This window comes from Equus przewalskii, chromosome 13 (assembly GCF_037783145.1).
Source record: "Equus przewalskii isolate Varuska chromosome 13, EquPr2, whole genome shotgun sequence".
Lineage (NCBI taxonomy): Eukaryota > Metazoa > Chordata > Mammalia > Perissodactyla > Equidae > Equus > Equus przewalskii.
Genome location: NC_091843.1, coordinates 69,729,223 through 69,801,311, shown reverse-complemented (window position 1 = coordinate 69,801,311; position 72,089 = coordinate 69,729,223). Strand labels below are relative to the sequence as shown.

Genomic DNA, 72,089 nt, shown 5'->3' with positions numbered 1-72,089 from the left:
CTAGTTATTATTTTGGAAGAAAAATAGTCACCATTGTGATGTTTAAGAAGATTCTCAGTATGCTTCACAGAAAGTGTACCCCTTGTAAGATGACTTGGGACAATAGATTTTTCAAATTGCTATGAAATCTAGAGAACTTTTGAACATGGACATTTGCATTTTAATATTAAAATCTATTTCACAAATTGTTGAAACAGCGTTACAAGATTATGATTTCCTGATGTTTACTTCCCCCCAAAAAAAGTCTCAAGAATATACATGTAAGTCTAACAAACCAGTTTACATGTATATATTCTTAGGAAACCTATTTTATTATTACTTTTACAGATTGTTGTGCACTTATTATTATTATTTATCTCTGCACCTAAAACAACTTACCAATAGGCATGCTAAGGGCCAACTTATGCCCAGTAAAAAAAGGGGAAAATGTTGATTGCACAGTTTATTGTCTGTTTAGTTTTAGAAAACCAGAAGCCTGATGGAAATTATTTAGGGCAACTGAGTTTTGAACACATTGTCATATGTCTATAGTAGGATCTGTCGTGCATGTATGGCAACCACAGGCTCACCGTTAGTCTGAATCTTTTCCTCTAGCTCCCTGCTCAACTCCTGAAGGACCACAGCTCCCATGACAGCAGCAGGTACACAGCTGCTGGTACCATACCAGGCCAGCAAGAAATAGAATCACTTCCCACAGTTCACACGGAGACGACAGCAGGTTTTGCTGGTTTGTGTTGTATTCTTTTATTGCTCAAATATTTCACGTTCATAAATATGAACCCAAGTACTGCGTGGGCATAAAGAAAAAGAAGAAAAAATAGTCACTCCAAATCTATTAGCTATTACCCAGAGATAACCACTGATTAACATTTTGAGCTATAAAATTCCAACACGTTCAAGAATATTTTCTGTAAATATACATTTGTGTGTATGTGTGTATACATATATATGTTTTTTATATATTTCACAACTTGTTTTATTCAACACATATTGTACTGTTTCTTTTTACTACTCAGCTTTATGCCTTAAACACATGTCAATGTTAACAAATAAATATGCAGTTACTTTATTGTTCACATTTGAGAAGTTGTGGTTTATCATATTTAAGCTCTGGAATCAGACTACCCAGGTTCAAACCCTAGTCTTATTGACCAGCTGTATGATCTTGTGCATGATAATTAAACTCTTTGACACTCAATTTCCTCATTTATACAATGGTTATCATAATAGTACCTACTATCTCACAGATTCGGTGTAAGGATTAATGAGTCAGTATATATATAAAAGTCTCAAGAACACCTGGCATATAATAAGCGTTCAATAAATGTCAAATATCATTTTTAAAGTTCCCTAATATTTCATCGTATACATGTTCTACAACTTATTTGACAAATCCACTATTATTTAGTTATTTATAAATTTTTGCTATTGAAAAGACCTTAATTAATATCCATGTACATACATCTTTTCATATATTTCTGACTATTTTGGAGGGGAATAAATTTACATAAGTAGAATTTCTCAGTCAAATACTGTACATATTCATGGACCTTTTGAAAGTGACTGCCAATTTGACCTCAGAAATTTTTAACCATTTTTTATCCATTAAGCAGGGTGTAAGAATACTCACTTCAAAAACATTGAACATACGTTGTGTCTTTTAAACTTCTGTAAATCTGATAGGCCAAACAAAAAAGACTTTTTCATTATTATTATCTGTTTAAATGTTTCCAACTAGTTATTGGCCATTTGTATTTCTTTTTGAATTTTCTGTTCAAGTTCTTTACCCATTTTTAAAGTTTGTATTCAAGTACATCTCTTTCCAATCGACTTATAAGAATTGTTTAACCATAAGGGGAAACAACCTTTTGTCACGTATGGTGCCAATATTTTTCCTGTAACTGAGGATTTTAAATAACTCTCCTACAAGTAGGGGAAAACAAAGCAAGGACACAGACTTCCCAGAAGAACTCAGGCATGTGCTCCAAGAGGTCAACATTTGCATTGCCAATCCACAGTAGGAGTGGCAACAACCCAGGAAGGCGAGTCCATTTGTACATAAGTTGCCCCTGCCATCACTTCTATTAAGTTCAACCCCAGACAGAATAGGACCTGGAAGAGAGAGGGGAGGGGAAGTAAAACGAATGGCTTCACTCCTACTCTGAGGTGTGAAATGGGAAGAGGGTGTGAAACTCCCTGTAGGACCATGAAAGGTGGGTCCTACTTGAGCAGGAAGGAAGGGAAGAAAAAGAAATGCAGGTTTAAACTAACTAGACTCGGGCATCGTAATTATTAAGTTACTGGAAAGCTATGAGATCTGCCCAAGGTGAGAGAGAAACTCAACAGAGCACAATGGAAGGAAATGATTGGGGCAAATATTACCGCGTGTTACATTTGTACCTCCTTGAGTTCAAGCATTTTAAAGAACAACATGCATTCCTAATGGAGATTTATAAAACAAAAGTCTTTAAAACATATCTAAAAACCCTATTCAGTTAATTCCCACCATAAGAAAGACATGTTTGATCAGATCTCTAAACCCAAAGTGAATTTTAAAGCTGCTTCTACTTAATAATATTCTTATAGAACACTTTTCAAATTATATAATATGAATTCATCTATTAACAATTTATTGAGCACCGACTGTGCACCAGCAACTGTTCCAGGTGCAGGAGATGGAGAAAGACAAAATCTCCTTGCCTTTCTGGAGTTTATATTTTATTGAGATAGGTAGACTATATTTTATTGATATAGGCAGACTATGAACAACAAACAAATACATTTATAATATCCATATAAAGTCAGTTTTTACAAATGTTTATGAAGAAAAATAAATCATAATGAGGTGTTGGGGGCATCAGCGGAGGCAGGGTAAAGGGCTGTTTTTATATGAGGTGATCAGAGAATCTTCTCTGAGGAATTAACATCATAGCAGAAACTTAAATAATGTGGACAGGTGAGACAGGAATATAAAAGAATGCTGAATATCATGGCCACAGACATATGTAAAATACTCTATGAGTAGGTCTAACTCTATTGGTTGGTAAGTCCGATTAGTTTTAAGGCAAAACTGATCTTGAAAGAATACAAAAATCCCTCGACGTTTAGAAAAAAAAATCAATGTCTTTTATGATTCATCCAGTGCATGGACCAATAAAGGTAAAATATAACACATTATGTCAGACTAGTCATTGTTTTTTTTCCTATTTGGTCCTTTCCTGGATATCTGGGAAGGCAAATAGATGGAGAAATAAAATCAAGTTGTAAGAGTAAGATTAATTAGATAGAGAAAATCTTGAAAATTCAGTCATTCATTCAACTAATATTTCTTGAACACCTACTATGAGCAAGAGCACGATTTAACATTGGTGTTACCAAAACATTTGCAATTCCTCCTGGCACTTTTTAAAGCACTTGGCATAATATCTTGCACAATGTAGACCCCCCAATTAGAAATGAATGAATGAATGGGGCACAGAAAACAGTGGATCTTTTTATATCTTGTAGGGAGTAAAACCAATAAATTTAGCCCTGTATCCTAAAGGATATTGTCATTTACCTAATTTTTAAGTTTTTATTTAATTTCGCTATAATATATCACATACATAATACACTTTACCCTATATATTACCTAATCTCTATTTTATTTAATGATTTAGATTTTATTTTAAAATCAGGTAGACAGAGGGACCCAAGGGGGGTGCCAGGAGACTGAGGCCCCCTCCTCAGGAAAGGGGGCAGGGCAGGACATTGAACCTGTACAAAATAAATGAATAAAATAAAATAAAATTATTTTATTCATACTGAAAGTATATGGGGGTAAATAATAGAATTAACATGCCTAGAATAGGCTAAAGATGTGATAACAGGCTTTGATTATAAGTTGTTGTGTTTAGGAGACATGTGGACTCGTGACATATTTGAACCCACATAAATTAAAAGGAGAGATCTACAAGACTCTTGTGAAAACCAATTTTATGCAGATTTATCCCTCACGTATGAGATAAGAGATGAACTTTGTTGTCATCTTTTAAATATTAATTAAAGTTAAGTTCAGCAAAAATAATTGAATTAACCAACATTCCAACAAATTTTGAGAAACAAAGTATTGGAAAAATGTACCATATGTTCTGTGAAAAGGGAGACAGAGTTCTGGTCTGGTGGGGCTTGAACTCACTCTGAGAATCATAATAATCCAATCTTAATCATGCAGCCTTGCCTGCATTTCAATTCTAATTTGGTAACTTTTCATTCAATTTGTGTGACATCTGATACAAACACTGCAATCTTTAGTTTCGTTCTAAACATAAGGTTCCTGGATTCTACCATTAGGACTCCCCCTATCATCTGCTACTTCACACCCTTTCCTGGTTCATCTTTCCCTCTCCCCCCACCCCACCATGATAATCCATTGGTCCTACTCCATCATAAAATGGTTTTTAGAAACTTCAGGGCCCTAGTCCTGCTCCTGGAACCTTCTGTTCCAATCTCCACTGTCAACTTTTTAAAGCAGATTAAGAATGGCCAAATTATTTCTCAGGATAGGACAACTCAGAACTATGGTCCTTGAAGCCAAGATTTCTTTACTCTTCACGATTCCCTTTTTTGTGAGAGAAGAGTTAGTGTTATTGAGAGAAGGTTCAACAGAAAAGACAATACTACATCCTGTTGCTTAAAATGCCACATCTGTTATTCCCTTATCTTGCACTTCGCCCTTCCTCTCCTGACTACTTCCATATCTAACTCAACTAATGCCCAGAAACAAGGTCTAAGCAACTTCTGCTACAAGAATAATGTGGCTAAGGATCAAGGTGGGAGAATAGTGGGATCTTTGGAAACCACTCTGCTCCAGTCACAGCAGCATGACAACTAATGATTAATGAGCTGTCCTTTTATTCATGAGGATGATACCACTGGCCCAAGACTGGACATTCCCTTTGAATTATTTTTTGGAAGTGAGGAATGACTATACAAAATCTTCCACAGACCATTGCTTATGCCCTTTTTATCAGCAAGTTGCAGGTAGCCTGCCCAGGATAAGTGAAGTCTGTGACCATATACCAGCACATCAAGAATCTCTCTCTCTCTTTTTTCTTTTTTTAATGTATAGGTGATACTGAGGAAGAGCGAATAAGCAAAGAAAGCTGTGAGGAAGCAGTTAAACAAGATTAAGGTAGATTTGCTGCCAGAAGGAGGCCAAATAGAAGACTATTGAAAGGAATGCTAACAATTAAGGCATAAGAATTACATGCAGGACTTGAAAATAAATGGCCACAACCTAGGTATTAAGATTTGCAGAGTTCTAAGGGCCCTGAGACTCTGAATTTTACAAATTCAAATAAAGGCAGGTTCTCTGAAAACATTTTAAGAAACAGGGATTAAAGGATGAGGAAAGAAAGAAGGAAGGCATCAATGCTCAATTTTGCTGTTTTAGTTTGTCTACACGCACTTCTTGGCCACTGATAGTTACTTTTTATTATTAAGCATTGAGATAGTAAATTTAAAAACTTGGAATATATATTTCTACCTAAATATTACGTTGCTTTGGTTTATAAATTCAAGCAAACAAAAAATATACTAAAATTGTTTAATTTTTCTGTCTTTTCTTTGAAATACCAGGTTGTGGTTATAATTATATACTTTAAGAGTTCAAAATATGGTATCTTTAAGTATGTGAGTGTCTGGGGGGAAACTGAATTATTTAATAATATGATCATTTCTATACATCATCCTTACTTGTACTGCTTCCTCATCCGTAATTTCACCGTCTGCCAGAGTGACTGTTTGGTAAAGAGCTTCATATGCTGTCAAACAAAATATCTTGTTCTTTAGGGGAGAATAAATCATAAGCATTTTGCTGATATTTTGCTATTCATGTATGGAGAAGTAAATACTGATGAATCTTGGAGGGAAGGAAAAAAATCTTTTTCCTCTACCCATCTTACATTCTCCAGCTGAGGTTTTATAAATTAAACTGCAAAAGACAGATTAACAAGAGAAAAACAAACAGACGTTTGTTAATTTGAACATCATCAGAGGAGCACCCACTGATGAGTAACTCAAAGGGCTGGTTAGAACCTGAGCTTATATACTATCTTAGGCTAAACAAAGGAAAAGGGTTTTGAGCTTCTGGACAGGGAAGACAAGCGATGGGAAGATGACCTGGAACAGTATGGTAATGAGGGATGTTTAATAAGGTTTGTTATGCAGATTTAAGTCAGTGTCTTCTCCATTGATGAGGGTTGCTAAGAGTCCTCCTGGTACAGGAGAGGGAGACACTTTTACAAATGGAAATTTCCTTTACAAAAAGGAAATGTGTTTTAAGCTTTTCCTGCAACTGCTGGTTCTCAGTAGCCTTTAGTTCAAAATAATCCATATGCCAAAGAGGCAGATTTTAGGGTGGCATATTCTGGTACCCTTCAATCTCACAGGCTAAGTAATGGGGCTTCCACGCTTTCTCGAACTTTGGAAGATTGTCGATTCATGAGGTAATGGAATGAATACTATGTGGGCAAATCCTTCTAGCATAGAGGATATCAAAGGATCCCTCTCCTCCCAAACCTTGTGATTCTATCTCCATGAACAGGGGATATAAACAAAGAAACTCCTACTCTTAGAATATAACTTCTGAGAGTAATTCACTGCTAGAGTCAGTCCAAATCCATGAGACAGAATGTCATGATGTTTGCAAGTGAGGGTATTTCTAGCTCTTATTTTTGTTCTGCTAAGATGCAAACAAGTGTATGGTTTAAAAGTTATTTTGAGTTTTAGCAAAAATACTTTTTTGGACAATGGAATAGAGTCAAGTCACCCCCAAACCAGCCATCCTGTTTGTCTCCAAAACTCCAACTTGCCTGATGCTTGAAGAGCTGACAAGTTTTAGGTGGTAGGCAAAGGATTGAGAGAGGAGGTCAGTGTCTCCATAGGAGCTATATATGCTATGTATGAGATATATAGATATCCTAGGTAGCACTGGGTAACATTATCTGCTTTTCCGTTCTCCAAAGGATTGATTAAAATGAAAAAAATGCCTAGAGCCTATTTCCAAAACTCTCTCTTAAAAAGTCAGTTCTTTGTAGGCAAGAAAATACAAATTGTTATATTACCACTTTCTTGGAGCAGTGGCCTTCAGATTTCTTGCTGTTTTCCTTCTTTTTTTATTTCATCCTTGGAGAATCTCAACCACTATATTTTCTTTCTTCCTTGCTTTGATTTATTTTTCTTTCTCTCATTTTTTGAACTAATTTTTTCATTCTCCATATCTTGACACCATCTTGTCATATATTTTTCTTCACTTCATCCAAGACAAATTAACGATTTCATAGTGTCTTTATGATAAAGTGTTGTTGCATCAAATATTCCTTATTTGTATACATAGAATTTTCTCTTGGTAATTTGATCAGACAAGGTGGTCTTTAAAACTCTATATTATGTTTCACAATCAAGTCTTGAATTTTTCAGTTAATCTTGACAGACAGAAATCCCATTCCTATCTTAATACTCAATGTGAAAGTATTATATTACTAATAATTTTGCACCTGAGCATACTGTATTAGTATTAAATCACACCACTGAAGTATGAAATCTTATTAAAGCTTGTTTTCCCTTCATTACACAAAAGGCAGCATTCACAGCATATTTTGTCAACATTGAATACTGTGGACAAAGGGTGCTAAATTGTATTTTTAATCCATGACACCACCTTGAATAACATGGTGCTCAGAATTTATCCAGATATTATGGGGAAATAGTAGAATGCTATGAACAAAATATGTTGGTGAGTAACTAGTGGCTGAAGTTTCAGGTGACAGCTGTAGCTAGAAAAGCTTTTCTCCTGCTGTCCATAATATAGTGATTGAAACCCCCTCTTTCAACTGCAGACCTCCCACTTTCACTTTAGCAGTCTGTGAAATTTCCCTTGCATCATTGAAATACACTCTAAATGGGGTTTTCTTTGAAGACCACCCAGAAGTTACAGCTGGTGTAAAATGCAGCCAATTGGCCCAATTTGCATTCATATGAAGTCCAGAGAGGAACTAGGCCTATGTGGCTTTGAATGGTTTGCTTAAAATTTCCTTATTTCCTGTGGGTCAAAGTGACAAATAAGAAGAGCTGATCCCTCAGCTTTCTCTCTCCAAATCCTATCCAAAGTTACGATGATTGTATAATTGATCATCCAAGCTGGAACACTCTCCAGAATTAAAAAGGATGCTACTAATAATTATACTCCAAGTAAACTGAGTCTGTCAGGGCAAGGAACAAGGCAAAACGGAGATACCCATGAAAGATCTACAATTTTAGAATTCCTTGCCCACAATGAATCAGTATGCATCTACTGGCCATCAAGAAGTCATTGACATTCCACTACTAACATACACTGATTCATGCTGCTCTGGTTTGCAGATGCTGATTAATTGTTATTACTATGTGATTGCAATCTATGTTAAACCTTATCCCCCATGTCATAATTTAGTTGAACAAATATGTAATATAAAGATTTTTTTCATGCATCTTAATTTTCTACTTTTTTTTTTTTGTAGCAGAGCATTTTTGCCTATATTTAAATTCTACAAGATTAATTAAGAAAAAATTATTTCTCACTTTTTTTTTTCTTTCTGCTAGCATATGAAGTTGTGGCTAGGAAATATCATAAATTAACCAAAGGATTTTTTTTAATCTCTTTACTCTCCTCTCTGTGTCCTTTGCATTCTTTTACATTCTATCTTCAAACACCTCATCTGTTTTTCTTTTATAAGCCAGGGAGAATTAAATTCTTAAATGAGTCAGTTTAAAATGTCAACAGAAAATCCTTCTCCTTCCTCTTCATTGATCCTGAGCCTTTTCCAACCCCTTCATCCAAAGTATATTTGCATGCTTAATTTCTATTGTCTGGAATGAAATAACTGGACTTGAATTTGACACTAACATAATGTAATTTTAACACAAAAGTAAAGCCTAAAATTGCTAGCATTACAGGAGGCTGCTGTTCTTGTGACAATATGCTGCTCTGTGAAAACCACAAATATTGTGCTATTGAAATACACTAATCAATTAAATATTTATTGAGTAACCCACATATCAGCTGCCCCAGTGATGCAGGGTGTTGTGGCGTGACCAGGATAAGTAGGGCATCACGTGGTAGGTGGCTCGTCACAGACTGTCTGAGCACGGGTGGGATGAAGACAGGGAGGAACTGGAGCTGCAAAGGGAGATTGGTGATATGAAGGAGAGACAGATCTAATAAGGCGAATGATAGGGAGAGACAGGTTTCTCAGTGTTAGAGAAGGAAGTTACAACGGGGAAAGGAAGCAATGTAGAATGAAGCTTACGGTTTGAATTGGAATTGGAAGTACCAGTATAAACTTATGATTTTAAATATCCATACATGGATTTAAAAATAGAGATGCAGGGGCTGGCCCCATGGCCGAGTGGTTAAGTTGGCGTGCTCCGCTGCAGGCAGCCCAGTGTTTCGTTGGTTCGAATCCTGGGCGCGGACATGGCACTGCTCATCAAACCATGCTGAGGTAGCATCCCACATGCCACAACTAGAAGGACCCACAATGAAGAATATACACCTATGTACCAGGGGGCTTTGGGGAGAAAAAGGAAAAAAATTTTTTAAAAAAATCTGAAAAAAAAAAGAGATGCAAATGTGTTTATGTGTATATGTATTTATATTTATATTCATACATATATTCCCTAACTCTGTCCACTGAAAGGAACAAGCAACAGTTCCCCAGGTCAGATCTTGGTTTCTAAATACCATGGTCCATCAAAAGGAATAAGGACTCCTTAGAGAAATGACTGATTCCTGCTCACTACAGTTGGAAAGAATCCCTCTAACCTGAATACCCACAGCACTTCATGCTACTTCAGGGGAAATAATGACGGCCTGCTTTATGCCCCAGGTATTTACATGAGCATTCTCCCTCAAGATATGAACCACATCTTTTAGATCTTTCTGCATGCTTGAGAATTCAGTGTTTCTTGGACAGAACAGGTTCTCAATAAATGATAGTAGAAGGAAGAAAGGAATTAAGGAAGGGAGGGAAGACGGAAGGAAGAAAAGAAGGTGAGTTTTCTAGATTTATATTTTTTAAAAATATATATTTAATAAGATGTGTTCAACAAAGTTCTTCTCACACATAGAATATCATATTAGAAAAAAAATATTATTGCCCAAAATATGCCATAACCCTGGCATGGGACAAGAGTTTCCAAGTAAATCAGGCTGTGCTGATAGATCTTGAGGACTTACCTGGTTGGTGTCCAGCCAGGTGCCATGCTTGGTGTCATTGACCAGTAGACAGAGAGAGAACCGGCAGGCCACCTCTTACACTGTTTTATTCAAGAATTTCACCACCTGCTTTCCCATCTGCCCAACTACTTAGCACCTCTCTTCTCATTCCCTTGGAAGAGATTTCAGATCTTCATAGAAATAAAAATTCGCACTTCTCAAAATCTTGGAGAACTTCCGACGTAGATTACATCTTAGATACACCCATCCCATGATAACTCCTTTGATTAAAAAAAACAGTCAAGATGAGTAGCACCAGGACTAATCGTAAATAGCACAATTCCGCCTTCTACTTGCTACTTTACACTTATACTGCTTAATCATGACTTTATACAACACAATGTCCACCGAGCATTCAAACAAAATTACGGAATATCAGATATAATTTTTACTTATGGATTACTAAGAATGAGTATAGACGTTATATGCATGTGCAGACCTTTTAATAAATGTCTGTATTTCCTAGTGAAGTCTAACAAGATAATCTATTTTGCCCAGGTTGCTGTAAAAGTGTATGTGGAAAATATTGGACAAGAAGTTTAATCCATCATTTATAAGTTAAGAACAAATAAAGGAAAATTTGGTAGACCTTGTGATATTACAGTTATATTTCTGGCTTCATGTTATATTTATAAAACAGTATTTAAGAAAGAGACATTGGGTATTGCAAACTCCTTATTTTACAATGGAGAAACTGACAGAGGGCACGTTTGATCATCACAAAAATCATTTAGTACAAAGTTTAAATGAGCCCATTGTTCTTTCCACTACATCACATATTTGGTTTCATATTGATTTTGCACGTGCTGATTTCAAATTCAGTACATGTGAATCTTCCTATTTTAATGGTAGCTACACCTCAGAGATAAAAAGCAAAGAGAAAGCATCATAACACAACAAAAGCGTATTGATTTTAGATCCATGGCCACTTGAAAGCCCTTCATCAACATAAATAATCAGGAGTGACTTTTTACTTAATACATATGGGTTCTTTTATGCATAAAAGGTCTTCAATAAATATGCATTAATTTGATTTGCCTGTTTAATTTGAAGCTATCACTATATCTTCATGGTTAATATTATATTCATTCATGCTGGCAAAATAAAAATTACTTGAAGCTTTCAACTTTTAAATATTTTGTGAAATGATCAATGTACTCTTTATGGTAAAAATACAAAAAGCAATGACAACTTGACCTACCAGTAAACAATTTTACATTTTACTTTAATTATGACTCATAAGTCTTTAATTATGAGTATAAGGAAGATCTACAAAAATAATTACCACCACTTTCCTTTTGATATTAATGTATCATATTGTCTTGTGTAACTTAAAATCAATGTTAATAACTAAGTTACATTTCAGAAATGTAAAGCATCTTGGAAAAGACAGTCATCAACTATTATCTAGCAAGAATTCTGCTTTTTTAGGCATTTTGAGATGTCATTGATACTGTTTTCCCTGCTTATACGCCCTTATCTCTGTTTCCTCATGGAATGTTTAATAAAATTACAGAGACAGCCAATTTATGCAGAATTTCCTATGTATCTACTCAACTGCCAGAATTTGGCTTGATTGAGGCCACAAACACAACATCTAAATCATGAAGTTGTTCTGTGGATTTCTCTTCAACTGCCTAACATGGAACAATTTATCCTTTTATTTAATTAATAGAAAAAAAATACAGATATTTGGATTAATTATTTATGTCATGGACATCTGCAGCTAATCTGTTGCATCAGATTCCTGTTACCACGTTCTCAAAAATGAATTTGATGTTTTTTGCCTTGTAATTGTCTGTTTTTGTGTGGTTCTTATTATATACTTAATTCTAAGCTCAGTGCCTAGTACAGAGTAAGCATAAAATAGAATTGGTAAAAGAATATTGAATGTTTATCACAGCATCATAATCCTCTTGAAATTAGAATATATGTATCAATATTAGAGTTTACACAAAGTAAACTCTCAGTGCTGGATAGATGGTAAAATGGTGGATGGTTAGATGGAGTATATGTATCATTCATCTTTGAAAATATATGAGCCATTTAGCTTCTATTCATGAGTAATTAGATGCTGTCGTTATAATGTGAGTTCAACAATAATTTCTGCATCATCAGCAAATATTTTTAAGCTCCAGCCTTCTTATTTCAAGCAATAGTAAAATTCCAGGGTAATAAATAATGTATAGCATTTTATTTTGACTCCCAAATAGTGGCTCATGATTTTTAGCATATATTTAGATATTAAAATGGAAGCAGTCTCCATGGCTCTTGGGAAAAAGTTCTAATTAGGAAGATAGATTTTGCACACTAATTCCCACTCTGTTAGTAATCTAACAGATGACCGTGAATGAATTGATTAATTTTTTTCTTGCTGTTGGCTGGGACCATTTTGGACCACTTGTATGACACTGTGAGAAACAGACAAACCTGTTTTATGGATTTGTCATAACTACATGTATATTAAGTTAGAGAGTTAAAAAAATAGTTCTGGCAGATGCTGAACCCCAGTTTTTCCTACTGTGGTCTTAACCTAAGCTCTTTTTTTTCATTTCCACCATTTTTACTTAAAGTCTTTTAAAATGATATTAATGTTTCTGTTGCCTTAGTCAATAGAAAGTAAGTGAATATCATATAATCTTTCTTTTGATTTTGTCTGTTCTAGGCTATCAAGGTTAATCTTCAACATCAATGATTTTAGAGAGAATGAGAGCTATAGAAGATGTAGAAGACAAGTACTGGGCATGTACTGATCAAGACAAACATTCTACATTGATTTTTAAAATTTAACTCCCTAATAGCAGCTTTGTTGATTTGATTTTTTTCTCAGGAAAGACAGTCAACATTTTTAACCTCCCATTCATTAAGAATTTTGAGTAGGTAAAGTCAATGCTTTATTAGAAAACTCTAAGCATGATTACACCTATTTTAGTTCCATTTTACTGAAATAATTGTGTAATAAGTTAAAACAAGTATAATTAATTAGGCAGTGTCTATAGAGATTTCTAAACTTAAATAGAATTTAACTATATATATTTTCAGGCTATAAAGTAAAACACTATTCTATGAAAAAAACATTAATAAGGAACCACCCAATTTCTTCAAAGAGAATATATCTAATAGAAAATATTATCCAGCAAAGTATATGTGGCATCTAGACCACTTCTAGCTAGAATTTTTAGAATTCAGGGCATTGCATAATTTTTGCCCATGTGAAGATGTAACTGGTAAATTTATTTCTTATTCTGTAGAATAATAATGGGAAAGCATTGGTTAACACCTGGAATAAAAGTTCAAATACATCTTCCAATATCACTCTCTGGATCTTGCTCTTTTCTCTCTTTAAATGTGCAGAGCTCACCTTGATCTCAAATTGTCTTGAAGTCAACAACTCCTGCACACGAAGGAAGCAAAATTGGGCCTTTGATCATAGGTATTCACTCTCACAACAGGGAGAGACTAGAAAGGTCACACAGCTGTCAGAGGGAACAGATTTTTAAAATTCCAAAAATATGTTTAAAAGATTGAAATAAAATAGCCAGATTCCATTTTTTTAGTCTCATCGTTATCAATCTAAGATCATTGCTGAAAAATGATGGAACCTAAAGCATTTTTAATGCATTTTTATTGTTAATTCATGTTGAACCACCCAGGAGAAAATCCTCAGAATGATCTCCTTTCCTGCTTGCCCAGGAAATACCTGGGCTGAAGAAAAATCAACTTCATCAATAAACATATGTATGCATGTGCCAACATAAAGGTGGCAAACTATTAGATTCTCTCAAATCTGTACAAAAACAACAAAGTGAGCAGGTCACTGAACCTCTGAGCAGTCTGAGTTTCCCACACTGGTTCTTTTACTGACAAGAAGCTATGATTTGTGTTACCAAAAAATGTCAGCTCCCAATTTGGATGAAGCTGAGATGAATTATACATAGGTCATTAGAAGCCGTGTGGTCTACAGTGAACGAGAGATCACAACAAAATTCAACCACTGATGTGCTGAGTGCTTCGAATAACTGAATCATTATCCATCTGCCTCAATTTAAGCATTCAAAAAATGGGGCTGTGCAGAGAACTAATTATTAATGTATGCCTGCAAATTATTTTGAACTTCTCTTAGTAAAAACATCAAACAGAGAAAACACTGTTGTTTGTCTATACCGACCATTACTGGGTTTTCTTTTGGTCCAAAATATGTTTCTATTCCTATATTTTTCCTGGCCCCCGAGTCACTGTTGCCCAGCTGTTCTTGCCTGATCTATTTTCTAAATGATCATTTCTAACGACTTTCTGATCATCTCTTACAGGATATTTTGTATCAGTCCCTATCTAGAGAACTATAAAAAGAAGTCGGGGGTTGGGCACGGGGTGGGGGGCGTCTGCATCATTATAGCATTTATGTCAAGCAGTAGGGAAGTTCCAGTTAATGAAAGCAGAGTTACTTCGCTTTTCAGGAGTACAGATAGGAAAGAACCGCGCTAGTTCCCTGATCCTAACTGGGAGCTATATGACTACCATTGAAATTAAATTCTGACAAGTTTCTCAATGTGTGAAGTCTTGTGCTCTTACAGAGAAATCTAGGCACAGGCTAGAACTAGACTAGGAATAGAAAAAAGTGACACAGAACAACGTAAACCCATGAGACAGACAATGATAGATAGTTCCTCTCAGAATCCAAATAGCCAAGTACTACAGAGTTCTTAAGTTCTAAGTGGAGAAACTGCTGAGCTAGAATGGCAGCTAGATGAAATCCAAAATCCTAAAACTAGTAATGCCAAAAGGTATTAAAGTCACCTGTCAAAAGGAATGGTACTGAGAATAATGCCAGGAGTTCTAGACTTACGTGGACCCAGCTATCTCACGAACACGTTCTACTGGGAACAGAGAAAGGCAGCTAGAGAATATATGTGATCTGTTCTCTAAAAATGCATCATCTTCCCTGGGAAAGTAACTCAAAAGGCATACTTCATCTTTATATTGTTTAAATCTATGATACCCAAAAGCTCCACCTTGCGTGTGCCATGAAGCAAAATAAACAGGTTTTTGTATGATACAACTTTTATATGAAGAAATATAGCTAGGCCTGGCAGTAATATGAGCCCACTATACATGAAAGGTGAGCTTATATCTGCACTCTGAACTCATCTTCCTTGGGGAGCTTTGAGCTAGCATTTTATGGGGGGAGAGAAACCATCAGAACAGACATTACTGAAGAGATTCCAGTAGCAAAATTTTAAAAACTAAACCATAAGCAGGAAAACTTAGTCTGAGCCGCAGAAGAAAAATAAGACAAATAAAATTTTCATAAACCAAAGTCTGCTTATCTTGGACATTTTGCAAATGGAAAACGTTACATTATATGAGATCTTAAGTTGTTTATTTAAGGTTGATATTTCATATCTTGAATTTACACTACCATCATTTCATAGACATCAAAGTAAGTCTGTTTAAACTTTTCTTCCCTCATCTTCATACCGACATGAAAGCTGAATAGGAAAAACCAATCTGGCCAACTACAGGTAACTTAATTTATTCTTGTCCATGTTTCAACATGAAATGTCAGGATTGTAGGGGGGCGGGGTGGCAAGAAGAGTAGATCTAAAAATAATAGTGAATGATATATATATCTGTTGAGGACCTGATCAAGAATGAGCAGCAACTGACCATTAAAGCTGCCACCCATAATTGAAAATATCGAAGTTGCCCAATTTTGAGTACTCTCATCCATAGCAAAAACCCACGGAATACCAGCTGTCATTGTTTTGGCACAGGTAGTATTGTTTCTTCTCCCGCCAGGCCCACACATCTCCGTTGCCTCCCCCAGTTATTTTTACAAGCCGTCCAGCCTCCTGACAGCTCTCCCCACGTCTCTGAGGTGAAGCCCTTTTGAGATTTCCTACCTAACTTGTTTATACTTCAGTGAAAATAAGCCAAAATTTACTGGACATGAGAAGAATTATGCTTTTACTATCATTATTACTCTAAAGGTAATATAAAAGAGATTTTAGGGTAGGGTTTCCACATAGAGCCATGTGGCTTAGACTGCACACCACACAATACCATCCAACACCATAGGATGACACTCACATGGACTATAATGTGAATGGTGCCTGCAGAAGTTGTAGAATGCAGTGGCTCTTCTATGTGTCCACAAGAGTCATAGAGAGTTTAACCATCAGATGAAACTGGTTTGTTCTTCCCAAACAGCTTCCTAATATTCTTCTTAAAAAGATGTGTAAATCACTTTTCTATTTTCAAGTTGAACAGAGAACTTCTGTAGAATATAGTTTCCATATTCTTTCATGATACATTATTAAGCAAACTAAAAAGGGAGAAAACCTTAAATGTCTAATTTCCCTTACCAAAGAGAACGTTTCAAAAAGAAGGAAAGGTGTTTAGTTAGTTTGTTTTGTTTCTTAGCTGGTGTATTCACCAGAGCTCTACAAGAGTCTTCTTTATTTTTAACGTGCAAAGGTACAAACTGCATTTTCTGAAAAGAATATTTTAATTTCTTGAATAGTCTTCACTATGTTATTATGTAGAGTGGCAATTTTAATTCATCAGGTTAAATCATTTCAGAGTTAAATGATTTTATTCACATCTATTAATCTTAAAAAGACAAGCAAATGATGGAGTTTTTTTATTGGATTTAGTTTGCCTTTTTCCCAATCAAATTGAATGTGGGTCAATTGTTTATAGGTGCTATTGTTAATCAAAAAATGTCCATCTTAATGATGATCCCCTATTATATTTAAGAAAGTAAAAGACCTTGGGAATAATGTATCTCCTTTTCCCGTTTCCTTAAGCAGTACTGAGAAGAAAAAGGAAGTCACAAATATAGAAAAAAATCTCACCAATACCTCCCAAATCTGAAGGATGCAGCCTGGTGAAGAGGAAAGCATGACAATAAAGCAGAGAAGGTAGAATGTCCTTCTAGATTTGAAACCTCTTCCCCCACAATAGACTGATCATAACACATCAGAAGCTGAAAGAACTCCCTACATCACCAATTTGTTTATCTCTCACTTAAAAGGAAGCAGGAGACACCCATGTAGTGGCTTCCAAAAAATAATTGTACCTACTGCAAATGCTCAACAAAATTGAATAAGAAAAGGGGAAAAACAAAAACACATTAAAAGGTTAATTGGGGGCCGACCCATTAGGGTGTAGTCGTTAAGTTCGAGGACTCTGCTTTGGCTGGTGGTCAGGGTTGGCAGGTTTGGATCCCAGACACAGACCTAGCACCGCTTGTCAAGCCATGGCACAAGCGTGCCACATAAAATAGAGGCAGCATCCCACATAAAATAGAGGAAGATTGGCACAGATATTAGCTCAGCAACAATCTTCCTCACAAAAAGAAATAATAAAATGAAAAAAGATTAATCAACCTGGTGAAAGAAAATTAGAAAACCTGTGTGATGATCATTTGCTTTGTTGCTATTAAGTAGCACCAGAATTACCTGGAAGAATTCCTAAATTTTACTTCTATTTTCACCTCCATAGACAAAGGTAGAAAGGCAGAGAGACAACTGGAAAGAGGGAGATGAGTGAGGGCTGCCCAAAATGAAGGCTTCGCAGAACAGAATTGGGAACCGAAGGCCATCTTCCAAGAGATAGGGATAAGCATCTGGTGCCAACAATCTCCATGAGATACACTGAAGCGTTCTTCAGATATATCCCATGGCCTGGGTCACTGCCCCAACCCAAGACCTTCTGCTGGGTTTATCTGGCTGCAACACACAGCCTCATTGTGCTAGGTCCTGAGAAAACTCGCCCCTAGCCATTTTATCCATGTGCCCATTTGGCCTGCAAGAAGATTCTAGAATGTTTGACTCCCACCAAATTATGGAGTACAGCTTAACCAACTGCTGGCTCCTCAATCCTTGCCTCACCAACAGAGGGAACACACCAGCCTGATTCCTGCCTTCAGAGTTTTCCAGATAAGAGGTAAGCTCAGGTCTCCTCATTTTGCAATCAGCTTTAATTTTCTGGATGGTTCTTTTGAGTCCTCCCTCATTTTGCTTGAGGAAAAGGGAATGAACTACCCTCTCTTAGCCTCCCTTTTCTTTCCCACGAGTGAGAGGATGCCATAGTATTCTCTACTCCTAAAAATTCTCTTCGAAGAATTCACTTGATAAATCTCTAGCTCCCTCTAATGTAGACCAGAGCTGAATGATGGTTGCAGATCTATATGGTCACTTGTTGAGTGCATGCTGCAAAGATGTACCTAGCACATCTGTTCAGATTATGAAGTACTTATCATCCATTGGCCTCAGCTTTGAGGTTTAACCAATGTTCTGAACTAGCAGGATAAATTCCATTTGCTTTATGTTATGTAATATTTGAAATATTTTGTTTATAACATTGTTCAGGGCCATCTATTTTTGGTTGGTCTAACTCATATTTAAACTAGAATGCCTTGTTTTTTTTCAAAGATTGGGAAAAGTAAAGCATCTACCTACCATCTTTATTCTCACAGAGGGGCCGTGATTTGAGTCTTGTTGGTTTAATGGTTCACTGAAAGGTCAAACAAGTTCTCTTTTTTGTTAGTTAAAAGAACCAATTGTTGCTAGCTTCAATTTTAATGTCACGTAAATCGAATCTTGTCCCATAATTCCAGATTTTCTTTTAAAATACCAAAAGAGGTATGATGTGATTAAGTCCATTAAATGTATCTTCTAAATGTCATGCTCTCCTTTCAAAACGAAACAAAAGTGTCAGCCCTTATGTCTGGAACAGCGTATGGATGCTCATCCACAGATGTGAGCTGGCTTTGGAGGCACATGATTGTAGGGAGAATTTGGACTCTAAGTTATATGACATTTTTGCTAGGCACTCAATTTCTCTAGACCTCACTTGTTTAAATATACAGCAGATATGCCAGATGCCCCTCAAAACCCATGTTTTTCTCTTCTTTCAAGGTACATAGCTAGTCTAGGTACATTTCCCAGCCTCCCTTCCAATCAAATGTGGCCATGTGGCTGAGTTGTAGTCAATGGAACTTGAGCAGAAGTGATGTGTGCCTTGGAGGCTCATCCCATTAAAACCTCCCAGATGTACTCTTCTGTGTTCTCTCTTCTTCTGGCTGGTTAAAAAGGAGATGACTCTCAGGGAGACTTTGACCAACATGTTTATTAGATGCAAAACTGCCTGCCTTCTCAGAATGTCTCATTGCCTCATTCTTTCCAAATATACCAATCACTGCCTGGACCATTCTGCAGCTGCCTTTACTGGTACCATTAATGAGTTCTCCAGGCTAGCTGGAGCCCCAGGGGAAACCCCATGCCTGCATGGCCTCATGGCCCACTCATGCCCATACTGCTCCGTGATCCTCTCTACTTTTGCAGGAAATGCCACACTGTATCCATAGTGGCTGGCTTCCTGAGAGAACACTGCAGGGCAGACCATACAACCTAGCAGTGCTACAGAGTTACAGCCCTATAGTGTGAAACTTGACCACTGAGAAACGCGAAATAAAACCAACCTTGGGTGGAGAAATGGCTCCACATTTAGAGGAGCCCTCTCTGCCGGGCTCCTTTTCTTCTAGCATGTCTTGAAGAAAATGTCCAAAGGGGGATTTTCTACTTCTTTCCACCCCTTTCCCTCCCCTGAATCCAGCTGCCTTGTGCCTTTCCTACTTACCCCTTGGATTTAATGTTCTTCTTTTTTTTTATGTTTTTAGACTCCCATCTTCTCATGTGGGCTACTTCCATTCCAGAATGGAGATACTCCAACCCATGTATATTTTAAAGGGAGAGTTTCTGTCATGGAGGCAAGTATATCACAATGTGTTATATATTAGTTTTTATGAGTTAAGTTCTTTCCCTTTGTTTGAAGAGTCAAACTTGTTAGCAGTAAAATGATGAAGAATATATTCATCTTACTACTCAGACTATTTGAAGTAGGAAGAATGCAATGACAACTCTGGGTCAATAGCTTTAAAAACATGACCTTTAAATGAACAAAAACATCCCCTGTTGTGAGAGGAGAATGAATTTAGCAAAAAGAACAAAGACAGATAATTGTGCTACACATCCAATTCTGCAAAAGAAGTGACTGAACTTCCCAAAAGGACTCCAAGCAGGTTTAATTCCTTGCAGGTGTTGTACCCTCTGCTTCCTTCCTAGGCCCTCTTTATGCCATGCTTCTGTTTTTGTTTTGAGCCCAGATTTAGCAATCATCTCCACTTACTAACTATATCATTTTTGGCAAATAATTTAAATTTTTTGAGTTTCAACCTTTCATTATAAAATGTGAGTATATTTACTTTCACAGGTTGTGGGAGGATCAAATATGATAGTGTGCTAAGAATATTCTAACATATGATCTGTCACATGGTAAGTACTCAATATTACAGTATGTTGGGTCCCTCCCTTTCCTTGATCTTCATCTCTCTGTAGGTAATTGAAACTATGAGTCAATGCTGAGCATGATCGGGAAGGTAGATCATATCTGATTGCAAGTAAGAAAGTTAAACTATTCTTGCCATTTGTGTGTGAGGATCCTGAGGCAGGAGAGACGCCTACTACATGAGTAAATGGACCTCTTACAAACGTCTGCTCTGATAAGTCTGGTGCTTCTGTTAGGAAATCAAATCTTGCATTAATGGGTTTGCCTTCTTTCTAGGTCACATAGGAAAGCATCGAATCTGGCCTGGAAGTTTCTCTACTCCTTAAAATCATTGCAAATTTCTGCATTTATCTTTCTAAGACAAAACTGAATGCATTAAGAGAAGTCACACAAGTAGAAAATAAACTGTACGGCAAGATACTTTCTCTTTATTGACAACTGAATGGAGATTGAAATAAAACAGGGAGGTAGACAATATAGTCAAGTGATATGAGTGTGATTAATGTTCTAAGCAATTTCTAACCAAGTCAAAGCATCTATTTTACTATTTATTAACAGACCCAAGGGCCTTTTGGCCAGTTAGTTTTGATAGGCTCCAACTGGAAACCTTAAAAATATACAAAGAACCATTTCCTGGCCTAGAAACCAAGGAGTTAGATAAATAGTAAGTAAAGGAGTTAATCATTTGTGTCCTTGAATACTTTATGTCGATTTCTACCTCTGATTAAGCTGACTTCTCATAGATATGTTACATGGATTACGTTACAAGATACGTTATGAGATATGTTTTCTCTCTCTCTCTCTCTCTGTCTCCATCTACAAAATGGGATCATGGAATCATATTACTGAAAGGAGCCTCAAAAGACTCTGTAGTCTGTGGTCTTGTCTCCCAAGAGGCCTCAAGTCCTAAATCAATTAGTATCTAACCTGCTCATACAGCTAATGCCCTTCATTGGTCACCTACTCTGGTAACTAATAATCCAAAAGTAGTAAACAAACAAACAAAAAAACAAATAGACTGGGGTTTTTTGGTCCACTTCAATTCAATTAATATCAACAAATATTTACTGCTTCCTTTCTTAACCATGTGTAGACAAGAGTACTTTGATCCAGTCAATGTATTCTGAATTGTTGAGTGAGATAACTGTTTGACTTACTTTCAAATTGAGGGTGTGAAGGGGAAATCTTTAGTAACTGCAAATTTTTCTATTCTCTCTTAGTAATTACTGTAGTTTCATAAATGTTTCTAAGTGCTCAAATTCGAAAAGCAGTTGTGAATCTGGGGAATATAGAGTAAAATTGATTTTAGTGTATCAAATTACTCAAAATTTTTCTATAATTTTCACTCAGAAAGAACTCATAAGGCTGAAAACTTCTGAGCTTTGGAATGTTAGAAATGGAATTGAAGATTTTATTGCAGCTGCCAAGTCCTAAGCACGTATTGATATCTGTCAAAATGAAGATGCAATCAATCCTCATTATTTATGGACTCTGTACTTGCGAATTCACCTACTCCCTAAAATTTGTTTGTAACCCCAAAATGAATACTTACTGCGCTCTTTAGGTCATTCATAGACACGTGCAGAGCAGCAAAAAACTTGAGTCATCCGATGGACACATTCCCAGCTGAGGCTGAACAAGGCGACACTGCCTTCTTGTTTCAGCTCTCATACTATAAACAAGTGTCCTTTTTGTGGTCTATTTAGTGCCATGTTTTTCACATTGTTGTGCCTTTTGTTGGTCATTTCACTGTGTAAAATAGCCCCCAAGGAAAGTAACAGTTCTGTCTAGTGTTCCTAAGCACAGGAAGCCCTGATGTGTCTTACAGAGAAAACACATGTGTTAGATAAGCTTCTTTCAGGCATGAGCTACAGTGCTGGTGGCCGTGAGTTCAAAGTTAGTGAATCAACCAAGCTTATTAAATAAAGTGTCTTCAAACCAGAAACACACGTAAAAGATGGTTATGTGATGATCAATCACAACACTGATAAGAGTTGTGACCAGAAGTTCACAGGGACCTTGTTTTCCCCTCGTTCACTATTCATCAATTCAGTGTTTGTAGCAACTTTAGAGAACATCACTACTGCAAGCAATGAGAAACTTCCACAAAAACTTGTGGCCAGAATTAGTCTATAGATGATCAGACGATGGGTATACTCTTGAGTTGCACTTCAATATGATCCCACAGCTGCTATAAGTTGATCTTTAACCTCCTCCAACTCGACCAAAGGCTCTGCTCACTTTACCTTCCATCCCTACCTCATTATTATAAACACTTGTTAACTTGGGGTCTCCTAGTTAACATAGTAGGCTCAAATTCCTATAGAAATCTGAAGCCTTCCTTGAGATTTCTACAGATACCTAAGGATTGTATGTTTTCTTGCTCAACTCTGGCTCATGCTACTGGTTCTGATGATTTCATTCAGTCTATGGACTGCCTCACCATCTCATTTCCATTAAAAAATTATAAATACACAAAACATTTCATATAAGTGACGGGAAAGTTTAGTGATATCACTTGAAGTTTGGGGGCTGTGGAAACAGGACAGGATCACAATTCAGGAAAACAAGCAACTTTATAGTGAACATTATTCTTATTCTTAAAATATACTTCAGCCACACCATCACTGGAGAACTCTCAGTGCTCTTCCTCCTCCATCACGTCTTGACCTCACACCATGATGCTCCATTCCCATTCCCTCCCAGAAGCTAAAAAATGTATCTTATTTTTTCCTACAAGGAAGTTTACTATTCCATTATTTTGCCCTGAAGCAATATGATTATTCATACCTTAAAGATTTCATCATCTATACCAAGGGGCCTATCAAGGTCTTTTTCTGAACCAAAATTAAGTCTCCTCCCTAATAGAAATTCTATTGCCAGCTGTTAGTGAAGAACATGAGACTTAGAGGGGTTTAGTACCTTTTCAGCATCACAAAGCTAGCCCATGGTGGAGCAAGGATTGTAGCCCACAGTCTATTATCTTATTGTCTCCTCCTCACAAATACCATCCCTTCCTCCCCTGATATCTCAGCTCACACATAAATGCCCACTAACTCCATCTTTCTCACCTTAATTCTAAATGTCAGGAGGCCTGGATTCACACAAGTAAGACTGCATCTACTGGCTTAAGCAAAAAATGGAAAGGAAAACTAAAAAGGCAACAAGCAAAAGAATGTATAGAAGCACTGCTGTGTGTAGTAGAGATGATAGGCTTGAGTGTAGGGTCAAATTTGTGCAGTGAGATCATGCTTTATAAACACCATCTACTCCAAACATATAGCAATGATAGGTGAAATATTAAGAGAAACCAAAAAAGACATACTCAGATTCCTATAAAAGATAATATCCAGACTATCCGAAGAGTAGATGGGAGGTGAAACATCAAGTATGCTGCCAATCCAGGTCAGAAGGGAGCAATGGCCACTGGGAATTTGACTTCTGTGGAAAAAGGGCAGCTGAAGGCGTATTATGCAAGATGGGGACAGTAATGTCACTGCGTGAAACCAGGGACTGCTATGAGTCCCCTCACATGTGAAAGGAAGCTGAGAAAAAGGGTGATAGATCTGCTGATGGGGACTTCAGCTTTATCAGTCGCTGTGAGCCCAAGGAAAAATATAACCTTGGTACTAGAAGCTAAGCTACACTGCTTACTGGGTCTTCCATACTCCATATATCAGTGGAGCTTGATTACAAACCCTAGTTTTTGACTGGGGGCCCAGAGAACTAAGTGGAGACAACCATAAAACAGCTCAATAGTACATGGGGATGAAGAAAACAAAAACAAAAGTACTCAAAATAAGCCTGCAGGGGCAAGCCTTGGTGGCCTAGTGGTTAAGTTCAAGGTGCTCAGCTTCAGCAGCCCAGGTTCAGTTCCTGGGTACAGACCTACACCACTCATTAGTGGCCATACTGTGGCGGTAACGCACATACAAAAAATAGAGGAAGATTGGCAACAGTTCTTACCTCAGGAGGAATCTTCCTCAGCGAAAAAAAGCCTGCAAATTCTAAAACAAATATTTAAAAACATAATAAGCTGGGGCCAGCCCCATGGCAGAGTGGTTAAGTTCATGCGCTCTGCTTCAGTGGCCCAGGGTTTCACTGGTTCAGATCCTGGGCATGGACATGGCACTGCTCACCAAGCCATGCTGAGGCAGAGTCCCACACAGCACAACCAGAAGGACCTGCAACTAGAATATACAACTATCTACTGAGGGGCTTCTGGTAGAAGAAGAAGAAAAAAAACAAACAAACAAAAAGAAGATTAGAAACAGATGTTAGCTCAGGTGCCAATCTTTAAAAAAATAAAATAATAAACTAAATAAAGTGAGAAAAATAGATTGTACTTGGTGTGGAATTTATTTCATAAAACTTAAAAAGGAATCTGAAATAATGTAGGGAGGATTTCAAAGAGAAATGAAGATGCAATATCCCTTTAGAAATAACAAGACATCATGAAACCAAAATAAGTAGAAAGAATACAGGATTAAGTTCATATTAAAAAGAACCAATCAGGGTTCCACTTACAATCTGGATGTTTAAGCTTCTACCATAAGTGACTCTCCTGCAGATAACTATAAACTTTGGACAAAATACCAAAATCAACAACCTGGAAAGCGAACCAGAGCAAGGGTTGAGATTCCCATTTTTTATAGCTTTTAGCCTGAAGGCAAGTAGAAGTTGATGCTGCACGAGGTGGCTAAAACTCCAATAGGAAAATCACAGTGTTCCTCACCTGAAGAACCAGAGGACAGAGTTCAGAGCAACCACAGACACTGGAAAATGAGGAGGAGAGGAATTCTGGAAAAAAGAAACCAGAGAAAGAAAGCCCTAAATTCTGTGTGTAGACTGTGCACAAACCTCGGGCAAATCCATGAACCATGAATGCATTGGACAGACTCTACTACAGGTAAAGAACCCAACTAAGATTCGAGTTGCTTCCCAAGAATCAGAGTTTGCAATTTGTGTCCAACCAAGTCAGCATCTGCTAAAATACAAAAGTCAACACTCTTTGGTGGAATATAGCAGAGTTTCCACAACATAACATTTCACAATATCTAGGATAAAATCCAAAATTACTCAACCAGGAAAATATGACCGATTTTCAAGAGAAAATATAATAAACAGAGACCAATCCTTGATGATCATAAATTGGAAGTAGCAGACAAGGATATTAAAGCAGCTATTATAACTATGCTTAAGTACATAAAGGAAAATATAAGCACAATAAATAAATTTCAGCAGAGAAGTATATTAAAAGATAAGAATTCTAGAACTGAAAAATATATCTGAAATAAAAGATTATATATTTGGATGGGTTTAACAGCAGAATGAAGGTGACGGAAGCAAGCCAATGAACTTGAAGTTAGGTGAACAGAAATAATCCAATCTAAAGAATAGAAGATAAAAAACTGAAAAAAAAGACTAGAGCTTCAAGGACCTGCTGGACAATATGAAAAAATCTTTATATATATGATATATATATAAAGAGAGAGGGAGAGTCGCAGCAGCAGAAAAGAGAATGAAATAGAAAAAAATATTTGAATAAAAGCTTTCCTGTTTGATAAAAATATGAACTTGCAGATTCAGAGATCTCAAGGATCCCCAAGCAGGACTACTATGAAGAAAACTACAAATGGGCACATGATAGTCAAACTACAGGAAACTAAAGATGACAAGTAAATCTTGAAGTCAACCAGAGGGAAATGTTTAGAGGGCAACAAGAATCTGAACCACCATCAACTTCTTATTAAAGCTTCGGGGGCCAGAAGATAGTGGAACAACATCTTTAAAAAGCTGGGGGTGGGGGGAAACCATAAACTCAGTATTGTATATCCAGTGAAAATATTCCCAAGTATGAAGGCAAAATAAGGACATTTTAAAAGAAAAGAAAAAATGCATACTGCCAGCAAGCCTGTACTCTAAGAAACACTAAAGGAAGTTCTTCAGGCAGAAGGGAAATGATACCAGATAGAAACTTGAATCATCAGATAAGAAGAAAGAACATAAAAAATGGTAAATATCTAGGTAAATCTAAGACTAGTATTTCCTTTTAATTTCTTTAAAACACATAGGACTATTTAAATAAAAAATTATAGCACTCTCTTGTGAGTTTAAAAAGTATGATGGAATATATATGACAACTATAACATAAAGGACATGGGGTAAATAGACTTATATTATTGAAAGTCTTTATTTCATGTGAAGTGGTACAATATTAACTCTAAGGAGAATGTGAAAAATTAAGGATGTATATTATAGAGAACCCATTAGAAGAAGTAACGCAAAGTTACAAATTTAAAAAAATAGATAAATTAAAATAGAATTCTAAAATATTCAGATGATCCCATATAAGGCAGGAAAAGAAGACAAAGAGACCAAAAAAACCAGAAGAAACAAAGAACAAACAGATAATAAAATGGTAGATGTAAATCTAACCATAACAATAATTTCATTAATTATTAATGTACTAAACACTCCAATTAAAAGGCAGATTTCAGAACAGATTTAAAAAGATATGCAATCTAAAGAGATGCATGTTATATTAAAAAATAAAGATAAAGAGAAAGATGTAAAAGTCTAAAGAAAGTAAATGAATGGAAAAAATGTATGCAAACATTAGGCCTTAGAAGGCTGAAGTGTCTATATCATCAGATAAAAGAGAAATCAAGAAAGAGACTATTACAAGAGCTAAAGAGGAAAGGAAATTTCATGATGATACAGGACTTAATTCATCAGGAAGACATAACAGCCCTTCAAAATATATAATGCAAAAATTGACAGAAAAGAAAGGAAAAATAGAAAATTCCACCACCTTAATTGGAGATTTTAATACCCCTCTTTGTAATTTATATACCAATTAGACAAAAATAAAATAAAATAATTCTCAATTTAGAATTTTGTAGATAGTTAAAACCAACATTTATCAGTGAAAGTAACAAAAAGATATTTTCAGACTTTCAAAGACTGTGAGAGTTTGCCATCCACAGACCTGCGATAAAGGACTATTAAAAGATGTACATAACCAAAAGAAATACAAACCAAAGATGTGATAAAATGTCAGCTATTTTAATAATATTTTTTAAAAATAACAAATTTGTGGGTTTAAAATGATAAAATAAAATTCTAAATAATAATAAGATTGCAGAAGGATATTCAATGCATACTCAAAGCATCCCAATACCTTTGTCATGTTTAGGAAAAGAACAGAAATACTGAATAATGGAAGCCCTGTTTAGAAAAAAATACAATTAAAAATATATCTTAACATTTTAAGAGTAACACTAAAACAATAAAATACAAGTTACAGCTTTCAAATAGCATAATCAAAAAATTGCATCAATCTAACCGAAAGCAAGGAAGGTAAAAAGAAAAAGAACAATAACCACAAAATACAAAAAGATAGTAGAAATAAGCCCAAATACATGAACTGCCACCAAAAAAATGCAATAGTTCTAATTAATATATCAGTTATCAATTGATTTTTCTTTAATTCCAACCTATACTATGCTTTCAAAAACCTAACTAAAAAAAGACTTCAAAAAGCCTAACTCAAACGAGGCCAAAATGAAAAATTGAAAAATAAGGGAAAGGAATAGCACTTTTATCAAAATACTAGTCTTGTAAAAAGCTTGAGTAACAATATTAATATCAGGCAAAATAAGGTCAAAAGTCATTAACCAATACAGAGAAGAAATTTGTATAACAATCAAAGGAACAATCCACCAAGAATAAATGTTATTCATGAACTTGTATGTACCTAATAGTATAGGCATAAACATCAAAAGCAAAAACTTTTAATTACCTTCATTAGAAACATACATCCAGAAGAACTTGTTTCCACTGCCACCTGGGAAGTGACTAATTAACAGACCTCAGATCAATCAGTTAAACTCTGCTCTCTCTTTATGAAATTGTGATATTCATGCTTGTCTTACTAAATGCAATGATTTGTTTTAACTAGATAAAGCTAATCGACAAATACAGACTGACATACATATATACGTATATGAGCATACATGCATGTATGTGTGTATATTATACATAGAGATACTGACAGACACAAGACGAGACGAAAAGAAGGAAAAACAAAATATCCACCAGGAAAATTCAGGTAACATCAGGTGCAGAGGCCTACTCAGAAGGAAATGGATAAATAAGCAGGGAGGACAGGGAAAAACAAAAGTCAAGAGGGACATTGGAAAGAAGGAAAGAAAGAACTAATCACAAAGATCTAAATCCAGGGAGTTACAAAGAATAATTAAGATAAATAAAAAATAATGTTTCAGCAAAGAAAAGTGAACCATAGGATTTTTTCTCCATATCATACAATCCATATCACATTACTTAAGTCATACAGTAAAATAATAAGTAACATTTTTTATCATTTCATAAATGAACAGTTTATCAACATTAAAACAGACATAATCCTTGGTTCTAAAGTGTCTCCTGAAATCTCTTTTTTAAAAAAATAAGTTTTGGTTGGATTATGTCAAGAAGTCATGCCACAAGGCACTTGCTTTGGTGGAAGCTTTTTAAAATTTCAAGTACAAAATGAGCTGCATCACAAAAGTGTGTAAAATCTGACAGTTTATGTGACAGATTAAAGAGAAATTAGGTACTTGGTGCTTTAAGAATAGAAGTAGTATGATTTCACTCATATGTGGAAGATAAACAAACAAACACACAGATAAGGAGAACAGATTGGTGGTTACCAGAGGAGAAGGCGGTGGGGAGGGCAAAAGAAGTAGCGAGCCACACGTGTATGGCGACAGATAGAAACTAGACTTCTGGTGGTGAACACCATGCAGTCTATACAGAAGCCAAAACATAATGATGTACACCTGAAATTTACACGATGGTATAAACCAATGTCATCTCAATAAAATAATAATTTTTAAAAAAGGACAGAAGTAGTTAAATAATAATGCAGTTCACAAAGACAGTTGTTGAGTTCCTTTCCCTTACTTTGATCTGTCACCAATGTGTGAAGTTAAACAGATAAACTTCAAGAGTTCTCAATATCCTTTTAGCCCTTGGATAAGTAATGTCCATTGGCAGACTCTTCACTGAAAAGCTGAGAACTAGTACAGAACAGCTAAAAAGAGCACATTCTTGTCTTCCCTAAACCTACTTTCTAAGGCAGAAAATACTGATGATGCCAAAAGATTAAATCATGTCAATGAAATATAAGAAAATATGTTAGTTATTTAGAGATAAGAGAGATTAAATGTTTTCCTGCCTATCAGCTTCTTCAAAGTAGGATCCATACGTCTTTTTCAGCTCTGTTTCTGCAGGGACTAACACAGGGCCAGGCATAAAACAGGTACTCAGTGCTTGATTGCTGAATGGAATTGAATTAAGAAGGTGTTGGTTCATTTAACTGGGTCTAAAATGAAAAGGGAACACTAGAAAAACCAGCATGCGTGGAGAATGATAACATCCGTGAATGGCTGTTTTTACCACCCAGCACTCACTCACGTTTCTCCTGGTAACAGTGCCCTGACGCTAGTTCCCCCTCTCTCTCAGCACGTGGATTCCAGGTGACCCTCCAGAGATAGCTTAAGGATGATGTGTGACACAGACCTAAGCCAACCAGCATGGCACACTAACCTAGGCCGTAGTGACTGGTTCACTGATGGGCACCGGCCCACTTATAGACAAAGAGACACTTCTAGGAATCCAGGGACAAAGGTTCTCACTCTTTTGCATGAGATTTGAAAACAAGACCACTAAAGATTAACAGCTGCTGCTGACCATGAGGACAGAGCCCTCCTGGGGTCAAAGTCAACCAAAACAATGTAGAGATGAGATAGAAAGAGAAATCCCAGCTCCAGTTGTAATTCGTTGAGCCCCTTCATCCAGCCAGACCATATGTCTGCAGGTCAATGTTATTTTGCAACACAGCTTTCAGCAAAGGACAGGGAACCATAGGACTTTCCTCCATATCGCGTAATCTTCATTTTTTTCTGCTCTTGCCCGATCTTACCGATACACCCCTGCTTCTTTCCTTCACTTATTCATGAATGATTCTTGGTCCTCACAACCATCCTCCTTATTTTCTGTGACTCTGCTCATTCCACCCTTTCTAAATGTACTTGTGTTCCAGAATTGTCTTATTTGTGTGTCGGCCTCTTTCCCCTCCGAAATACGAGCTCTGCCAGGAAACAGGTTGTGGCTTATTCATTTCATTTCCACAGAGCCTACACAATTTAATCTCTGGAACACAGTAGGTACTCTCATTGTAGAGGTAGTGTGGTGCTGTTGAGAGAGCTGTAAAGCAAGTACAACCAGGTTCAAACTAGCTACGTGTCTACAGTATAGAACATCTTGGCACCTCAGTTTCCCCATATGTAAAATAGGAATAGTAATACAACTTTAACGATTGCAGTGAAAGTTAAATAATGTTTGAAACACGTCTACATGATACCTAGTTTACAGAAAGTTCTCAATAATTATCAGTTTTTTCAACTTCATTCCCAATAAACATTGTATAAGTTGATCATTTAAGCAAGACGTAAGGAGAATGTGATAGAGTATAGTCATATAGGAAAAAAGAAGACAAAATTTAGGAGATAATGTAAAGTAAAAACAACAAATTTTGGTAAAGGACGAAACAGAGCGAAGAGTACAGATAATTAAATATAACCTAGAAAATTTGAGGACTCAAAGAGGCTACTGACGATTTCATTATAACCCAGACAAAAGGAACAGACCATGTTATCAGTTGGTTAAGAAATCCTCCTCTGAAGTTCTCACAATGTAACTGGCAGTAGCAATGGTAAACTATAATTTAACTGCTGCGACCATGTTGATTAGTCAGACTTTAATTCTCTGTTAGGGCCTCCATCTGCCATCCCAGTAATTAATTACCCAAATTAGCTGTAAGCATTGAGCTCATTGATAAACAATTTAACAATAAAACCAAAACAATTTAATGATAACACACAGCATACAGCAACAATAAAAAAGAAACAGCTGAATATCCAAAGTGAGGTAGAGCTACCTTCTAGAAATTACCTTAGTATTCAGTTGGTTACATTCTCTCACTAGTAACTTAAGGTCCCAGGCCTTCCTGTGGAATTTCCACTGAACCCTTCTCATGAAATTTGCTGACTGGAAGCATCAGGAATAAGTCTAAATATCAAAATGAAGTGGAGATTGAAACATCTATTCAATATGTGGATACTGTGCAGATCAATGAATGAAATATCTCAGCCCACTAGTCTTTTTCATTACTAGAAAGGAGTTAAGCTTAATTATGACAATGCATTTCCACTGACAGAGTAGACAGTGCCTATAAGGCCAATGAGATTATATGTGGATTATCTATAGTATTAACCACATTTCTATTCAAGGAATATAAATTCATGTACATAAATTTAGACAAAGAGTCTAGCATCGTGGCTACAGGACCCTTGGTGAATGGTTATTTCTGGATAGCTGACTTTTTTTGAAAGTTGATTTCATAATTTTACATACCCAAACACTTTTAATTATCTTGGGTAGAATTCTTTCCAAAGTAAATCACTTACTTTCTTAACTCTTTAAACAAAGAATGTTAATGACTCAAGTTTATCATTATCAAGTTTATAAATAACAACTATTAAAGCCTTAAATACTTGAATACCCTTTAAACTAATATTTTCATTACTAAGAATTTATCTTTATAGCATAATCATAAAGGTTCACAAAGATTTTACTACAAGGATATTCATATGAGATTGGTTTCATAAATGATTATTTGTACAATGTACATTCAAAAGCCATTAAAATACTATAGATAAATGATGAATAAAATATGCAGCAATTACAATATTTTTACAAAATGAAAAATGACAACAAACATGTCACTTTTAAAAAAGAAAATATAAATGTTACTGTGAAAATATTAATTGTGATATTGTGCAATGATACAGTAGTGACCTTAAAACCTACCAATGAGCGTAGAGCTGTTTGCTCTAACACACACACTCAAATCAGGCTCTATTATAGTCCTTTTCAGGTCTTGAGCCTGACTTTTGAAATGTTTCTGCCTGTCTCCACTGCTGTGAGGCTGTCTGCTCTATCTTCTCAATACTGACAGTGCACCTGTCCTTGGCAGCCTTCTTCCATTTTCATTCTTTCAGAGTCATGAGATTGAATAGGATGGCAGTGATGATTGAAACCCATCACCTTCCGATTGCTCAAGGCACCTCATTGACAACTCTGCCAAATGCCATCCAGCTGAAACTTGTACCCATCCACTTACAACAAGTTACTTCTCCCACTGGCTGCCTATTGCTCCCTTTAGTTTAGTGAATTTCTTATTTATAATCCCCGCACAATGTTTACCTTTTGGTTTTAGTGATAGCCCTTGAGGTCATTCAAATCTAAACTCCTTTCCAGTTATAGTTCTTTAAATATTTGAAAATAAGTATTACGGTACCCAAAGTCTTTTCTTTTCCTTCATTTTTCATTCATTTAATGGATTATTATTTACACTCTACTTTGTGCTGGTTGCTGCTCTAGACACTGGGAACATATTAAAGAATAAGACCAGTAAGTTTCCTGTCCTCATCAAACTCTCATTCTAGTGGGGAAGAAAATAAAAAAGTAAACAAGATAATTACAGATCACAGTAGGTATCAGGAAGACCTCAGTAGGCTTTTGTTCCAGAAAGGCACTGGGAGAGACTGAGTACATAGGGAAGACACCATGTCTGAGTGGAGACATGACAGTTGAAGCTCCACCCATGGGAAAAGCCAATGGAAAAGCAGTTAGGCAGAAGGAGCGGAATGTGAATTCACTGAGATAGGAAAACTCAAAGTGATCAAGGAACATAAAGGGGCGAGGTAGCTGGAGAGGTTGAGAGCTGAGAGGAGCAAGGGCCAGGGATGACGTGGGAGAGCTCGCAGCACAGTCCACGTAGGAAGGTGGTAAAAGGCTTAGATTTCTTTCCAAATGCAATGGCAAGTGACAGGCATGAGAGCGATAAAATCTGATTTATGTTTAAAAAAGACCATTCTGGAGGCCTAAACATGACACATCCCCATAACCATTTCTCACAGGAATAATTTGTGTTGCTTCTCTTGTTCCCACCCCTCTAAACGTGCCTTAGTTTTTCTGCGTTCTTCTTAAGAAGGGAGCCCAGAGCTGAAGGCAGTGCTTTGGGTGTGATGCGATTGTTTAGAATAAGGTGAAATAATCATCTCTCTCAGTTGGAATGTTCTTCTATTAATGTAGCTGAAGAGCAAGATTTCCTACAAGGTTGGAAATCATATCAAGAAGTTTATGAGAAACAAAGGTAAATAAACTCTTTTTGAGGGCTTAAAGTAGTGGGCAAAATGCGGCCCAAGGACCACATTTTGAAATCCACTGGGCTAGCCGGTGAAGAAGAAACACATGAACTGTAGGCTCTGATGTTTGCAGCACAGACTTTATAATTTGAACTTTCATTCCCCAGAAAAGTTTTCATCTCTTTTCATTCTCCCCTGGATTCCACCTACACACATTGTTATGTATATTCTCCACAGGAAAATGCCAGCTAAAGGCATTTTATTTTGGGAAGGAGAAATACAACTATGACAGGCCCGCAAATGTGCTTTGGGGAAAACCTGGAATCTGAAGCACGGAAGCTAGCCCTGATATGTTTTATCACTGAGAAGCTTGTGCTAAATTTTGAATTCTCTCTTTCTCGTAGATTTTAGCTACAGCATGCAACTAGTTTCCCTTCTCGGTAAAATCTTTAATGTTCTGAATTCTTTTGTTTCATTGCATATCTGTCTATCTGCTTTCTTGTTTCAATGTATCTTTGTGTCTCTTTCTCGTGAACATGCTACAAAATGCAAACTAATACAAATATATGCTGCTGAAGTGTGGAGAGTTGTGTACATAAATAGAAAAATAAAGCGAATTGCTCTTCCAGCACCAAGTGTTTCTCAGGAAGCATTCTTCTGAATAATGCCTTTCCTTCGGGCTCATGTGCATACCAAAAAGTGGACAGATATATTACACTTTATGTGTTATATATATTTCGGACGTGACATCATTCATTCCCTTTTTCTCTATATCATTCTAGGAATGATTATTTAAATAGTTTTATTAATAAAATGTTTGAAAATAATAAACCAGAAAATCTATTTTCCCTGTATAAACACCTATTTATTTAATAAATAAAGTTTTTGTTGATGTCCAGGAACCACAAAATAATATGATTAACTATGTATAATGTAGATATAAAAAACTACCAAGCTTCTCACTCTTCTGTGAATCAGTTAAGAATTCATACAGTTATGATATAATCAGAAGTCTTTTAAAAACACCCTAAAGCAATTCTGGCACAATTCACCTCAAACAGCATGGATTTTTACAGCTCTAAATTATAGTATGAAGATGGAGACTGCCTAGCTGTCAAACCAGACGTGGGAAGGTGGATGACTGGAAAGCTCCAAGCGTTCTATCAGTTATCTGTTATTCCAGAAAAAAAGGACAGTAATAAAAGGTACACAACAGAGTTCTTTCTCCTATTCAATTTAAAATGTCAAATTATTTTTTAACCCTCTTGATTAGAAACATCCTCTGAAGGATAACGAAAAAGAAAGAAAAAGAAATTCCCTTCAAGTTGCATTTTATTGAGTTATTTTTAAGAAAATAGAAGAGAAAGATTGACTTGTGGACTTACTCATAGTAAATCTGTTCTGGCAGAAACCCAAACAGAAACTAGAAATTTCACATTGGAAAGTGGGATTTGATTGATATCTTGCTTGACATGAGTCTTGACAGTTTAAGAAAATCAGTGAGTTAACATAGAGTGCCTTGTAAAGAAGTATAGAAAAACCAACGGATATACCAAAACTCAGATTCCTTGTGATAAATGTTAGAAAGGTAAATTTTGGACAGTGAATTAAATGATATGTTAAATTTGAATTATCTCTTTCTCATAGATTTTAACTACAGCATGCAACTAGCTTCATAATTTCTTTGTTGACTCACTTACTGGATTACCTAGCATTGATTAGCTCCAGGATCCAAGGCTGGAACCACATTCCTGAAGTCACCAAGTTAAGAGTATTGCAGGTGCACACAGCCTGATATGTTTTTTAAATGAGTTAGCTCTGCAGGCAACCCTTGAGGGCAATTAGAATTTTGGCAGCTAGGAAGGCAAAATGACCAAAAGCAGCTTTAGCCGAAATAGCTCTACCTAGGAATTATTATTCAAGTCAACACTATGTATGTGTAATTTCCTCTGTGAAAAGAGATGGGAGAAACTAAAAGTAAATTGTTGGCTGGACAACATTACTAAATAAAACCAAACCAAACCAAAATGAACAAACTTGCCATTTGGCAAAAAAACAAGCCCAGGAAGTAATTGTAAATGTAAGAAATCCTGATTGGGACAAAGTCCTTTAGAAGCCAGTACCATTCAACATTTTCATTAAAGGCTTGGAGTGGAGATTTTAATACTAATCAAATTTACAAATGATTAGGAGAATTACAATCTTTTTTAAAATTACAATTAAAATAGAATATGAGCCTGAGAAGTTGAGAAAATGGGTTAAAAACAATAAAAATAGTTCATTCAATATAGGAAAAATGTGAAGTGGTTCACAGAGAAAACATTGAGTACTATAAAACACTAATGGGAATCGAACACCAAAGAGCATGAGGCAAATGAAAGATGTCAATAATATGTCACTAACACAAAAATTCTATAACACATTTGACTCTTCATTAAATAGAGTATTTCACACAATTGAGTGAATTTCATTTCTGTTGCTTTGACTTAGTACCAAGTGAAGTTCATTCTGGGAGTATTATGTAATAAAAGAGAAACAAATTACATCATTCAGGAGAGAATAAAAGAATTAATAAAAGGTTAAGAAACAAATACCTTCCATGCAAAAGTTATAGAAATTTGTTAGTCCAGAAAAAAGAAGACAAAAACGATAGAACTCTTGTACAATATATAAATGGAAATTAGTACTAGGTGTAATGGCTAAGAGACTTTAGAGTCATAGACCTAGCTTTGAATCCTCTCTCTTCAACTTCCTTGTGTCCACAAAAAAAGAGCATGACTTGTAAGCTACTTACCTTCTAAATTTCCTCATCTGTACAATGCAGAAAATAATGAGATCCAAGATAGTAGCATTGTTGTGAGAATTAATTGAGATAATAGTGCAGTTCACACTGGTTTCTGAGCTCATTTCCTTCATTAAGTAAGAGAATTTGATTACAATTATGCTTTTCTAAAGCCAGAAACAGGTAATACTAAAATAGATCCCAACTATGGATTATTTTAAAACTGAGTCATCTTTTTCCCAAAATAAAGGGAATGGTCTACGTCAGATTCCCAAACCTGCAAACAAAGCTTGTTTATAATATTTTATTACATTTCACAAGTGCCTTTTGTCCTTGGACAAAACTACAGTTTGCTCTCACTCTTTTTATCTTTTGTGCCTTACATTTAACTTCTGAGATTTCTAAACTCAATGTATTTCCTACCAAAAACCTCTACATCCTCACTCTTTTCTCATTCCACATATGTATCATTTGCAGTCTGCTTTATTCCAATCTCTTCCTCAAAACTTCCTCTTATCACTTCTCTGACTACTTTGATCAAACTTTAGCTGTCCTAAATTTCACATGAAATGAGAAGTTCTCTGTGAGAGGTGTTAGTAGGACATTTGGGAAAAATCTAGACCAATAACCTGTAACACTATAACCAAAAGCAGCATCTCATGTATTTTACTGTATATAGTTATAAAAAAAGTTTTCATGTATCTTTAGGCTAATTTACTAACGAAAGCCATGGTTTTTCTAATTCAGTGGATATCTACGTGCCTAAAGGGGAGAGAACATACAATAAACATAGGGGGTGTGACTGTGAAATCAGTCATGTCAAGCACCCAGCAGTCCTTCATGGTTCATGAATCCTATCACTGAGACATGGAATATCTGAAGTGTCAGATGAAGGAAAACCTGCCTCCAATTTCGCTAAAATAGATCATTTAGTAATATGAAGGCTGTTAAAACCAAAAATATTTATATAAGAAAAAAAATAATTCAGAGACTTCAGCATGCCAAAATGAAAGGAAATTGATTATTCAAATCACATGTTTTTACATGCAATGTGAGAATTCAGGGCTGGATACAGCAAACATCTCGATGTCAGACAAGGAAATAGTGAAGAAATTTTCACTAGGAAGTCTAATAGAAATCTTAAATCTAATAAGTCCAAAACTAGACTTTTGCTTTTCTCTGCAGACAACTTTTAACTTTACCCGAGCCTTCTGCTGCCACCCTTTTGTGTTCAAAGAAATGGCTAAACCATAAAGCACCACCCTGCCCTCAAATGTTCCCAGATAACTCACCTCCAGCCCTCCTCAAGGACTCAGATAAGAGCCTTCTCTATCCTTCTTCACAACTCCCCACAAGACGACCTGATGACTCCCTTGCCTGCCTGCCTCTCCTTCAAGACTCTTTCCTTTTGTTTGAGAAGCTCCTCATTAATGAACTTTCTCCCTATTGCAACAGACTGAATAAAACCTTCTTAATTGTCTGATCCATTATGTCTTTCACATAATCTGTTTCAACTCTTAGCTCAGTTGCTGGCAATCCATCTTGGTGGTGGCTCAGGCCAAAAGCCTTTGAGTCATCCTTGACTCCAGTCTTTCTCTCAAGCATCTCCATCTGATCTATCAAGAAATCCTTTTGATTCTAATTTCAAAATATATCCACAATCTAACCACTTCTAACCAATTCCACCGCTACCACCATTGGTCTGAGCCACTATCATCTCTTGCATGGATTATGGAAATAATCATCCCACTGGACTCTCAGCTTCCACTCTTGCCTGACTATAGGATATTCTAAACAAAACAGTATGAGTAAACTCCTAAAATTCAGATCATTTCATTCTTCTACTCAAAATTCTCCAAAGGTTCTCAAATTCCATTAGAATCTTTACAACGACCTCAAAGTTCTCCACAATCTGGGCCACCGTAATGTCTCTGAACTCATAACCTACGATTCCATTCTGACAAAACCGGCCTCTTTTTCTCTTTCTTGAGTGTATCAGGCACTCTTATGCCTCAGAGCCGTTGCGCTGGTTGTTGCCTCTGTCTTGAACTTCCTTCCCTGTGTAGATCACTCAGTCAACTCCTTCAAGTGTTTGCTCAAATGCCACTTTCTCTGTGAAGCTCGCCCTAACCACCCTTTAAAAAATTGCACATACACACCAGCATTCCACACTCCACTATCATGCTCTGTTTTTCCCAGAGCACTTTACTCCTTTTAACATACTCTAGAATATCCTCATGTTTATGTTTATTGTCCCTCTAGGAGGGAGGATTTTTATGTTTTATTTATTGATGCATTTCTTTGTTCCTAACTCTTTTCTCTTTCATTGATATATCTCTTGTGCCTACAAGAGTGGTGGCACGTAGTAGGTAGTTCAATATATATTTGTTGAAAGACTGATTGGCCAAATAACTGACTGAATAAATAAGTGGATATAACAATACTAGCTATCTGTTTAAAATAATAATAAGTGCAGTGATGAAGCTGTGCACTGATGACTTGGATTATTTTCCATATGATTTTATCAGATTTTTTCCACATCAATACCCCTAGTTCTTCAGGCTGTGAAGGTGGTAGGAAACCACTAGAATTACCATGTGTCCAGCACCATGAACACCACTTATGCATCATCACAATCACAGTGCCCTAAATAAGGAAATAATAAGGAAATGGCACAAGCTAGGTTTTGAAGCAGGCAAGAGTATGTCCGTAAGATGATTCTGCTTGTGAATTCACTATAAACTTAGAGGCCTCCCACTGAAGGAGTGAGTATCAAAACCTGTACTCCTAAAATAGAGCCATAGGCTCCTGGGCATTTAATCAAGCCAAGAATGTTCATTCAAGTCTTGACAAGTGTTCTATAGAGTGACAGAACATGAGTTGAGGAAAAAACAGACTCTTCAGCTCTCCGCACTATTGAGCAGAGATTGTTTATTGGGAAGGAACACAGGTTTAATTTAAAATTTCTAAAAATAATTCTTAAGTTTTTTTCCCAACCAGTTCATTTTCAATTTCCCTATTAATTTCACTCATTTTATTTGTCAGTGGCTCAAAATCTTTCTGATGAATCTCTGCATTCTAACATCAGGACTGTCCAGTAAATAATACAGAGGATTGAAGTCTAATGAAAACAACTGGACTTTAGAATCAGAAAGACTTGATTCTAATCCTGTGCCAACCACTTATTACATCTTTGGGCAGGGTTTTAAATCTTTCAACCTAAATTTCCTCATCCATAAGATGAGAACAATAATCTGTGCTTCACAGAGAGGTTGTGAGGGTGCGGTTAGATCCTCCGAGAGCCAGACACCAGGGGTCGCTCCTAATAGTAATTAAATAAATTTTACTTCCAGTTCTTATCTCCCTGAGGTTCAGGAACAACCAAGAAGTCTCTTATTCAAATGGCAATTGAGAACTAAAGAAATCTGCCTTAGATTGCTAAAAATTCTCCCAGGTAAGGTACTTTCCGCTATAGTTTTTTCTGTTCCTTGAACACTTCAAGATTGTTCATACCTTGAGACCTTGACCTCTGCCTGAACCCCCATTTCATTACAGGTCTTAGCGTGATATCTCAGAAAGTCCTTTCCACGAATGGTGGTTCCTTCTCACCCTTGTTACTCTCTATCATAGCGCCCTATTCCTTAAACTCTATAGCATTATTAAAGTTATTTTGTTTTTTGACTTGTTGACTTGTTTATTCTCCCACTACCAGAATGTACATTCGTCAGAGGCTTTTCTGAATTGGTTACAGTAGTATCCCCAGGATTTAGAAGCTTACCAGGCTTATTAGTGAGTGCTCAAAAATCATTTGCTTAATGAAAGGATTAAATAAAGGATTTATATTTGAGCATGAATCGTATCAGATCTTTTCTTTAACAAGGAGCAAGTACCCTGACTGCTGATGGCTTACGGGGCAGGGGGGGGGGGGGTGGTCTGGGGGCGTGCACCCCCATCTCCCTCGCACCCTCCCCAGGGGGCAGGAGAAAGGGAAACTTCATCCATTTCACATAGAGCCCCGCACCAGAAACGCATTCCTCACATTCTTCGTTGATGGACAGTCCCAGCTGGGACAGCTGAAGAGCACATTAACAACTCAACGGCAAGAGCACAGACCTCCGAGAATCCTTTCCTCCTCCCAAGCTTTCCTCTTGAAACAATCCTCACTCCTGAATTCAGCCATCTTTATTTCACTCAGACTTCTGACAAACAAGCACTGTTTTCATCCCTTGGTTCGTTCTGACTTGAGTCTAACCTTGCTCTGGCACAAAGACTACTTGAGCCTCTTTATGTGCTTGGACAATTTGAGATGATGGGATGATGAAATACGAAGAAGACAAGAAAAAGGAGAATACTCATTATTTTTGCACTTGTGATTATTTGAACAATGATTTCTTTGGTTCTATTATTGTTTCAATTTATTAAGTTGGGTTAAAATGTATCTCCTTGGAATTTTCTCTAATATTGGTAAAGTGTAAACATATGTCATCTGTATATTAGAACAAATCTGGTTTTTTTATTATGTAAACTCTTAACTGGTAGTATTGGCTATTAGAATTAAGGGTATCCAATTTCCCATATGTCTTAGATTTCACAGAATTTTAAGGATTTTGGTATATTCCATTCTGTCATGTTTTTATAATGTTCTTGCCACTGAGTGTGAGGCAAGTGTGAGGATAGAGATTTTTGCCTCTAAAAGAAACTATGAATTACCATGGTAGGTCTAAATTGGTTCACAGAAGAGGAACCTCTCTAAAAAGGTTCTTTTCCCACTTCTTGAAGTTTATTTTTTATAAATCAAATGCAAAGTAAAAGAGTAAATATTTTGGGAATATGTATTTTGCCATTTAAGACATATATTACAAGATCTAGAAAAGACAGTGTGTCTGTGTGTGTGTGTGTATGTGTGTCTATAACGTCTGCAATTGAAATAATCAACAAATACAATAGGGAAAAGGCTAGTGCCTACCATTTCATTTTCCACTATTTTACACTGTGCTGATTGGCTAGAAGATTCATGACAAGAGCTTTTCTAATAGCAAGCGGACAAAAAAAATAGAGCTTTTCTCCTGGCACTTCAAGGAAATTATTGTCTATTTTCTTTTTTATCACATATTTTTCATAAATATTGACTTTATTAATTGAATATGCATTCATTTACCTATTTTGTTGTGTACATATGTAGGAATACTTCAGAATTGCAGGATTTCTCTAGAAAATCAGGCTTGCATTGCTGATAGAAGTAATAGTTCTCATTTTCTGAAGGATATTCTTTTGTTGTTGCTTTCTCTGTTCATTAATTATGCATCCAGAAGTTTCATTTTTTTCTTTTGAAATTTGCAATTTACCAGAATTCTTTATCTTAATCATCATATGAGCTGATGGTTGAAGACAGCTGTCTTATATCTTTGTACAGAGGGAAAAAAGCAAAGCAAATCCTCATGCTTTTAAAAGTGGAAATAGGTCCTAGATCATTTATGTTTTTACTCAGTTTAAACACTGACCCTATAAAACAAAAATATATTTGTGCATTGCTATGAAATCTTAGTAATTCCGAAACTCTTTTGTTGAAATTGAAGAAGAGATTTGTAGTTTAAAAATTAATACTTCATTATGAAATTTCACCCTTTTTGGTCTTGGTTTCCAAAAAGATTTCACAGGAAACAGCCAAGGCTGCCCAGAGAGACAACCAAGGCTCAAGGTTCCAAAGTGGGTAGTGACTTTGGAAAGCATCCTGAGGCTAAGGAAAAATTAAACTTATTGATTTGATGAATGTGTTTATGTGATGATCGACAAGCTAGCATCCCGGTTCCACTGACCAATATTTATGTGGGGAGAAGGGGATTCTGGCAGCTTGTTTCTCTATTTATGTGCTGTCCAAAACCAGCTTAGCAGGGGAGTGGCCAAGGACTGGGGCTGCATTAAAAAACATCCTCCGGGCCGGCTCTCTGGGCTTGCTTTGAACTCTTGCTCATCATTATTTTATGTGGCAGCTTGTCTTTGTGTTGGTGGAAGGGAGAAGAAAAATACAGGAGACTTGCCTTTAGGTTCTAAATCAAAGCTCTGCTCTGCTGATAGCTGGAGTGGCTTTTCAAAGGCAAAACAAGTGGGGATGTTAAAATTCCTTGTTTCTGTGGACAGGAGCCAAGGTGCTTTTCTATTATTATTACTCTCAGTAGCCAAAAGAGCATTTTTCAATGTATTTTCCATTTACCTGAAAACATCCCCAGTATTTTATTTTTTTATTTGATTGGCACTTGGAGAAGATAAAGCCACACTTTAAACACTTTAAAAGGGAACCAACGGACAGTGAGAGGAGGCGTCCTTTGTCATAGAATTCAGAACCAGAAGGAACCTGGCAATAGCCCCTAACATACCCTTTCTTGATAATGACCCCGATGTTCAAAGACGTTAAATCAGTTGCCTAAGACATACTCGGAAAGGTAGGACTAAACCCTCCTCGCTAGACTCCCACTCGCCCTCTTTACACTGCCCTATGCTGCCTCTAGCGTTAGACCGAGAAACTATAAAGAGGAGTCCGGGCAGGAGAAGGCGAAGAAAAGCTGCAAAGGGTCAGAGAGACTCCAAAGGAGGAAAAAAGTGAAATACTTAAGGCAAGATGCGTGAACGTTTGCCTGCACAAAGAGAAGCAGCCTGCTTGTCCCAGGCGTTGAATGCGCAGACCACCAGCTACCACTGAATACCTGTGATGATTATTTTCAACTTTGGAAGACCAGCCTAGGGAAGAAAGCTGATCGCTTCCCTCTCGCCCTCCACGCCTTCCACTCTTTTCCAAGTGACTGTCGTTCCTCGAACATTTCGTGGGCTTGTTCTTTATAACACACTTCCTCACCTGTGTCTTGGGTGTCTCAATCTTCTCTCCCCTCGTAATTCTCAGATCGCTATCCTGAGCTTTCGTAAGCTGTATCCTCAAGCCACATTCGCACCTTCGGTGGACAGGAAAGATCGCTGGATTCCCTATTTCGGCGAAAAATCCAGAAGACCATTCCTGCCACCTCCCCCCCCCCCCCACACTCACACAATTAAGACACACTAGGAAGACCCTCAAAGATCATTTATGGAGAGGAAGGGGTGCATTTTGTGGCCGTTGGTGGATTGCTAGAGAAAGCGGTGGAAAAGGGGCGGGTACCGCATCTCCGTCTGTGCCGAGGCGCCGTGTGGGAACAGCCTGCGCGCGTCCGCTGCCGCCCTGGCCCGGCGACGGCTGGCACAGTCACCAACCGGGAATCGGTTGGCGCCGCAGGTGGGCAAAGGCAACGCTGCCGGCCCGGAGGGCGGCGCGGAGGGTAGCGCTGGCAGCGTAAAAGGCGTCTTTGTGCAAGACTGGGCGGGGGGCGCTGGGGGGTGAGAGAGGCAACAGCTGAGCCGGGGCCTGGAGGCTAGCGTTCTGGGACTCGGCTCCCCGCCACTCCTCAGCGGCGCTGGAAAGATCGGGGTATCGCCGGCAGGGGGCGGTGTGGGGCTGGAGGGGTTGGGTGGAGGGCCCTTGGTTTGGTCTTCTTGGAGACGGGAGGGGAGAGAAAGCAGCTTCGAGAAAGCAGGAGGGAACTCAGGGGTTTGCCTCCCCGCCCCCTCCCCTAGGTGGCGGAGATCTCGCTGGCTGGAAGGGCGCAGCCCCGCGCCCCGCGCTCACTCGGCAGCCGGAGCGCCAGGAGAGCGGCCCCCGAGGCGGAGCCTCGTTCCTGTCCCCGGTACCGCTGCCCCCACCCGGGGGACAGAGGCGGGCGCCGCGCTGCCCTCCCTCTGCGCGCCGGCCGCGTGGCTTGCGGCTTATTTTCCCAGCTGGCAAGCGTCGCGCTGCAGACAAGGGAATGCCTGTGGTGAGTTGTTTATTTTGTTGAAGTTTGCGGTGGGCCAGAGGGACGTGGGGGGCGAGCGGCAGGCAGCGGCCGGGACTGTTTTGTTTAGGTCTCCTTCCACCTGTGTGGTATAAATCTGCCAGCCTCAGGGCGGCGGGGGGCCAAGGTGAGAAAACCCCAGCGCTCCGAAAGGCCCCTTTTTGCCACTTGCAGACCTAGCACCACGTTTGATTCTCCACTCCTGGGATCGGCTGGATCCTGGTTTACAGCACCCCCATGCCCCTGATCAGTGCTTTCCGCCCCCGCTGCGGACAGGGCTTCTGCTCCAGAGGGCAGTCAGAGCCCACGACCCCAGGACAGCTGGCCGCCGAAGTTCCTGCCCGGTACCCTTCCCCGTTCCTCAAGGACGGGGAGCTGAGGTTTTGATATAAGGGGCGCTCATGAAATTGGTGGGAACTTGTTTGAGTTGCATCTGGCATGAAGTCTGTTCAGGGGTGTCAGGTCTGCTCTGTTCTACAAACTGGGATCCCGGTTGGCCAGAGTTTCCGAGACTCGAGGCTGGGGGTGGTAAGCCGATGGCTCCCAGGGGAGCCCAGAGGAACCCCCGGGGCTGATGGCAGTCACGGCCGCGGCTGCGTTTGCCTGGAAGAAAAGCCTAAATACATTAGCGAGCTGGTAAAGCTTTTAAGGCCTTCTCGAGAGTGAGTGGCTGGCTAATGAGAGGTTAATTTTGTTTCGAAGGGAAGGCTGCACTGGTTTCCTGAGATAAATGGACAGGAAGCGCATTACCTCCGCGCGCTGGCAAGCGGCTCCCAAATGCTTTTTGCACCTGCCGCTTTGAGCGGTGCGAACCGCGGCGGAGCCCGGGGGGATCTCGGGGGCCCGCTGTGGCCGCTCGGGCGATGAGCCCCACGCACGCCCGGGTCCTCTCCTTCCGGGGGCGCGGCGCTCACGCCGGGCTCTGGGGCTCTTCTCTTATACCCAGGTCCTGCGTGTTCCGGAGCTCGGGGGCCCCCTGATCCCGCCAAGCCCCCTCCAGGAGCGGAAGGGTTAAGAATGATGTAAGTACAATCCACGAGCTGCTTGCTGCTGGGCTGTTGGACTCCGGGCTGTTTCAGCCCCTGCTTTGCCTCCACGGTGGACTGGGGGGCAGCGGCGGAGCCCTTACTCCAGCACAGATTGCACAAATCGCAACCCTGGGTCTGATTACTGGCTCCTCTGCTCCAGGTGATCTGTTAAGCAGAGACCCTCGTGTTAGATTTCTGGAAATGGACAGGGGAGCAGTTAAGACAGCATGTATAGGTTCAGGAAAAGAAACCGCATCTTGTTTAGAATCCATGAATGTGGCTGGCATGTGTTTTAATTCTCTCCACTTGCACGTTCATACCATGGGGTACTTTGCTGGGTTCCTTAATTGTACTGTTCTGGTCTCATCTTTCCTTCCTGAAAACAAAGATGAAGGGAGAAAGAGTAACAGTGGCAAGAAACCGGGTGGATTTATGAGTTGTGCAAGCTGTCACTTCACGATTTCTTTTCTGATTAAAATGTAAAGCTTTTGTAAGTCATAGGTTTTATGTTTATGTTCTAGCTCCCACCACAGATTTTTCTTTGTAGAGTCTCAAAATCCTCCTAACTTGCAGGATAGGAGCTGGAAGAGTGGGTGCACTATAAGCGACCATTCACCACCCTCTTGCCTTCCAAGCCGATTTGGGATCTCCCTAACAGTCCGAATTTACCCGGCGAGTGTGTCAACTGACCTAGTGTCTTGAGAATAGGTACCTCCTTGCGGTTTAATTGTGAAAATTAACATTTTCCTCTAGCCGGCTGAACACTTATGCAGCAATAAAAAGTGAATTGTTAGGCTTATAAATCTTGAGCTTGTCAAATTTTACAGCAGAGGAGCAATAAAGCACCTTAGAAGAAATGAAGTTTTTCCTCTAAAGAACAGTCTCATTTCACCACACCAGGATTTGCAGTGACTCGAGGTCGCCCTCTATTGATAAGAAAATGTGGAACACCCGTATACTAAAGGAACAGGATATGGAGGGTGGAAGAGGAGGAAGAATCCTAGAAAGTCAGTAGCGAAAAGACCTAAACCAAACTGAATTTGATCCTTAGCTCTTGGTTATGTGTTTTGAAGTATGGTAAATAAAGAGGGATGCTTCTTGCAGAGGGGTCGAATTAAATCTTAAGTTATGGAAAAAGAAACATCTTACTGTTAGTCTTTGTTAGCAAAATATTTTGAAAACCACTGGTCACATTTGATTACTTTTTGAAAGATGTTTACCAGTATTTAATTAACTTCATTTCATTGGTTCTATGTAGTAATTTTAAGAGAGTCAATTTTTGGTCTAATATATTTACTCCACAGTATTATCTAAAAATCATATCAGATAACTCCCCCTAAAAAGTCATTTCTCCAGGCAACTCTGAAGCTATTATTAAGCACATTATGGATGTACACAAGGCTTGGATTATATCTTGGGCAGTGAAGGTGTGTTTACAACTTGAGTCATCCTAGTATGTAATAAGTAAGTAATGAAAAATCACAGTAAAAATAGATAGGCATCCCTCATTAGGGACCTAGTGGTTTGTACAATTCATAATGTGTGTAATGAGTAAACTGGAGTGATCGAAGATTTGCCCTCAATTATCCTGGTCCATTGATTGATTAGCACATTGTAACATGTGGAATATTAACGTGTCCGTGGTTAATACGAGATTCCTAATTAGAAATTCTGAGTAATGTAGGGGTAGACTTGCAAACTGCAATTTGGATATAAGTGAATTTAAAATGGCAGCCCTGAGCCGTCTGGGGATCAGCAAAGGCGAGGGCAGTAGGACGTGGCTCCCAGCCTTTGAGGCCATTCTTGAGATTAGATACCACTTCACACCTACTGATAACAAATTGGAACCTATCATCAACCTCACAGCACGCCTTCCTATGTCTTCACTTGGCAACCTCTTTTGTAGCAGGCAGTCGGGGTTTTTTCCTCATTTTTGGATCCATCCAATCACAACAGTAGAAACTGACCTGCCATTGAATTAATCTAATAGACTCTGAAAATTTGTGGAAAAGCCACTGGGCAACAACAAATCATGGCATAATTACCCTACACTGCATTAAAAACTCACTATTCTCATTAATCTAATTACACTGTAACCGAACACGTTGAAGTTCGCCCACTCTCAGACCCCTCCCCGCTGCTTTCAGGAAGGGAGATGTCAAAGGAACAAGAACATCGGAGCCTAGCACAGCTGCCAGCGAATTCCGCCCGGAGCAGGCGGGTACCTTCCCAGCCCATCCGATCTGTCCGGACCGCGGGTCACCTTCCGATTTCCAACGCGGCTGGGTGCTAGCTTTACCCAACCGCCGCCAAGGCTCGGAACGCGGTTCCGCAGATGTGATTGGCTGCGAAGGTACCTGCCGCACGGCGCTCGGTAAAAGCGCCCGCTTCCTCCAAGGAGCCGGAGCCGGAGCTTGAGGAACTGGGTGGGGTTGATTTAAAAAAAAAAAAAAGAAAGAAAGAAAGAAAGAAAAAACCTCGGAGAGAAGTAGAACTCAATCATATTAATTTGAAGAGAAGTCAAAGGCCGGTTCCTTTGTAACGCCGGCAAGAGAGTTGCCGTCGCCTGTTTCTGTTGGGAGCGAGGAAACAGTAAATCGCGGAAGGAGGTGGAGGGTAGAGAAGAGGAGGGAGCGGGAGGGAGGCTGGGCCGGGCGCAGCGGACAGGACTTGCAGCGGGCGGACGCGGAACTCGAATTACTCTGAGCAGGCTGAGGGCGGGAGGAGGCGCAGGGCTCGGGCGCTTTGGGCCCTGCGATTGGTGGGCTGGGCCCAGCGGGCCCGCGCTCGCAGCCAATGGGGATAGAGGGAGGGGCTCGGCCGGGGTGGGGACCACGCAGATTGGCGGGTGTAGGGCGGGCGGGGCGGCAGTGCGGGGCTGAGATTGATTGACCGCGGGGGCCGCCGCACACAGATCTCCGGGCTGCCGGCGGCTGCTCGTTGGGGCTGGGCGCGCCTCCTGTCTGTCCACGCCCGCGCTCCACGCCCGCTGAGCCCACGCTGGCCGGGGCCCGGGCGCCCGCGCGCTGGGGGCCGGGCTCGGTACTCGCTTACCGTCTTTGTGTCTTCTCTCCCGCCCCCTCTGCCCCCGCCCGCCGCCTCCGGCCGCCGCGATGCCGCTGCGCCCCGTTGCCGCCGCCGCCGACTCGCTCCGCCCGCGGCGCGCTGCTCGCTGCGGCGGTGGCGGCGGCCCGTCCCCGACGCGGGCCTGAAGGAGGAAGAAGAGGAAACGAGGCGCGTCCCCCGGCCCATGCCGCAGCCACGGCCCCGGACCCGCCACGGCGCCCGCGCCGCCGCCCTCGCCGGAGCCCACGAGATCTGCATGGACGGGCATGGGCTTGAGAGCAGCACCTTCCTGTGCCGCCGCCGCCTCCGCCGCCGCCGCCGGGGCTGAGCAGCGCCGCCGTCCCCGGCTCTGCCCGCCGCCCCTGGCGCTGCTGCTGCTGCTGCTGCTCAGCCTCGGGCTGCTCCACGCAGGTACGAGGCGCGCGCGCGGGGAGCCAGCCCCGGGCCCAGGGCTTTGTTCCCGAACAGCCCCGTGTCCAGGGCGCTCGCTGGGGCGGAAGGGCGGCGCGGCGCGGCGGGAAGGCCTCCCGAGCCCCTGCCCTGCCCCGTCGTCGGGCGCGCGGCGCGGCGGCAGGAACACAGCCGCCGAGCGGGCGGCGCGCCCCGGGCGCAGGGAGCGGCCTTCCCGTTTCTGCCTCCGCCTCCCCGCCCGGGCCCGGACCGTTGGTAGATCTGTCTCCCCTCCAGCAGCCACTTATCAAAGGGTTCGCGGGCGGGGGCTGCGCGCCGAGCCGGGGCTCCGGCTGCTTTCCTGCTCCGCGCTGGTGTTTACTGCGAGTCAGGCCGGGATCGGGTTTCCCCCGCCGCCCCGCCGCCCCGCCGCCGCGGAGGGCAGACAAGGAGCCTTGTGCTGCTGCTCCGGAGTGGGGGGCGGCGAGGCGAAGAAAGCGCACCAGATGGAAAGATTTTCACCCGAGTTTGAAAACCCGGGGGTTAATCTCGAAGTCACTTCAACTTCCTTAGACAGGAATTTCTTTCGTGTTTGCGAAAGCTGCTTTTAATTCAGCTTTCAAGCTCTTTGGAAAAACCCGTGCTTTGTGGCTCGCCGCGGGTTTTCGGGGTCCAAGAGGGTTGACAGATCTCGTGCGGCTCTCTGAGGTCGGCGCTTCCGCCCTGGCAGCAGCAGCGAGGAAGTTGTGCTTAGCAGGAGTGAGCCTGCTGATGACCTTTCTAGCATGTGACACTTATTTTTCTTTTTAAAATCGTTTCGTTAACACGATATTGTGTCAGTTGCACCTCAGTAAAGCTGGGGGGAAAATCTAGGACGCTCTTTACAAATAAGTACCACTTCTAGGAGTTTGTCTAGACAAGGAACTTTTTTAATGCCAAACTGAAAGATAAATTATCTTTTAGTTTGAGGACCACTAGAGCATTAGATCAGTTTTCCTTCGAGATCTTTCTGTCCTGTGTTTGTGCGACAGCAGTCACAACGCACTGGAGAATCCTGAACTTTAATGCCACCCAACTGTGCGGAGTAATTTTTATTTATTTATTAAGTCATACCAGCCGTGCTAAAAATCCGGGAGGTCTTTTTAAGTAATGGAAAAAAAAAATGTGGCATTTGAGGAGACGACTTAATTTACTTTGCGTAACTTTGCATTGTGTTGTAACAGCTGCTTTTTAACACTGTCACTTGGGGGAAACAGACTGAAGTCTTAATAAAGAGTGTAATTGCAAGTTTTACGATGATTAAGGGTTTAAATTAGTGACTTCAGAACCTTAGAAAATAATGTCAGTCTGCTTACAGAGAAGTTTTTTCATGATGTGTCAAAAAATGTGTTCAGGAGTGTTCTGTGTCAAAAATGTGTGTCCGTAATGTCAAAGCGTGGGTTTCTTGAAGGGAAGTTGAAGTGCTAGGCAGGACCGTGTGCCTCTTGACTGCTTGGATATTGTTCTCCTTGGTTGCCATACGGTCCTATGACAGGATTGGAATGTGGTCCTTGAAGATTTCTTTGCCAGTGCATGAAGAAGACCTAAGAAGTTGGCTTCAAGATTTAGGAAATTAAGATGCTTTAGTTCAAGAGTTGAAGAACTTGGAATATGAAATTCCTCTCAGTATGTTAATGTGCCCTCACTCAAGTCACCCTTAGATTCTACCCAGAGTGGCTGTGCTGAGTGGTATGTGTGGACATCTTGTTGACGTGGAGCAATTAATCTGGTTATAGAAAAGGGGGCTCCTTTTGAGAGATTGCTTTGAAGAGTAGTGCCGTGGAAATGCAGGCTGCTTTCTCCTCAGAGCAGGGAGCCCAGCCCAGTGCTCTTTGCAAGATGGGCTGCCATATGTTTTATGCCTGGATCCATACAACTTGCCTCAGCACCCCATATGGCTCCACATTTCACTTCATTCAGCTTCTGCATATCCCGTTTCTTTTATTAGAAACTAGTGATTGTGCTGCAAATTCACACATGCAGTCCTGGCGTGGAGGAAGCTGTCTTGAATGGTGAGGTCTTTCTGTCTGAATCATTAAGGAAAGCTCTAGACCCACAGATCCTTTAACACTTTCAGTAACTGCAATGGAAATATTATCACATTGATCATAGATGATCTGCCTGGAAAAAGGGAGAGATCGGTATCTGCAGATTTTGAATTCTGCCCTTGGGAAATGAAGAGTACTTTTATTCACTTCTTTTTCCCCTTAAGCAAACCTCTGCAATTCCTGAGTGGAGATCCAGTATGGGAGTTACTTGCTTACTCATACCCTTCATGGCTTCTTGGCTACGTCTTTGAGATTGTTTCTGCTCTGCATTGTCTTGGCATTTTGACAGGAGGCTTGCTTTACTGCCTGTAACAGGCGGAGTGTGCTTTGTCGTTATAAATTCATGAAGCCTAGATATTTCTAGGTGTATGTTGCAAATTAGTCATTATTCAGGAGCCTGCCATGGGGCTGAAACTGCTGACCCAAATGCACTTTCTCTCTGGTACTTAGCCCTATTCCCTCCCATCATCTCTATTCGAAAACGCTGTTAGAGACCTCAGCCAAAACAAAAGAACCCAAGGAGTTCTGTTCGATGTGAGATTTCTCACAGGAATCAGCACTACCTGCTACAAAAAAGGAGCTGGGAATCTATCTAAATCTTGCGTCTCTTGCCTTCTGAACAGTGGCATCTGCATTTCCATGCTGTTCTTACTTTTGATATTTTATGACTATTTGAAATAATTATAAGTAAAGGTATGCTTGGACAGATTTTATAGACCATAAAAAGAACAAATAGGCAGTGCAAGTTTAGCGGAAAGTTCTTGTGCTGTCATTTATTTGTAGTCTAAAAGCTGTTCACCCCTCAGTGATCTTGGCCCAGTTTTTATTTCCTTGCTTTCTGCTTGCTGTGAATCTGATTTATAAAGAAAAAAAAAATGATGCAATATGTGTCCTTTTTTAAGCTGTCAAGTGTTGTGAGAGTCGGGAATCTGAGGGAGCTGTGACGTGTGGTGGGAGGAAAACGGCACCATGTCTGGGCTTCACACTCGCTGTTTCCGGTGTAGCCAGGACAAGGCCTTGGGGTCCCTTGGTCTTGATTTTCCCATCTATAAAGTGGTTTTAATGTCTTTGGGGGTTGTTGATTGGTTTTTTGTTTTCATTTTTGCTTTTTTTTGAGTAAAAATAGTTGAAAATGACTTGATCTACTTTGGAGAACGGAATTCTATAATATCAAGCTGCTTTTGTCAACTTTGGAATGAGCAGGTCTAAAGTAGGCCTAACACATGAAGATGTTTGCGTGATTTTTTAAAGTGCGGTTTAGTGATAGCTGTAAATCCATAGCTCTAAAATATTAAAATATTTTAATCTTCTCTTTTACTCAGGTTAAAGTGAATAGACTACAACATTTTTCCCTTTTGGTCTTTGAAATTTAAAAATGGTGGAGGAGGTGTCTTGAAAGGTTATCATCTCCTTCCCTTTTCTTCCCAACTGAAGCCAGAAACAGAGACTACAGGCCATTTAATTTGAATTTAAATGCACTCTACTACTGGAAAGATTACAGTATCTTTCTAAGATGATATTAGGGTTAGCTTTAAGTCTGCATCAGATGAGGTCCTAAATCTTGATATTATCCTGAAGTTTGTTATGCCCACATCTTGAAATAATTATATATTTAATAATATTTTACCAACTCTGATCTCTCCCCCACCCCAGGATACGAATTATGTATTTTATGCCTGGAAAAGATCACAAAGTTCATTTTAGAACAAGCTTCTCCTTTCTCATATGAGAAACTGAAGACTTGAAGAGATGGAGACTTCCTCCATAGTTCAGAGACCTATAAAGAATGTTTAAGTAACACAGATATATGTTATACTTCATTTCTATAAAATTTGGGGTGGATGATAAAGTATTTTTCTTTTCGATAATTCTGGTGTTCCCACTTTATGAAACAGAATATTAAACTGATTGACACACGACTGACCTAGTATTGGCAACTCTTGTGTTTTTTGTGCTTTGAGAGGTTTCATAAATTTCCATGTGAGAAGCTAATGGCAAAACATCATTGAAAATTGACTTGAAATAGTAGGGCAGTATACTTGGTTTTTCATTACTTCATTTTAGCTTTGCTTAAATCAGCAAGTTTATATGAATTGATGATTTAAGGGAAAAGGTAGTTTATGTATACTCTAAGAATTCTGTGTCCTATAATTCTCTTGTTCTGTTTCTGAAAAAACATAGTTGGTGGACTCATCTGTCTCTACGGCTTGATTTCAGTGCTGTCTGCTTTTTACTGGTGAACAGCTGGGGAGCTGGGATCCTGGGGAGATGGAGGTTAAGGGAGAAGTGAATACATAGCTTGGTCACATAAATCACTTTATTTTTTAAGAGAACATTTATACTCTGTAGAAACCAGTCTGTGTCAGTTTATATACGATTTGTTTATAACATTTCTTGGGAAATGCAGAATAACTTAGTACCTGCCTTTTTCCCTGTAGTCTTACCCTATGGCCATAGGGTAAAGGTGTTTTAACTAATCATCCTCTAAATTAGGAGTTTCCCCCTACCCAGGCGTGGCAGCTTTAATCCTGGTTTGGTGCACATTGTCTTCCAAAGCAAATGACTTATGCAGTTTTCAAGGTCAAAATGAAGTTTGCATCTTTGGGTTGGCCTTAGAGCAAAGGAATCTTTCTCAAAAATCTATACACGATGGCAAAGTTCATAAAATACTTCACTTACCATTCGCTTGTCATTTTAACCTAAGAATGCTGGACTAGACTCATATTCACTCACAGTGGCCCATGCTTTAAGGTTTTAAGTTAATTGACGGCATGCACTTTCTCTCCCACTAGCTGAATTTGTGAGAGCACAAGACACCCAGATTTCTGAACGCCTTCTTAAAATAGGAGTATATGAAATAGAACACACAGTCCCAAGAGGAGAATGTCATTTTCCCATGTAGCTCAGGAAGTTATGAAGCGTGTAAAAAATGTCTGGTCTTATCTCCCTTCCCATAGGTGACTGCCAACAGCCAGCCCAATGTCGAATCCAGAAATGTACCACGGACTTTGTGTCCCTGACTTCACACCTGAACTCTGCCATTGACGGCTTTGACTCTGAGTTTTGCAAGGCCCTGCGTGCCTATGCTGGCTGCACCCAGCGAACTTCAAAAGCCTGCCGTGGCAACCTGGTATACCATTCTGCTGTGTTGGGTATCAGTGACCTCATGAGCCAGAGGAACTGTTCCAAGGATGGACCCACATCCTCTACCAACCCCGAAGTGACCCACGATCCTTGTAACTATCACAGCCACACAGGAGCCAGAGAACACAGGGGAGGGGACCAGACCCCTCCCAATTACCTTTTTTGTGGCTTGTTTGGAGATCCTCACCTTAGAACTTTCAAGGATCACTTCCAGACGTGCAAAGTGGAAGGGGCCTGGCCACTCATAGACAATAACTATCTTTCAGTTCAAGTGACGAATGTCCCCGTGGTCTCTGGATCCAGTGCCACTGCTACAAATAAGGCAAGTATAGTCTTTTCCTTCTTCTTACTTATAACTTTCAGGTGTTTGATTCTTCAGACAACTTTTGAAGTGTGTTACAAAAGCCCTGGTTTAAGAGGAACTTTTTTTTGGTGTTCTTGGCAAGCAGTTAACAGGGTTGATGAAGGATTAAATGAAAATTATTTAGTAAGGAATTTCTCTCTGGAATTCTAGAGCTTATGTAAAATGGGGGTCGAAATGTAAGTAGACAATGATATGAAAAATAAAAAGTAAATAGTGAAATTGAGTTCTCTAGGGGAAAGGCAGGCCTTGTTTAATGAAAAAAATGTGTGCTTTTTTTCAGTGGTGTCTTTTTTGAGTGCGTATATATGTGACTCCTCTTGAAGAAAGCCACATTCAGATTTATCAGATGGCTGCAGTGGGTGTTCTGAGTAAAGAAAGCTGTGAAGCCTGGGGCAGTAACCCATCAGGAAGCATGTTTTCTTGGAAATTTGGAAGCTATAGTAAAATGTAGTGGCTGTAAGCTAGCTTCCCAATGGCAAACCCACAGTGATGTTTTAGTTACTAAACCAGGGGTGACCAAGGAAGTGAAGAATCGGACATTGCAGAGCAGTGATGTATAACCCCCATGTAATCTCAAGATAACAATTTAAGTCAGAACCTGGGGGAAAAGCTGACAGAGTTAAGTTAAGCTAACCCTACATAGCTGCCAGCGTCTGTGGCTCTTGTTTGGTTGGTTGGTTGGTTTTAAAGAAACTAATGCTGAATGGAGATCCTCTAAGCCAGCTTGAAGGTGCCAGTGTCTTCGTGCAAGTAGATGGAGAGGAGCTGTGAACTGGGTTTCCAGTTGCCAGTCAGCGCTGATTCAGGCGTTAGTGAATACAGAGGTCAAAAAAGGGTTTTCCACAAAAATCGTGTCCCGGGTAACCGGCTCTTTCCTTGTCTCCCACACCACAGAATCACACATACAGGCGATCTCATCTGCTTAATTTTCCTTATTTTATCTGTTCATAAATTGGTTTAAACTGAAATATAATTGACAAGGATCAAGCTTTTGTAATACTTCTGACTGTTCTTTTGATTCCGGGACACCCTCCCTTGCCTCCAAACATGTGTGGTGTATTTTGTAAGTGAATTTAAATTATTTTGCTTGGCATTTTGTGGAGGGAATTTTACAACACCTCCGGAGATTTCTGGAGACACCCAGGGGTGTGACAAATCTAAGATTAGAAGTCGTCACTGTGAACAAAGAGGACTGTTACATTGGTCTAGACATCTTAGGGGAAACTCAAAAATGTTTACACTTCAACTCCCAATGTAAGCCCCAGCTTGCCTTTCCGAGTCCTACATCTCAAACTTTTCTTCCTCTGCTTTTTATAAGTATGCAAAGAATTTCTCCTGTCTGTATATTAAAATATAGATTTGCTGTGAATTATGATATACGGTTATACAATTAGGAAGTTGTAAGACAAACTATGGCCCAAAGTCCATCATTGCTGCAGTCATAGGACTTAAAACCTGGGAATAGTCTGGGAAAACAACCCTGAAAACTCAACAAGGCGGTTCCATTGGGAATGGAGAAAATCCTCATCGATGACGCAGATAATTGAGGGCTTGCAAGGGTAGCCTACAAATTCCACTGTTGAGATTGGTAAGTGCTGTGTACATGGGAAAATAGTGGTTCTTTTCACAAGCCTAAAGTTCTGTTTTTCATGTCTTCCATCCAACCACATGTCACTCTGTTTGTCATTCAGCCTTTCAAAATTCTATACTTTCTACAATGATGGTGAAAATATTTGGGGACAACCAGTTACTTTATGAGTATTAATATATAAATGGAACACTTGACAATGAAGTAGTTTAGGTCATTCCATTTCACTTGTGGTTGAATCTGTCATAGTTTTTAGCAAATAAATGAATGAAAAGAACGACTTTGTTTTCCCCCTCAGTGTGGAAGGGATCAAAGGTTTCACCCATTTCACAAAGGAGTGGGGAAAGTTGTCCTCTGACATAAATTCAAGCAGACGATGAGAATGCTTGGTCTTTAATTGCACTGTTGGAAAGTACGTCCCCACATCTGGTGACCATGCTGTTCAGCAACAAATTACTCTACGGCTTCACAACCTCTAGTAGTTGTTTTTTCCTTCTTCTTTTTGTGACTCCCTCCAAAGCCCCTAAAGCATCTGGAAGGTTACTTTTGAGGGCCTATCTCAGTGCTGATATGACCTGTGCTGGTGACACCAAGCACAGGCCTAACACTGTGCAGTGAAGTTTCCTTCTACTCAGGGCCAAAATAAAACCTTTAAAAAAGTCTAAGCAATGAAAAAATGATGGTAATAAAAATAAAAACAATATGAGGCACAAAATATGTATGAAATAAGTTCCAAAAAAGGTGTGATTTTTTTCTTGATGTCTACTGCAATACTTTAAAAAAAAAAAAAAGCAAAACCTTTCAGAGTTTTTTTGCACGAGTCCTGGCTTTAATGAGACCTTTTATATACAGAGCCGAGCTATTGGCTAACCCTGCATTACCCGTTGCAGATACTGGATCATCCTTGTGATGAAGCATTTTTTAATGACCCATCTGCTCGATGTCACTAGATTTAAAGACTGACCAATGATATAATAGAGGCTGGCCAACTGTGATACTGAAATTGTATTTAAGCATTCATTCATATCTCTGCCTTCGGCAATGAGCCTAAAGGACTAGACCTGAGTGTTTTGCTCAGTGAGGTCCCTAAGACAGCAACTCAGTCCTGGGAGCTTGGCTTCTTGATCAAGCCGTCTTCAAGCCTGTCGTTCCGAGTCTGCCTGCCCCTAAGTACTAGCGTTTCCCTCGTCACAAAAAGACAGCCTGGGAAAAAGTTCTAAACAACAGAATGAAAGAAAATGAAGGCATCTGTGCTCACAGGGCCATTTATTAGCTGAGCCTTTTCCTTTTTCCACATGGCCAGCCATGAGTTTAGGGCACCGAGGCCTGCATTGCTGGACCATGTGGCTTCATCTCCCCTGTCTACTTCCTCTCCCCCTGGGGAGCACAGAGTGGTTTTCCAGTTGGTCATGGTGTATGTGGGTATGCTTTCCCAGGGCCGCTGGGTTTCTGTTATGCCCCCTGCCAGCCTGTCAGGCTCCCTGTCTCTGGAGGAGTCTGCAGGGTTGGCCACTTTGCCAGGTAGGTCTGCTCCTAAATGGGAGGCCAGGGCTGGTTTTTCATCTCTCCACCCCAGGAGCCGCAGGGGTTTCTGGCCCACCTACACACCTCGCTGAGATCCACATCAGCCCTGGGCCATCTTCCCCACCTTTGGTTGTGAGAGGCAGCTTCGGGCCTGCAGGCAGTGGGGCAGAGGGATGAGAGGGGCGGGCTTAGAACTGGCAGAGCTGACTACGCAGGGAAGAAGAGCAGCTTTTGTCTGGGGAGGAGGACACGGCCCCACACTATGGAGGCTCCAGAGAGGACACGTCAGTAGCTCTCCTGGGCCTCACACAGATAAAGAAACCAGATCATCTGTGGGAATGCTTGACTTCTGAACCTTCTTTTCCACATTCTCTTTGCCAGCCCCTCCGTCTCAACTCCTGTTTACTTTATTCTCTGTGTCCGTGGATCTCTGTTTAAGAGGACTCAGTAAGGGTTTGTATATGCCATAATTACAGAAGGTGATTCCGGTCATAAATTATTTTATGAAAGGATTCTGCACTTTACAAATGTATTCCTAGTAGCATATATTAAAATCGCCAGTCTCTCAGGTGTATTTAAAATGATTCCATTTCCAGAAAATGTCAGGAATGTATTTGTTGCACACCTAAACAATAGCAATATTTTTTTTTTAAAGATTTTATTTTTTCCTTTTTCTCCCCAAAGCCCCCCGGTACATAGTTGTACATTCTTCGTTGTGGGTCCTTCTAGTTGTGGCATGTGGGACGCTGCCTCAGCGTGGTTTGATGAGCAGTGCCATGTCCGCGCCCAGGATTCGAACCAATGAAACACTGGGCCGCCTGCAGCGGAGCGCGCAAACTTAACCACTCAGCCACGGGGCCAGCCCCACAATAGCAATATTTTTAAAATTATTCTTTACAAGTAATTTGAATACCTTTGCATTATTTTTCCTTTTGTTTTAATGTAATTGTGTCCTTTTCCATCACTCTAACTTTCTTACCTTATTCTCAGCTTCAGTGAAACAGAATTGTAAGGAGGAGGGGAGAGTGGGGATGACAGCAAGTCCTTTTGTAGATTTTCTGCCTCAGATTTTTCCATGCTTCACCCTTTAGTGAGAGAAGGCGGTTTAGCTTAAGGCAGTTTGCATTTGGGAAGGAGATGTGTTCTTTGTGCTTGACAAGCCAGATGACTGTCGGCCAGGTGAGGGGGCACTCTCAGGTGCCTCAGTGGTTCTTGCTGCTGCCATGGGCCGTCAACTCCTGGTAACCCCACGGGCAGTAGCACTCAGCGCCTGTCCAAAGCATGAAGAGGCCCTGCTCATCAGGTATCTATATAGTTTTTAAAGCCCATAATTATCCTAATTCTCAAACTCTAGCTCCTTCCTGGGAAATTCCTAAAAACTTCTATGGGTGGATGAGACTAGAGATATAGAGAGACTTAGTTCATTTGGTTCTTTCTTGCTTACTGTATTCCTCAAACTCTATAACCCAGGGTCCCTCGTGATGAAACACTGTTTGCGATAGGCTGCTGGAGCATGAGTTGGGTAGTCCTCCTTTCTGATGTCACCTAGCATGTAACTGTTGTTCCAGACAGAATATGGGCATGTAAACCAGTGTTCTCGATCATTTTCTGGTCTCAAAATAAGAGCCAGGTGTGCCTGCATTGCAGAAGCTTTCACCTGCCATTTTAAGCATCTCTCTGCATCAAGGTTTGGAAGTCTGACCTCTCTTGACCCCAGACCTAGTGCATTTGTTTTGTAGCCAAGTTTTTGTAGCCCGTTATGTTTCTAGTGTCTTTACAGAGAAACTGGGAGCTGCACGGTGGACTGAGAAAGATGCTCATCCTCCCATCAGCAGGGTTGTGTTTGGAATATCTGGACACCATTCTTGCATGCAGTGGTGTTATGGAAGGGACACAGTATTTTCTTTAAACATACAGGGCCTTTTCCTTCCAGAGATTCTTTGAGGATTGTAACTAATCCTTAAAATCTGAGACTGGTCTTTATATTGTTGTGATCATCTGTGTTGCAGATAATTCTTGCCATCTCTCTAAGATCTGCTTCTTGTGATGGTCCTTCTTGTTTTGCAAAAATGCTGAAAAGTTATGACTGGTTGAAGCATACTGGGGAACAGAATAGGAGAGAGGTTTGTAGTTACAGCTCCCTGCTCAGTGTAATCATTTCTCTGATAAAATGTATAATTAACTTGGTGCTACATTTGAACCACCAAGCATTAAAGGGCCTACTGTGTGAGGGAGATGCAGAGGTGAAGGCAATCTCTGCCTCAGTCTAAGCCTGTAACTAAGATTTGCAGCAGTCAGTGGGGAATTGTGGAGATTGTGTGTAAAACCAGCCATTTTTAGGGGCCAGCCCGTGGCGCAGTGGTTAAGTTTGCACTTTCCGCTTTGGGGGCCTGGGGTTCCCCGGTTCAGATCCCGGGTGCGGACGTGGCACTGCTTAGCAAGCCATGCTGTCGTAGGTGTCCCACATATAAGTAGAGGAAGATCCACATGGATGTTAGCTCAGGGCCAGTCTTCCTCAGCAAAAAGAGGAGGATTGGCAGCAGATGTTAGCTCAGGGCTAATCTTCCTCAAAAAAAAAAACCAAGCCATTTTTAGGGTTTCTTTTTAGAACATTGGTGGCCTGCATTCATAAGCTGGTTCCAAGTGCTGCTACTTAGCAAGTTGTCCCAGGTGTCAGGAAGGGCCAGGAGAGTGGGCCAGGGGATGGACTGCAGGTACCCAGGGACACCCCTCCCCCTGGTATTTGGCACAGTCTCCCTTTCCACCTCGCATAGGCAAGGTGGCCCCCACCTGCACCCTCACTTCCTCACTCCCGTATGACCTAGCAGGGTCTGGAACCCTGGCTGCTACTTTTGAGTGGTTGTTGGACTTTGATTTAATATCAAAAGGCTCTCTAGAATTTGACTATCAGAGTTTCATCTCATCTTTAAAACACATGAAAGCATGTCTTAGATATCCTTATCCCCCCTGAATTTGTTTATTGTAGAAATAATATTGAAACATTAAAGAATAGTTTTTAGAAGAGCAGAAAAAATCTATAGTTTCAGGTGGTGGTGTTCTCATTTGTCCTTTTCTGTTTCCTGCATAGCTCTTGTTTGTACTGGATTATAAGGTCTTAGGCCCAGGAACTACTCACCGTTGCTTCATATAGTTTCAGCAAATTGCCTGGAGGTGAAAGGATTTCCGAATGGATGTGGGGAAAGAAAGCAGAAGGAGAAATTATTAGCTGTATGATGTATCTAAAAGTGTGACAGATCATTTTGTAAGACGAATGGGCCTACCTTGGTTACTCTTTGTGCTGTACTTTCCAAACACAGTACCCCTTATATGGTCTGTGCACATTCAGATACTCTGGGAAATGAGTCTTTTACCATCTTCCTTTCTATTCTCTGGAGTAAAGAGACAGAAGATGATATTAGAAACCGTCTAAAACTGTATAAAGTTTGTATCTGCATATCTTCTAAGTCCTGCGTTTTGAATCTCCCTAACTGTGCCACTCCCTCTGTCCCAGGTGTGGTTTGGAAGGAGGAGGGGACCTCCACATCCCCCATTCGTAAGTGCAGTTAACCCAGCACCTGCCCAAGCCAGGCGGGATTCCATGCGAGTGCTGTGGGCCTCTGCTGCTTTAAAACAAATCTGCACTCCTCCATACTTTAAACCAGAGGCACGAGGCCAAGTCTGATACACAGTGGAGAGTTAGAACTTGTTTTCCTGTCACGTTTCCAAATGTCTCTCTCCACCCGGTTACATTTTCTTTGAGTCAACATTTTGAGAGGAAGGGGCGAGAAGGAAACATTGGGTAGTTGGTACTTTACTTGTTGGCTTCAATTAATGCTAACCAAACAATTGCTGCCTGTGCAGAATGTGGCATGTGAAAAGGGTTACCTACAGTGTTGAACGATGAAAAATGCTCCCTTACCCATTTCGCCTTTATTTGTTTTGACCGCAGTAGAACTTGCTCTTCCACTGTTTTGCATTTTGTGTTCTCGTGGGTGGGGTAACTCAAGGACTGTTGGAACTGCTCAACTTGTCACTAAGTGATAACTAACAGGAGCAACAACACTCCTCCGACATAGATAATTTAACTGGACAGCCTTGCAGTGAAAACCTGGCGATGTTGGGTCCAGAAAGAACTTTAGGTCTATGGAGAAAGGAGTTCTTCATGTCCCATTTTGTTGGTTATTTTACGAGTTGGAGCCAAAAGAACTTTGGCTAATTCTGGTGGGGTTCTTCCAGTGTTAGAACGTCGCTTGTGTACTGTGGAGGGAACTGATATGACAGCATTTGAACACTAACTTCTCATCTGCTCTGCACGTGCTCCTGAAATGGAGGTCAGGGTTTAATCTTTCCAGTTCAAGGTGTGTGTGAGTATGCACGTACGTACACGCATGTGCTTGTGTGGTGTTGCTGTCTTCCCACCTCCCTGCCTCAGGAAAATGAAGACAGAAGGATATTGTTTTGGAGCATTCCAGTTAACTGGCTTCGTGAAATATGTGTTCACCACCTCTAACCACCTCATTCCTGAGTGGGCTTTTTTTTTCCTTCAGTAGCCCTGGGGACTTGAAATTGAACCTAGAAGTGACAGAGTGTGAGTGTATTGTGAAAGACATGCAAGCCTTTTCACTTTTTAAATCACCTCCGAAAACTGAAAAATGATCAAAGAGGCTGTGATTGCCTAATTCCCATGGGTTTGGGGAACAGCTGTGCTAAGCCTGGGCCCAGATCATTTGCCCCAGGTCCTGCTAGGGCCTCTGGATCTCTAGCCCTGCCCCCTCCGGCCATGAGGAGGGAGATCACTGAAGGCAAGACCTGCCAGTGCAGATTCCTGCCCCTAGAGTTCCTGCCTCCGGCCCTGGCTCTCATCTTTCACAATATTTTTAGGCTCCGGTCTGAAGCACAGTGGCATCCTAGGTTGGTAATGCTGTCCAGACAGGCCTGACTTCATGGTGAGTTCCTGTCTTTGCTGGCCTCCTCATAATGCATAGTCTGAACCCAACAAACAGACAAGAAGTTCCCTGTGCAGTTCTCGGAGTGGCTAAGCCTTTAAGGACTGGCGGCCTTTCCTCCTCACACTCAGCACAGCGTTCCTCTGGTCTGTACAAGGAAGCTGGCCAACTTCCCTGTCTCTGAGCCTATTTATACTTGCAGCCTTCCTAGTTGTAAGTGTACAGAAATTACTCTTTGGCAGTCAGCATTTTTGTGCCTGTCCCTTTTATGTGTCATCCCTGGGCCTGCTTCCCTTTCACTCTTGCATGCTCTTTCCAGCCAGTGAGCCTCATGCTTCTCCCCGGACCACCCTAGCAGCCTCAGCTGTGGGTGTCCTTCCCCTCTGGTTTGGTTTCTTCTTTCTGCGTCTGCTGCCAAGTACCCCTGCAGCAGCCAAGGCAGCCCCTGTTCCTGCATGTATTACCTAGGGCAACACTGAAGAATAAATAAGGCTGATCCATTCCATTTCTCTGGGATCCTGTAAGTGCTCCTAGAACAGATCCCTGTGGAAAAAACTGGAGAGTAGAGAAACCTATTTTGATACCTCTTCTGAAGGCAGTAGATTCTTACAGTCTCGTATCAAGCCCTAAAAGGAATCTAGGGCAAGATTTTTAATCTGCCTCCTTCCTCTTAAAGAGATGTACTGTCTTACTGTTAGTATCTTGTCCTAGCCCAATAAAATTATTTAACAAAATACGCTTTTGTAGGTCTTTAAGTTCAGCCTTCCTGTAGGTAGATATTTGATATATAGACTGAGTAGTGATTATAGAATTACATTCCAGTTCATGGAGTTCACACCTTCCTAGCAGATGTTTTTCCCCTTAATTTTTCAGGAAAATTATCAATGACATGAATCATATCCCAGCCCAACATTTTTTCTTAAATATGGTACATATAAATACTCTCGTGGCTTTTTTTATGAAATTGTTCAGACAGAAATTTATTCTAGGCAGAAAATTATTCTAGCTAATATGCTTTTTTTCCCCCTGCTGCACAAAGTGGGGAGAGAGACATGGGTCTCCCCAGCCTTATGTAACCAAAGCCGCGATGGGTAGCTCTGCTCCAGCGTGGTCCGCGCTTCCGGCTTCCGAGAGCCACACTTCCGGGTACACTGGCAGGGCAGGGTTGGGACCAGGGAAGACGCTCCAAGGAAGGTGCCTGCAAGGCCTCGGCTTCTTTTTGGTGCTTCAGAGCTTCCTAGGCTCTGACTTCTCAACATTTAGAAAAACGGACTTTGAGAAGTAAAGATGAAGACTTTCAGAGCTGGAGATAGAGCGTGCGCACGGTTTTCCTCTTTGGAGCATGTGCTCTTGTGGGAGGGGTGCCTGCACTTACCCGTGCAAGAGTAAAAGGGGCGTGAGCACGGTGTTCTCTTATTCTCCCTGAAAGTCGCCTGGTTCTTCAACCTATCATTTCGTCCAGAAGATCTGATGAAATAGATGTATCCGCTAATTATATGAAATAAAAAGTTTTTTAGCTTCCTTTAACACAGGCAGGACTTTAACCAGGTACATAATCAGAATTGAATTTCCCTGTGTTCCAAGATAATTTCTGTGCGTATTTCAGTTTGGTTTGCTGGTCCAGTGTTACAAGCTGTGAGGTCCTCCATCTAAAAGGCCAGTGCTGGTATTTGAGGATTCCAGTAAGATCCTGCACTTGCAGTGCCAAATGGCCTGATTAAACGCCGATAAATGTTTCTTCCAAAATACAATAAGAACGAATAGTTAAGTGCAGTCCTGGGGGAATTCTGCTGTTTGAAGACCTCTCTGCAGCGCTTTGCAAGGCTGTCCGGACCTGGGAAGCTGTGTCTGCGTGTTGGCAAGGCGGTGCCTGGGTTTTTTTCTTTGTTGACCACCTTGTTTTCATTTAATGTGTTTTCTTTCCTGGTGGAAAGGGGAAGCAGGTGTCTCTAAATTTTGATATTTCACAGCAAACCTTAAATCCTTATTGCCCTTTCCACGTGGAAGGGTTGATTTGTAGCTGTATCTTTCTCTTCCTAATAGCCCTTGTGGGTGGTAAAGATCTCAGAGAGTGAAACATTAAAAATGAATGAGGAGAACTGGAGTAGTTTGTCTGAGGTGGGGGTTGAGAGGGACTGGGTGGGGGAGGTTTAACAAAAGGCATTGATGTTTTAAATGCACAGAAATTCCATCCATCAATAATGAATGGTGTGGCATAGAACAGATGTGCCAAATTGAGTTATTACAGCATATGGATCAGTTCATGGGGAGGGGAGTATGCAGCATAGCTGGTATTTTTAAATTATCTGTTCCAGAGCTTTAAAATACAATTTTGAATATCCTGTTTTTACCCTCTGATAGCTGCTAGTTGGAAATTTGAAATGTTTGGAATTTACAAAAGTTCCAATTAATTTTGAATTTTTTTAAAGTAAGAATTATGAAGAATGAATAAATTTTGTTTTTCTGAAAAGGGAGACAGAATCTGAAAAAGAATTTCTGGCCCTCATGGTTGAGTGCTCTCTCTTTAAGAGCTTGTGTTGTAACTAGTACGAGGAATGATATTGCGTTATAAAACCGAAGTCATGTGAAACTGTTCTCGGTGTTTTCTGCATTTACATGGATTCTATCTGTAGATGCCACTTCAGTACACGCTTAAACTACAGAAGACCACTCAGGAAACTCCTGTCATGCTTTGAGATGGATTCATGGTCCTTAGCATTTTGAATCAAGGGCTAATTCTATCCATGCTCCATGAGAATTATTTCACCCAAAAGAGAAGCAGTGAGAGAAATATCAGCTTCATTGTCTCAGAGAGAAAATCACTCCTAGAAAATTGGACAGACAGGCAAAATCTGTTAGGTAAACTGAAATAATCTGTAAGTGTAGGTACTAGTACAGAGGTCAAGCTCTGCGTTTTCCGTGGTCTTCTAGATTTGTGGGAGTTACTAGTAGTGTCAAGACGTGGCGGAGGACAGTCATTTGCAAGGTGTTGGACTCCTCAGCTGGAATTGGTGAGCTTTATGAAAACAGCAGAGGTTTGGTGAGACGTGGGGAGCGATCTCATCTTCACGGCGACCCTCACTCGCCTTTTCGGAGACTTGTTTGGAATTGGATCTCTCTGCTTTGTTGTCCCAACAAAACTAATTCCTCCTTGTTTTTCCTAAGGTGGATAAAAAAGCACTGAGTTCCTGCAAATAATGCCAAGTTGGTTTAAATTTGAGGTTTGTTAGACTAGAAAGACAAATTGCTTAGCTGTTGTAGAAGAGTTTGTTTAATCTTTGAGTGAACGTTCTGGTTGAAAATGAGGACAGTGATTGTATGAAAAGCCTGTTACTAAGTCTTTTTTAGCCATCTGTATAAACGTTCAACTTTCAGGTGCAGAATTTACTTGAATTAATCTTTTTACTTCCAAGGAATCCTAGCCTGCCTTAAAAAAGCCTTGTCAAACTGTCTTTAGAGCCACCAAATAAATCTATTTTATAGTCCCATTAGATATCTAGCTCCAAATCCCATTCACTCTGGAAAGTCCTATGGTTGGATGCACAACAAATTTCCTGAAATCATCTCTGGTACACCTCCTTAGGGTTGTTAAGAAGGTGTTGAAATGTGAGAAGGCTGGTAGTGAAATTAAATTGTGGCTCAGGATAATTAGGAAGGGAGAAAACCAAGCGCTTTCATAGTACATTGTCTGGCTCTTAGTTGCAGCTGCAAACAACGGATATGAATTTAGCCAGTTGCTACAGTGCAGCTGGTTCAGATCTGGCTTTATAACTGGCTGAAGTAAAATGAAATGGCTGGAAAATTCCAGTCAAGTAACACCAGTGGGAACATGTGGAATTAAATAGTGTGAGCAAATGCTGGCCGCGTTGGGGAAAAAAACTTCAGACATAAACTTGAGGGTGGTGGTGAGGGCTTGTAGAGAGAGGGGCAGGGAGGGGGCAGGGCATTTGCTGGGCTTTTTCACAAGGGTCTATTGTTTTGATTAGTTCCCTTGCAGGAGGTGGATGGTTTCCGTCATCCAGAGTAATTTGTAGAGCCTTTGGCCTGTCTACCTTCCTCCTCGACTGAAGTCACCTGATCTTTTTTTTCTTCTTCAAGAAGAAAGGAAAATAAGCTGTTACCTCAGTTACTGACAATAACACAAATCTCGAAATGTAGTCTTTTTTTTTTCCTTTGGGACAATTTTCCCACCTGTGTGACCCAGAAGGCCCTGACTCTTCGTAGTCAACTTCCTTCCACCACTTGTGCCAGAGATGTTGAGTATGTTGGAGGCAAAGGTGTGTGAAGGTTCAGGGTTTTTGTCGTTCTTCTAGTTAAGGAAAGAAAACGGGTTCACTAAAGGGAAGCTTTTGAATTATCAGTAGTTTTTTCTCCATGAATTGTCTGCTTAATTTGGAGAATTGAGAGTTGGCTGGGGAGGAAATTTCTGAGGAGTTCAAGGGCCATGGTGCTGTTTGGGGAAAACATTTGCTGTAACTAGGTTTAGGGTATTTATTCTCTGCCAGCGCTTGGGAGCTCTGTTTGCCAAGTGACTTCCCTGTCACCGGGATTAGCCAGTCATGTGAAACATTTGATTAAAAGACTTGGAGAAATCTTTCCTGAGGCCCACGATTGGTGGCTGTTGCTGGAGTGGCCCCCTCCTCAACTCTCTGCTTCGACCCTCACTGGTAGTAAGTAAGTCGTAGTGATGACTCATGGGATATGGTTTTATAATCCAACGAAGAATCTTTTTAGAAATCAGAGCTCTGGTAGGTATATTGTTAATTAAGCTCCTTAAAGTTTGTGCAGGAACAAAAGGAATTTTTTTTTTCCTCAGGGCTGTACTATGGCTCATCTGTTTTTGGAGAGAAACAAGATATAAATTATCAGTAAAAATTGCCGATTTTCCAACAGCAACACTGTTCTGTCTTAGGAAAGTAAAGAAAAAAAATTTTCCTGATGCGCATTCCCTGGATTTGTGTTAAAATTTCTTAATACAGAGGACTTTTTATTTTCCCTAACATTGATGCCACTCCTTTGTGAGACAGTAGCAAATGGGCTGAGTTGGAAGATTCTCTCTCTAGCCGTGGCCTCCAGAATGGAGGGGAGCTCTTGCTGCAGAGGGAGACACCGTCTGCTTCCCCTCCCATCGTGTTAAACTTTGTACATGTTCCTTCCCACAGATCACGATCATCTTCAAAGCCCACCGCGAGTGTACAGATCAGAAAGTATACCAAGCTGTGACAGATGACCTGCCAGCTGCCTTTGTGGATGGCAGCACCAGTGGTGGGGACGGCGACACCAAGAGCCTGCGTATCGTGGAGAGGGAGAGTGGCCGCTACGTGGAGATGCACGCCCGCTACATAGGAACCACGGTGTTTGTGCGGCAGCTGGGTCGCTACCTGACCCTCGCCATCCGCATGCCCGAAGACCTGGCCATGTCCTACGAGGAAAGCCAGGACCTGCAGCTGTGTGTGAACGGCTGCCCCCTGGGCGAGCGCATTGATGATGGGCAGGGCCAGGTGTCCGCCATCCTGGGGCACACCCTACCCCGCACCTCCTTGACGCAGGCCTGGCCTGGCTACACACTGGAGACTGCCAACGCTCAATGCCACGAGAAGATGCCAGTGAAGGACATCTATTTCCAGTCCTGTGTCTTTGACCTGCTCACCACTGGTGATGCTAACTTCACCGCCGCAGCCCACAGTGCCTTGGAGGACGTGGAGGCGCTGCACCCAAGAAAGGAACGCTGGCACATTTTCCCAAGCAGCAGCCGTGGGACTCCCCGGGGAGGCAGCCGTTTGTCCGTCAGTCTAGGACTCACATGCTTGATCCTTATTGTGTTTTTGTAGGGGTTGTCTTTTGTTTTGTTTTTTATTTTTTTGTCTATAACAAAATTTTAAAATATATATTGTCATAATATATTGAGTAAAAGAGTATATATGTATATACCATGTATATGACAGGATGTTGGTCCTGGGACACCCACCAGATTGTACATATTGTGCTTGACTGTTTCCATGTACGTTGGATGTAGTGTTCTTTGATTGTATCGATTTTGTTTTGCAGTTTTGTGAAATGTTTTATAATGTCCCTGCCTGGGACCTGTTAGAAAGCACTTTATTTTTTATATATTAAATATTTATGTGTGTACCTGGTTAGTACGTATAGTACATATACACAGACGTCATACACAGCGTCCCATTGGAAGATGACCGGTGACGTTGTTTGTAGCTGTTCTTGGCTGTCCCCTCCTACCCTTTCCCGTTGCTACTGACGTGCCGTGGTGGCAGCTTTCACTGGCACCTCCTGATGGAGCTGCCTCGTTCCTTCAGATGGGGTGGGTCCTTACCCCTGTGCCCTCCCTCGATTTGGAGGGCTAGTTCACTCCCCCTTACAGGTGCTTTGGGCTCTGTTAAACACTGATCTCTAAGGAGCCCTCTCCACTCTAACAGCTGCCACTTCATCAGAGAGTAGGGAGAATATTACTATAGTTCTTATTAACTAGGATTGCTAGATCTGAGCACTTGTGGTATTTTAGGTTGAACTATATGAAACTGCTGTTTTTGTAGGTCAGAAGGGGCCAGTGATGGCAATTTCATAGATAAATACCAGGCATTTTGCTAGTCCCCAGTAAGTAGCTCTTGGTCTTTTTCTCATCACATGTCCCTGTTTAAACTAGTTTTTCCCTCTTTTAACTCTATTCTGCATTGAACAAATAAGACACAAAATCATAAATTTCGTGGTCATGGCTTGCTCTTCTCTCTATAATTTGTGTCATGTTCTTAGCTTTCTCCTCTTTGGCTGTTTGGGCCCAGAAACACACTGTTCCCTGTCCTCACCCCCAGTACGCCCCCCTCAGCCTCACCTTTGACCCCAGGTATGGGGGTTTGTTAGATTCTTCAACCTTGAGGCCCAGAGCCTGTCACAGTTTTCTGCTCTTCCTTCCCCTCCATACCGGAATCTTCATCACAGTCTCTGGCCTGTCTGTATGCACGATGGAAGGGGTTAATGACAGAAAGGCTCCCTGGCCTGACTCAGCGTGCGGCTGACTCTGGGTGCTGGTTAATCCTCACTGAGCCATGTTGCTCGCTCTCTCTGATCAGATTCTCTGCCTCTTATCCTCTGTAGGTGAATATTATTTTGTCAGTTGCTCACGTAACTTGGTGAAATCCCTGTAAAGTAAAATATCTCCTTGCCTCTTCCATCCCATTGTTGGCACCCCGTTGCTAAAGGAAACCATCACCCACAAAAGGCAACGGTAACTGAGAAAGTGACCTCCAGGATAGGTAGGTTTATATTGTTCTATCTAAAATGTAAATGTTTGGTTCCCAGAAGAAGTGATCCAGTTTGTACTTTACCTTAATCAAGTTTACGTAAATGCGAACAAAAGTTAATGAACTTTCGATAACATAGTAATTTGACTACCATAGTTGTCAAAATTGTGCTTAGTTTTAGTTGGCCAGAATTTCTTCCTTTTGTCTTGTGCCATTGATTAGTGGTGCTGCCAGAGGCCCAAACTGGCGGGAAAAGAGGATGTCGTTTTGTGAAGTTCAATGTCTTAGTGAATTGATCCGTCATCCAGTCACAGGATGGAGCTGTGGGTTCATGTAGAGGTGGCAAACCCCTCTACCTCCTGGTATATAAGAGAAGAATCTTGGCCCGTCTGGGAAAATCATGATGGCATCTTGCTTCTTATTCGACAGAGATGCAACACCAGAGAGTTGAAACCTAAACCTGTTATCCTTTCTCAAAACTGGACTAGGAGCCTGCCTGCCATCAGCTCTGAACTGCGGCTGCTTTTCTTCTATGGAACCACGTGCCGGGTTCAGAAGCTATAGTTAGTTAGCAATTTCGTTATGTAATTAAGTAGAACGAAGGAGGAAAAATATTTAGGGTACTTCTAACCACTATTTTTGTGCAAATAGTATAAAAGTGAACTAAAAACAATAGTAGAAATTTCTACCGTATCTGGATTTAGAGTGTATATAATTAATATACCTTTGTCCTTTTCAGGGAGAGCAAAACAACCACCACTACTAATAGTTGGGAAGAGAAAATTGGGTGGTTTTGCCATAACATTTAGCTAGGAAGGATGCTTAAAAGCATCCTATGTCACTAGTATTAGTACCAGTGTATTTAGCTATTCTCCTGTTATGGTCAGTGTCCCTGTACAACATTTACAGTCCCCACAGATAACTGTTTCAGAAATACAGGTATTTCTTTAGAGAAGGGCCAGGTTTGTTTTCTCCTGTTTCTTTTCTAGGGAAAATGCTACTTGCACATGTTTGTTCTTGAAATCTTCCTTAATCAGAAGAGTTTTGGGTAGTATCAACACATGGATAGGCTGTAGCTGTTCAGAGGTCTCCCAGGGGAGCTTAAAACTTTGGGGAAAACACTGGTTTTCACAGATGCTCCACATGGCTGTCTTTAAAAGACTCAGAACATTTTTTTGTCCTTTGTTATGCTTGGAACCCTGTCCCCCCCTGCCCCACCCTGCCGTGTGTCGAGTCTTTGCAAAGAAACCTTTAGATGTGGCTCATAGGTATATGAATAAGTATCTGTGTAAAACAGTGAGTGTGTAGTGTGTAAATACTTTAAATTATTATGCTAGAAAAATAAAGTTACCTACCATGCTGTGGAATGTTTGTTCTGTGATTATAGTGACACCTGCTGGAAGAGCTGGGAAACACAGGAGCAGAAGAAAGTGAGGGCATGTTCGTGCAAAGTCCTTTATGGCTACTGACAAGAAGTAGCACCACCTGCCCGCAGACTCACTGATTTTCTAAACTATATCACTACTATACTTTTTCCTTTTTAAATTGTAAGCAATTGCAAATAAGTGTCTGTGAGACGGGTCCACTGGTATTATCCCAAAGGTCTGTCTTTGGTAATAGCTTCAGTCCCGTGCAGACGTGGGGCCTGCACTTTGGTTTTTTGGGCCACATGGGTTGCAGCAACTTGCTCCTGGTGGGGAGGGTCTTGGGGGCAGGATTTTCTGGCTTTGGAAACTTGGACATCCCCACTTCTTGGGTGTTCTAAAAAGAGACGTTACAAGATCACAGCTGGGTCTTTGTTCAAGAAACATGCCAAAGGGTAGAAAAGCTTGAAAAAGACTTGAACCCAAACTGAAGGCACAGGAAAGCCCTGTTACTGCTACCAGGGAGATGTACATGGAGCGAGTTCTGACTGGGGGAAACCTACGAATCATTTCCTCAATAGAAAGCTTGGTCCTCACTCTTCGTGCTTACGTGTAACAGTTCAGAAAAATGAAAAAGGAAAGTTATGTCAGCTGAACCCACAAAATAGGCTGACAGTCATAGAGCCACTGAGTACCTGGTGCTTATGTCTGTACTGAATGAACACTAAGAAGTCATCTACATACAATGAAGTCTATGCTTAAAAGGC

The 72,089-nt window shown here is 40.3% G+C and overlaps 1 protein-coding gene across 3 annotated transcripts; it reads left to right on the top strand.

Moving 5' to 3' along the window:
- Nucleotides 1-43,226: 43,226 nt before the first annotated feature.
- RGMB (repulsive guidance molecule BMP co-receptor b) lies at nucleotides 43,227-71,325 on the top strand. Of its 3 annotated transcripts, none has more exons than XM_070569605.1 (6): nucleotides 43,227-43,970; nucleotides 44,309-44,547; nucleotides 45,512-45,587; nucleotides 48,808-49,070; nucleotides 54,094-54,602; nucleotides 67,865-71,325. In XM_070569605.1, exons 3-6 carry the CDS (start codon nucleotides 45,583-45,585, stop codon nucleotides 68,531-68,533), a joined length of 1,446 nt encoding a protein of 481 aa, XP_070425706.1. In that variant the 5' UTR covers nucleotides 43,227-43,970; nucleotides 44,309-44,547; nucleotides 45,512-45,582; the 3' UTR covers nucleotides 68,534-71,325. The 3 variants fall into 3 exon arrangements, with proteins under 3 accessions (XP_070425706.1, XP_070425707.1, XP_070425705.1); XM_070569606.1 differs by having other exon boundaries at nucleotides 43,939-44,162; XM_070569604.1 differs by lacking the exon at nucleotides 43,227-43,970 and having other exon boundaries at nucleotides 44,171-44,547.
- The last annotated feature ends 764 nt before the right edge of the window (nucleotides 71,326-72,089 follow it).

Bases quoted from the DNA above. Each gene is read 5' to 3' on its own strand.
- RGMB (XM_070569605.1), top strand. The intron at 49,071-54,093 runs GTACGAGGCGCG...CCCTTCCCATAG, and splicing joins CCTCGGGCTGCTCCACGCAG to GTGACTGCCAACAGCCAGCC. The intron at 54,603-67,864 runs GCAAGTATAGTC...TCCTTCCCACAG, and splicing joins GTGCCACTGCTACAAATAAG to ATCACGATCATCTTCAAAGC.